This window comes from Lactuca sativa, chromosome 3 (genome assembly GCF_002870075.4).
Source record: "Lactuca sativa cultivar Salinas chromosome 3, Lsat_Salinas_v11, whole genome shotgun sequence".
NCBI lineage: Eukaryota > Viridiplantae > Streptophyta > Magnoliopsida > Asterales > Asteraceae > Lactuca > Lactuca sativa.
In genome coordinates this window covers 96916531-96988619 of record NC_056625.2, presented here as the reverse complement: position 1 = coordinate 96988619, position 72089 = coordinate 96916531, and the positions used below count along the sequence as shown (strand labels likewise).

General features: G+C 37.4%; 4 protein-coding genes across 6 annotated transcripts; 2 read left to right on the top strand and 2 right to left on the bottom strand.

Moving 5' to 3' along the window:
* Positions 1-3329: 3329 nt before the first annotated feature.
* Positions 3330-4460, bottom strand: LOC111895811 (uncharacterized). The gene has a single exon (XM_023891871.1). It carries the CDS (start codon positions 4458-4460, stop codon positions 3330-3332), a length of 1131 nt encoding a protein of 376 aa, XP_023747639.1.
* Positions 4461-46170: 41710 nt separating this feature from the next.
* On the top strand, positions 46171-46945 carry LOC111895834 (uncharacterized). Its single transcript, XM_023891893.3, has 2 exons — positions 46171-46465; positions 46555-46945. The coding sequence occupies exons 1-2, from the start codon at positions 46285-46287 to the stop codon at positions 46725-46727; spliced, it is 354 nt and encodes a 117-aa protein (XP_023747661.2). The 5' UTR covers positions 46171-46284; the 3' UTR covers positions 46728-46945.
* An 809-nt stretch (positions 46946-47754) lies between these two features.
* On the bottom strand, positions 47755-51186 carry LOC111895843 (general transcription and DNA repair factor IIH subunit TFB4). 3 transcript variants are annotated; one of them, XM_023891905.3, is made up of 12 exons: positions 50989-51186; positions 50566-50675; positions 50381-50475; positions 50050-50296; positions 49874-49920; positions 49750-49787; positions 49572-49671; positions 49402-49470; positions 49227-49303; positions 49035-49130; positions 48836-48935; positions 47755-48033 (listed from the first exon to the last, which is right to left on the bottom strand). In XM_023891905.3, the coding sequence occupies exons 2-11, from the start codon at positions 50594-50596 to the stop codon at positions 48866-48868; spliced, it is 870 nt and encodes a 289-aa protein (XP_023747673.1). In that variant the 5' UTR covers positions 50597-50675; positions 50989-51186; the 3' UTR covers positions 47755-48033; positions 48836-48865. The 3 variants fall into 3 exon arrangements, with proteins under 3 accessions (XP_023747673.1, XP_042756178.1, XP_023747672.1); XM_042900244.2 differs by lacking the exon at positions 47755-48033 and adding an exon at positions 50747-50787 and having other exon boundaries at positions 48686-48935; XM_023891904.3 differs by lacking the exon at positions 47755-48033 and having other exon boundaries at positions 48686-48935; positions 50989-51185.
* Positions 51187-52139: 953 nt separating this feature from the next.
* LOC111895839 (nibrin homolog) lies at positions 52140-56044 on the top strand. The gene is made up of 13 exons (XM_023891897.3): positions 52140-52295; positions 52774-52827; positions 52922-53177; positions 53257-53342; positions 53443-53573; positions 53699-53745; positions 53836-53944; positions 54038-54124; positions 54202-54367; positions 54848-55233; positions 55303-55364; positions 55466-55568; positions 55811-56044. Exons 1-13 carry the CDS (start codon positions 52259-52261, stop codon positions 55862-55864), a joined length of 1578 nt encoding a protein of 525 aa, XP_023747665.1. The 5' UTR covers positions 52140-52258; the 3' UTR covers positions 55865-56044.
* The last annotated feature ends 16045 nt before the right edge of the window (positions 56045-72089 follow it).

The window sequence follows — 72089 nt, the reverse complement described above, 5'->3', positions numbered from 1 at the left end:
GTTGCAGTTGCACCTGAAATGTCTGATTTGCCCACGACCGAACTCACGTCAACCTGGAGGGTATGTGAAGCCTGAGCTGAGAAAAAATTGTGAACAGAATCGGATTATTCAAAAAATTAATCATAATATACCATCGTCAAAACGCAAAACCAAAAGTTACCTAAAAACAAAACCAACTTAAATTGAGTAGAGAGACCCCACCAGTGATAGATTGAGATCAGGTATGATTTCATCAAAACCTCATATCTGAATAAGAAATAGTTGACATTTGACAATCGGTATTAGAAATAGAAGATAAGTCCTAATAATTGAATGTGTAGTAGATTGAAAATATTTAATATTGACAAACAGAATTGATTGAAACCTAACTTTTTTTTTTGAACGGCAGGCATGATATTAAAGAAGAAAAACTAGCCAGGGGCTAGAGATTACAAAAGTTTGACAAACAAAAAGGAAATAAAACAAAGACAGAACAGGAAACAGAGATACAAGAAACCTACAACTTACGATAGCATTCTAATATTGGGTCAAAACACCAATCGAGCCAATTTAGATTTTTTCCTTTCCTCTTCCATGCATTTAACCATAGATGGGACAGAGCTTGTATCTCAGCTACCAACATCGATTGAGATTTTGAATTTGATTTTGATCCCTGAGCCATATCATTCAATTACGATTGTAGCATCTTCCTCAAGTTCCATATCCATCTTTATTCCACTGCTTTGTCTATTTGGGGCGATAGATTGATTACTTGATAAAGCTGCTCTACCACTTCAGATTAGTCCATCAGCTACATCAGAATCCAAGTCAAATGTATTGTAGATCTCTCCATATCAGCCATTTTTTAGACAGGGGCAAATTTGTCCAAATTATCCAGAAACCATCCAGAACCATAGATGCCAGCTTAGCTTTTGCCTTTTACATGCAATAGAAGCATGATCCATGTCGACTTTGCCGGCTTCACTCAGCGACACATGTGTTGTCTTTAATCGAGTTCAAGCTCCAATGTTCTTCAGCACCTGCAGAGTAAGAAGTAACACCAGAAAAAAGGAGAGAAAAAAAACGCACACCAAGAATTATTATAGTGTCCCCCAACCCACAACCCAGATTTCACACGAAAGGCAAACACCACGAAAAAGAACTTAATCACAGCCGATTCCTAACGTATGTCTACCCGATGAAAGAGACTCACACCAAACGCACGCTGGCTGTAATTAGGTACATCACCAAGGACCCCAAATTCACCGATAAGAACCCAATGAACCCACACCCAGGACCCATGCCCCCCCCTGTCTCAACTATTACACTCAGCTATCGGATCACAACGCCAATTCTCCCATCTAGTTTTTTTATGTTTGCTTCTTGAGTTGATCCACAAATGGCTTAGTATTTGTACTTCGTTTGCCAGAATTTTATGTGATTTGACTATGTTTGAGTGGATTCTATCGTTTCTGAACTTCCAGATCACCCACATGTATATCAACATAACTGCTTCCTGAATTTGATCCAAGTTACCCCTGCCCGGCGCTAGGTTCCTGCAATGAAGCATTTCATTCAGTGAACTGAAAGTTAATGGGAACATATACCACCATTTCTGCACACAACTCCAAACTTCTTGTGAGATTGAGCATTCAGTTAATAAATGTGATTCGGATTCCTCAGCAATATTACATAGTGGGCAGGTAGTCACAGATACAATACTCATTTTGCTTAGATTCACTCTGGTGGGTAGCCGACTATGACAAACTCGCCATGCTAGGATATTCACTTTACCAGGGACCAGGTTGTTCCATTCCCAAGCACCAGATGGTGTTTTTGGCAATATTGTTTCATCAATGAATCTCCTAAGAGAGGCCACAGTATATATCCCCGAGGGTTCGAGGCTCCAGGTCATGTTGTTGTCTAGCCGGGCTATCGATCTTGAGAAGAGATTACGAAGATTCAGGTTATCTTTGGACAAGTAGTTATGAAGATTCACAATGCTACTCCAACAGTATCCTTTCCTCTTAGCTCTGGAAGGGGCATTAAATCCCCCATCATTCCCATATATTGATTTTATGACATCTTTCCAAAGTTCGTGTTTGCTGGAAGAGAAACGCCACCACCATTTACCTAATAGTGCTAGGTTGTGAGCCTTCAGGCTGCCAATGTCAAGTCCCCCGTCTTTTTTCTTTGGCAAAATTTTATCCCATGCGATCCATGATACCCTTTTTTTCTCGAATGACCCGCCCCAGAAGAAGCGGCATCTCAACTTCTCAAGTGTTTTTAGTACCTTAACCGGAGCTTTGTAGAGCGAGAAGAGGAATGAGCTGAGGCTCCCCAACACTGATTTGCATAATGTTAATCGACCCCCATACGACAACTTTTTGGCTTTCCATTTTGATAATTTTTCTTGGAATTTGGATATAAGGGAGTTCCAATGAACCAATCTAGACATACTTGCACCCACCGGCATTCCTAGATATATGAAGGGGAGGTTCCCGATTGAGCAATTAATGCTTCTTGATAACCAGTCTAGTTCCACCTCACTGACTCCAATGCCAAAGAGTTTGCTTTTGGCCATGTTGACTTTCAGACCTGAGGATAATTCAAAGCATCTCAAAATTCTAACTAAATTTTTTGCGTTTTGTACTGACCAGGAGCCGAGGAAGATCGCGTCGTCAGCGTATTGAAGATGTGATATGGTAGGCCCATTGTTTGGCAATTGAACCCCATGGAAGATGCCCTGCTCTTTGGCCTCTTCCAGCGCAATGTTAAGGCCCTCTGCAGCCAAAATGAACAGAAATGGAGACAAGGGGTCGCCCTGTCTTACTCCTCGCCTAAGTGGAAATTCTTTGTAGGCGGATCCGTTAATGATTACAGAAGCACGAGCCGAGGAGAGACAGCCGAAGATCCACTTACGCCACTTCTAGCCAAAGTTCATTTGAGCCATTACCGAATCGAGATATTTCCAATTGAGGCAATCGAATGCCTTCTCGAAATCAACCTTGAAAAGGAACGCCTTCGATTTGTTCTTCCGAAGCCAAGATATCACTTCGTTTATAATCAATGGACCATCAAGAATGTTGCGGTCTTTGATGAAAGCCGTTTGGGTATGGCTCACGACTTGAGGGATACATCTTTTTAGCCTTTCCGCAAAGACTTTGTCTATGATCTTGTATATACATCCAATTAGACTGATCAGGCGGTATTCACAGAGGGAAATCGGGTCGGATGTTTTGGGGACAAGGATGATGAAGGAGAAGTTACATCCCCTATCAATTACACATGTAGATTCGAAATCTTTGATTGCTAGGTATATATCGCTCTCCATCATGTCCCAGTGTTTTTTAATGAAAGCAAAGGTGAAGCCATCTGGTCCAGGGCCTGTCATTTCCGCATAGCCACACCGCTGCTTTGATTTCCGCCGTTGTAATTGGGTCTTCTAAGTTTTGAGTTTGAATGGGGCTGAGTTTGTTGAATTTTTGGCTGGGGAATTGGGGTCTGATGCTGATTTGTTCAGTGAACTTTTTGGAGAAGCATTCAAACGCGTCTTTTTTGATTGATTCTGGATTGGATGTCCAGAAACCATTGATGTTGATGCCAGATAATTTTTGAAATCGATAATTTTTATTGATCAGACCATGGAAAAAAGCAAAGTTTTCATCACCTTCCAGTGCCCATTTACATCGGGATTTCTGCTTAAGGTCGAGTATGCGTTTGGCCTCAAGATCCATCAATTCTCTGTGTAGATTCTTTCGGAGTTCTAGCTTCGATTCATCTGGGGAGTGCGATTCTGCATTAAGATCGATTGAATCGATTTCCTTTGTTAACTCTTCCACTCTTTTTTGTTCCTTCACATTTTTGGATTTTCTCCATTCCTTGATTTTCTCTTTGGTATTTTTTAGTTTGCCAGCCACCACTTGTATAGGGGAGAAGGAAGCAAAGGTTCCTGGAGCTATGTTACATACCCAGCCTTGTTTAACAACTCCTTCCAGCTCATCCTCTAGTAGCCAGGAATTGAAGAATCTGAATGGGGGTGCCCCAAAGTCACTAACAGATGATGAGAGGATTAATGGACAATGATCATAATGTAGTCTCGGTAGGGTCGTAACTGTCAGGTGCGGCCAATCAGCAGAGCAATTATGCGAGATTAGGAAGCGGTCAAGTTTGCTATGTTTGGAGTAGTCTGGACTCATATACGTGAACTTGCGGCCACCGATAGGTAGATCAATTAAACCCGCAGAAGCGATGAATTTATTGAAGTGATATGCAGTGGAAGAGCAAAATATGGACCCAATTCTCTTGTCCGCTGATCTGACTGCGTTGAAGTCTCCGAACACCACCCATCGAATATTATCGTCTGAGCATATGACACTTTCCAGATTTGACCATAGCGTTTTCCTTCGAGATGGGTCATTTGGAGCATAAACGTTTATAAACCCATATGCTAAATTCGAAGCAACCCAAGTTCCTTTCATTGCTAAGAAGTTTTCCCCTTTTATAGTTACAGAGCATTTAAATGTTGATGGGTCCCATAGTGAGGCTATTCCCCCTGACAGTCCGATCGAGTCGACTGTTTTGCACAAGAATGTTGACGAGCCCCAGATTGCCTTATCTAATTTGCCCTTAAATTCTGAGGTTTTTATTTCTTGGATTCCAAGTAGCGATATACAGTTTTTAATTCTAAGAGTTTTGATCCATTCTCGTTTTACCTCACACCCGACACCTCTGCTGTTAATAGTGAGAATCTTCGTTGATTAATAATGGTGACACTCCTTTATGACTCCTTGTACCCCGCCACCAATCGTCTACAGTTATAAAAAAAATTAAAGAAAAAGGTGTTGGATTTTTGAAATACCATAACGATTTCCCTTTCTACTCAAATTCACACGATTGTCCTTAAAACTCTTTTCTTATTATTATTTTTTTTTTTACAATTTACCTTTGGTGGTGTGTGCACTGCAATCTTCTCAAGCTCTTCCCCTTTGAACCAGAAGTACCTGAAACATAAACTGAAAACCTTAAGCACAAAGTTTAGTGAGTTCCCTAAAATACCACATACCATACATAATAAACACATAATGGGCCCCGCCCGACATTAGGCCCCGGCCGGTATACATATAATCATATAACAAATAAACATATACACATACAATAATCACAAAGATAAAAAGCATACAGAACATTCATCGGGCCTCGCCTAGCATCGGCCCCACCCGGCAAGCATACACTACAACATTAACACCCTATGGCGACGACGAATTCAGACTCTATCCCGACGACATGTCGTCGCTATAGGGTATGCCGACAATATGTCGTCGGCATAGAGCCGTCGACATAGGTCAATAGGGTCGTCGGTATAGATGTCGTCACGATAGCTTCACCTATGGCGACAACTTGTCGTTGGGATAGGTTTTGTCAATCATATTTTCGGGGATAAAAAATAAAGTTTTTTTAATTACCTATAGCGACGACTTGTCGTCGGCAAACCTATAGCGACGACATGTTGTCACCATAGGCTTTGTCTATTACGATGACAAGTCGTCGCTATAGGGTTTTAAAAGGAGCCAATGACATACCTATATCGACGACTTGTCGTCGGGATAGGCACTGTTTGCTTTTTTTTTCAAATTTTACAGATTTAGTACATTGTCATTCCTGCATTTTTAACAAATCCAAAACACATTCCAACATATATGAATTGAAATACATAAGTACCATTGTTCAAATTCAAAACATCAAATTCAAGTAGTTAATAACATAGTTCAAAACACTAAAAAAAACATCAAACATCATTATCATAATCATATCCTTCTTCTTCTTCTTCTTCTTCTCCTTCTTCTTCTTCTTCTTCTTCTTCTTCCATCATTTCGACAACTTGTTGAGAGGTAGTTGCTTGTGTGTTAGAGTTGAATAGAAAGTTAGGAAATGGTGGTGGTTGGAAGCCCGGAATGCATGCCGCCAATGATGTATTATATTGTTGCAAGTACTCTTGCATTTGTTGTGCATCAAATTGGGATTGAGATTGGAGTTGAGATTGGGACGATTTTGAAGTGGAAGGTCGTTCATTTGGAATTAAACCGAAGTTGGCGGTTGGTCTCCTACCCACCCCGCGAGCATGCCCGCGTCTCGTCCTTAGGGCATGTTCTAAACATTCTTCCTCGTCTACTATTCCGTCTTCCCCAACCTCGCTTTGCATTTTCTCATATTCTTCTTGAATTTTTTCCTAAAATAAAGAAAACAATAAACATATGTTAATTAAAACAAACAACTAAACTTAAACATTAAAATAATAATAATATTCCTTAAATAAAAAACTATAATTAATAATAATAATAATATATTTAAACAACACATTCATTTCGTTTATCACTTACCCAATCTTCTTGTGCTCGACTTGTACACCAACCCGAACCTTCTTTGTAGCGCATTTGTCTCCAACCCTCAATATGTTGCGGCTTCATTCCCATTTTTTCCTATAATAAGTGAAATCAATAAATATATTTATACAAATGTTAATAACACTTTTAACTAATAATATAATATTTTATTACCTCTAAATAACGTCATTGAGCATAGGGTCTACATCCGTGAGCACTTGTGTGCGGAAGTTTCGACCTACAAATTTTATTTTTGTCCGACGTGAGTCTGTATTCATCGGTCAAAAATAACAAATCAATCATTTTGTTCCAAGCTTCGGCAGACCAATCAGCCGGTGGACATCTTCTTGCCCTTTCCACATCATGATATCCACCAACTCTATCAAAATGTTTTTTCATATCATGCTTGCGGTCTCGATAAGCTCTTTGCATGTCTTCTTAGATACCCGCTCGAAGGGGTTCCCACAAGTCTGTGCCCCGGTACCTATTTAGATCAAAATAAGTCTACAAAATGAAAAACATATGTGATTAGTAAAAAAATATTTAATAAGTGTAAAATTCAATACATATAAAATATATTGTATACTTACTTCTAGCTCGGGATATAAATCATCGTTGAATTTGATAGGAACACGACGCCAAGTATGATAATGCAACGGTACCTTTGATCCCACCAGATTTGAGATCAGTCTGACAAACATTTGCCCGTTGTCCCCCACAAATCGGTACGTTCGCCCGGAGATATCAATTCGCAAATCCAAAGGATTACACTTGTTATTTTCATACTCGTCGTACAAATTTAAGTTTCTCCCTTTGCCACGTTTATTCACATTCACATTCTTCGCTTGTGCTACATTTACATATAGAATTGAAAATTTAGAAATTTAAAACTTTAATATATCTAATACTTAAAAATTTCATGTAACTTACAAGATTGGCAACCCGATGGTACACCGCGTGCGACCCCGTGTAGTGGTCTATCCCCATCGTCTCCTCCATGTCCCCTCGCGACTTCTGTCATCTGTTTAACAAATATTATAAACATCAAAAATAACATTATATACATAGTTAAATTGTATGACTTTTTGTTTGAGAAAAAAAACAGACGAAATGGATAGATATTGACAAGTATATAAAGAAATATATACCCTGGAAGAAGAAATCGGACGGAATTGATAGAGTATTCACAAGGGTAGACTTCTAAACACATTTTATAGCAATGTACTTTTATTAGTTTGTTATAGTATATATACATTTTATTTTTTTCAATTACAGCATTGTACTTTTAATATTATTTTGTTTTTTGTTTTTGTTTTTTTAGCACCATAAACAAGATAAAAAATACTTTTAATATTACTTTTAATAAATTTTATTATTTTGTTTTATGTTATAACTTTCAAATAGAAATGAAAATAAAATACTTTAATTAACAAGATAAAAAAAAAGTATGTTGCTATTAATAACTTTTATAGTTTAAATATTTTTGACTTAATAAACTTTAATCTCAATAAACATATTTTTATTAGTTTAAATATTTTAGCTTAAAAAAGTATGACAAACATTTTAACTTAAAAATTAAACATTTGATCACTTTATTCACTTAAGCTAATAAACTAAACAAATTAAACACAACCATACATATACATAGTTAAATGGCCGCGATTATTTTTGAGATTACCGCGATTATTTTTGACGTTCCCGCCAGACTTATGGCGACGACTTGTCGTCGGCATAGATATCGCGGTCAAAGGAAATTCGTCAAAGCTTCCAAAAGATATCGCGACGACATGTCGTTAGGATAGGGCGACCTGTAGCGACGACATCTGTCGTCGGGTTAGATGTCGTCGGCATAGCTGAGTATTCTTGTAGTGATACCAGCACATAAAACATGCAATAGTCACATAGACATCTAGCGCCCTAACATAACAAACCATGGGTCAGCATTGGTGCCTTCGACCCGCTAAACACAGTGAGGAAACTCACATCAAGCTGCTAAATCACTCAACTAAATATCTGTCTTCTAGTCCAGAAATCCCCATGCTATCATCATCAAAATAATCATCCAATTATTAATTCGATTATGACCCATAACCAAGAGTCTAAGTTATTTGGCCCATAACCAGGGTAAAAGACCATTTTACCATTTATCTAACTCGGTCCAAAGCCAAGGCCCAATTCAACTATTCAAAAGGCCCAAATCCTAAATAGCAACCCACAGCCCAATATATGGCTTAATCTTCAAATTTGGGCCCAAAACCCATCATGGTCCTAAATCCACAGAAGCCCAATATGCTAGCCCTAAGTCCGAAACAGAAGTGTAATGGCCCAACCAGGACCAAACTTACAAACCCAAACTATGGCCCAATACCGAGGACGTCAAGCCCTAAAAGCCCATCTACTGAGTACACGGGGTGTACTTAGCTCATACGCTTCGTGTACTACATCTAGGGCTAGTACGTGCAGCGTACCAGCTGGGTACGCCCATCATACTCCCCATTTTGCCAACCTAATCCATTAAGCACTTAATTGGTTGAGACCTCAAGCCAAACTCTCAGATATGATCCTAAAAGGGGACTTATCACATAAAGTCAGCAACTTTACACTCATGCATGGCTTGATCTGGCTTCCTCTTCCTCTCCATCTCAATATCAATCTCCTTCTCTCTAGCTCTTGCAATCATATCCTCCAGTATCCTACAACTGGATCGGCTCACAAACTACCGAATATCACTCCTCAGCATCTCATGCTATCTCGCCTTCTTTATCTCATCATCTGCCACATACTACAGAACCAATATCGCCCTCTCACAAAACATCGCGGTGATCTCAACCACCGTCTCAGTAATCTGGTGTAGGTCCTGGAACTCCCTCGCCAGTTGTTGCACCTCAATCACTAGGGTGAAATCAGCTCAAAATCTGGTCGTAAAATCATCCCATGTCATCGAATCAACAGCCTCATCACCAACGGAGCACCCAACCTCCTCCCACCAGTATCGAGCTCTGTCTTTCAGGAGACAGGAAGCAAATATGACCTTTGCCCCATTGGGACAACTGCTAGTATAGAAAGCATTAGCCACATCTACTAACTAGCACCTTCTCGCGATCGTGTCCTTCTACCCAAAGTAATCCGAAGTCCCACATGCTCGGAACTCCCTGAAGGTCAATGAACGTGTCCCAATCAAAGTCACCATCTCAGAACGGAAATAGCCCAAGCGCTCCTCCAACACCTCCATGATACAATCCTTGATCGTACCAAAGATCACAAGAATTTGTCAAGTATCATGCGGGTAATCTCAGACGAAATGAACTCTCGTGTCTGATTATCCAACTATCCGGCTCCAGAACCTGAGCCTGAACCCTCACCAACACCAGAACCACTAATTGGTCTACCTCGAAGAGTCACCATACTAAAAATAGACCATATAAACCATCAGAATACGCATATATATATATATATATATATATATATATATATATATATATATATATATATATATATCGATTAGTCTCATACTCTACAAGCTTCCTAGTTTCATCGCAGTTCTCCATGACTCGAGAATGTATCCTCTATTTCTAGTAGTACGGGCCCATACTACCTTCCATATTTATTTGTACTTTCCTCAAGGATCGCTTTGATTCCTCCAAGTCACTCCTTACCCACACAAATTATCCTCCACAAGGAAAGGCTCCCAACACTAAATCTATTCCTTAGTTTTCCAAGGGTAAACACCACACCACTCTATGCCATCAGCTTCAGAAGGAACTCCCACCAGCACCCTCTAACTAGATTATGAATACAATTACATATCACCGACACTAGATAATTCTTCGAATGAAAGGTCTCACACTACAACGGTTGGACTCAAACAAGAGTTGCGCAATAGAGTTAAAACCTAACCTTTTTAAATTATTTAGTTTCTGTAATATGTAACTTAGCATATTCGCTTACTAGTTAGCTGAAGTTAGTGAGAACTCCTAAAAATTACAAAGCAAGCAGCATTCAAGCCTTGAGTAATTGGGATCAAGCATAACCTAATCAGGCCATCCTATCACTGACATATCAGTATTAGCATGCAAGTCTACAAGCTTATATAGTAGGCATATTAATGTATCCATCCTAGCATTCTATCATGAAAATCCTGAGCAGATCCTTAGCCCTAACTAGTATGCGATTCACATATTCATAAATCAAAGCATATCATAAATCATGCATGGGTATTTTGGGAAAACTAACTTGAGCTCGGTCGATTGTAGGCACCACACACTTTTTTTAGTAGAAATCCTTTTTATAAAACTTTTCTTTTTGAAAAAATTCTACCAAACCCTCAGTTTAAGTCCAGACACACTCGAGAGTACGTCTGAATCCCTCAAACCAAGGCTTTGATACAAACTTGAAACGTCCCAAAATTAAGACCAAAAATTTTCGTTTTTAATTTAATAAAATTACTATCCAAAACATCATCATGAAAACCATGGTGGAATAAAGTGTATAAAATACATCACAAACATAGAGTAAACATAAAAAGCGGAATAAGGAGGTGTGTGCACTACAATCCTCTCAGGCTCTTCCCCTTCGAACCAGAAGTACCTGAAACATAAACTGAAAACTGTAAGCACAAAGCTTAGTGAGTTCCCCAAAATACCACATACCATACATAATAAACACATAATGGGCCCTGCCCGACATTGGGCCCCGGCCGGTATACATATAATCATATAACAAATAAACACATACACATGCAATAATCACAAAGATAAATAGCATACAGAACAGTCATCGAGCCTCACTGTCACACCCCAAAACCGAGAACGGCGGAAACGTTCGGCGGCGGAGGACGTCATGTAAAGTATCACAACACAGTAAAAGTAAATAAGAAAACAACATCATCCATTGCATTAAATATATAATTTTAATACAAGCGTGTTCTGAACAGTTATAGACACCAAAAAAATAATGTAAATCAAAATAATAAGATGAGTCTTGGATGCGCTCCATCTTCTCAAAAGCTGGCGTCGGTACCTGTCTACTGATGACCTGAGAATACAAGTTATTTTGAAAGAGTTTATCAGCATTAAGCTGGTGAGTTCATAAGTATTTTAGTGTCAGTGTTTGTTATCAAAAGGTTTGAACATGTCTCAAGTTTAAGTTTGTAAAATGTATGTAAATGTTTGTAAGTGTTTGTAAAAGTTTGAATCTCTCAGAAAAACCTATATTTTCTATTAAAGTAGCATTCTACCAAGGGTTAACTGTTTTGTATGTTCGTTTGTTGTAAAAGTGTGTAATTTCCCAAGTGTAACTATCATTAACAAATATAGTTCGTACATTAATGTTTAAGTGAAATAATCACTAAATATATGTAATGGGTAAATTATTGTAGTACTGTAGTGTTGTATTATAGGAACTACTGCTATACTAACTACCTTAACCCGGATTTATATTAAGGTATCCTGTGATTAATTGTACCATACTATTGACTGGTAACAACGACATACCAATGGTCATAAAACGGAATGACGTTTGGCACCCGCAGACCTGCAGCTCCGGCTGTAGCTAGCAGCAAGGTGTAGGATAGTCAATCCAGTATAGATCTATACGCAAACTCATGCTCTCCCTCCAAGAGAATTCTGGCTACAACTCGGGCCATGACATTTAAGGCATGCTCCGATACAGGGGATCACAATTATTAACGTATTCATGTATATGTAATGTAATGTTACTTGTTCTAGTATCGTTGTATATGTTCTCTTTCTAGTATAGTTGTATATGTTCTCTTTCTAGTATAGTTGTATATGTTCTCTTTCTAGTATAGTTGTATATGTACTCATAGTAATGTAATGTATATGTTCTCATAGTAATAAGTATTGACACACGAATGAACTGACTCATTGATCTAGCAATAGTAAAAGTATGATCCTGTGCTACCCCGATGGTAGCCTATTAATTATGTAACTAGTACGCATAAATATGGAAACACTTTTATGTCTATATATGTACACATGATATATAATTAATATTTAAACGACCTTCGGACGAGTACCCGATATCCTATCAGACGACATCCAAATCGAGGAAAAGGAAACAAGGTGGATAGCCTTCCTAAGTCCTTTAAACATTTCTTATATAACTATACATATACGGGCATGCAATTTATAATAAGTATAAAAAAGTTTAAATAAAAGTATTTGATAAGTAAAAGAGTTTGTAAAGCAGTTTGAAGTAAAACAGTTTGATAAATAGTTTGAACAGCAATAAAATCATTGGTTTTATAGTTATTAATCACATGTGATTGATGTAATAACTATAAGTATTTAACTTGTATTCCCCCCCCCCATAAAAGCATTTAAAACATTTAAAAGTATTTCAAAGGTTAATTAAAGGGGTATGAACTCACTTGTGGTGAGTGGATTGGATTGAAGTGTCAAATACTGTGCTAGGTGGCAAACGAAGACTTGTTCACACGCACGAGCCTAGTTATCATATAATGAGCATATATATAACTAATTAGCCAAATAATAACTAATGAATTAAGTTGGGACACTCTAGAACATGTAAACACTTTGTATAAGTGTTATAAGTCCTAAGGGTTGCTTCTAGGTTGTTGTGGGACAAGGCTAAAGGGGTTTAAAGTTCCAAAGGGCCTTATATATGTGTTTACTCTTCAATAAACTCCACACAAGGAGTTTACGGTCGTAAGCCCTTGAGTTTACGGCCGTGAACTCCCAAACTTGATGGCATTTGGTGTTTTGAAGTGTTATTTGATTTCTAGAATAAGTTCTACTTGGTAGTTTACTCCTTGGACTAGTTTAGGGCATAGAAACACTCCTTTGAGGAGTTTACGGCCCCAAGGCCAATTCCTTTGGAGTTTACGGCCGTAAACTCCCTTGGAATGATGTTTTTGATGCTTTCAAGTCCTTTGCACATGTAGGATAGTTTCTAGGCATTTGTTTTGAGCTAATGAAGGTCCTAGGCACACTTTGGTGCCCTTGATTGATGTTCACGGCCCAAGTACATTAATAGGGCCGTAAACTCACATAGGAAGGTGTCTTTGATGTTTTAAAGTCCTCAAATTAGTTAGGATTAAATAGGGGTTAAAGTCCAAGGCTTTAGGAGTGATTTAAACACTCTTTGGCACTTGATTTTGGAGTTCACGGTTCAAGAACTTCTTGGGCCGTGAACACCCTAATCTTGGTGTTTTTGATTGTTTTCTAGTCTTAAATACACTTATAAATAAGCCTAAGTTCGTTACCTAACATGGGGAAAAGGCTAGGTAGCATTTAAGCCACATATAGGAGTTTACTCTCCAAGAACGTTCTTGGGCGGTAAACTCCCGAATCTCACAGATTTGCTATGTAATCTAAGTTATTTAGCACATAATAAGCATTATAAGACAACTAGAGAAGTGTACTCATGATTTGGGATAAAAACCCGAAGATTCGTGAGAGAGAAAATGGCTTTTCTCTAGTTGGAAATGTGAATAATGAATGAATTTGGTTCAGAAATCTATTCATAGTCCTGGGATATTTTTGGCAGAAAATATTTTTATTCCGGAAATGAACTCTAATATTATGAAGTTTTGAAATACTCGAGTTTCACTGTAACTGGTCTAGCTTCTATTGAATTGATAATGTTCGTACAAAATGGAAATTCGGGTTGTCACATCATCCCCTCCTTAGAAGGAATTTCGTCACGAAATTAGAATTTAAGCAAATAAGTAGTTACAATCAACTAAGTAAAAAGACGAGGATATTTCAGTTTCATCTGATCCTCACGCTCCCAAGTGAATTCCGGCCCGCGCTTGGCGTTCCAGCGAACCTTCACTATTGGGATACAGCTTTGTTTCGTCTGCTTGACCTCACGGTCCATGATCTCTACCGATTCTTCCACGAAGTTGAGGCTCTCGTTGATCTCGATATCATCGAGTGGGATTACAAGAGTCTCGTCGGACAGACACTTTTTCAAGTTAGATACATGGAATGTAGAATGTACGTTACGAAGTGCGTCGGGTAGGTCGAGTTTGTAAGCTACGGGGCGGATTCTTGCGAGAATCTCGAAAGGCCCTATGTACCTCAGATTAAGCTTCCCACGCTTACCGAAGTGTATCAAGCCTTTCCAGGGTGAGACTTTGAGAAGGACTCGGTCTCCCACCTGAAATTCCAAAGGTTTTCTTCGCTTATTAGTGTAGCTCTTCTGTCGGTCTCTAGAGGCTTTCAATCGTTCACAGATCTGAACGATTTTCTCTGTCGTTTCCCGAATGATCTCCGGACCGGTGAGAGTACTATCAGAAGCTTGCCCCCTAGCTAATTGGGTATCACCCACCTCAGCCCAGCACAGAGGGGATCTGCACTTTCGGCCGTAGAGGGCTTCAAATGGAGCAGCCTTGATGCTCGTGTGATAACTGTTATTAAAGGAAAACTCGACAAGGGGTAAATGAGTATCCCATGCCTTTCCAAAGTCAATCACACAGGCTCTCAACATATCTTCCAGTGTTTGTATGGTCCTCTCACTTTGTCCGTCGGTCTGTGGATGGTAGGCTGTGCTCATGTCCAGCATTGTTCCCAGGGAATGTTGTAGTGATTGCCAGAATCTTGAGGTGAACCTACTATCTCTATCGGAGATAATGGACATAGGTACACCATGTAGCCGTACGATTTCCCTAATGTATGTTCTTGTAAGTTTCTCCATCTTGTCAGTTTCTTTGATAGGCAGGAAGTGTGTAGACTTGGTCAATCTATCGATGATGACCCATATGGTATCAAGTCCACCCGTTGTCTTGGGCAATTGGTTATGAAATCCATAGTGATCCGCTCCCACTTCCATTCTGGAATCTCTGGTTGTTGCAATAAACCAGAGGGCTTCTGGTACTCGACCTTAACCTTTGTGCAAGTAAGGCATTTACTTACAAAGGTAGCAATCTCTGCTTTCATATTAGGCCACCGGTATAGCTTTTTAAGATCCAGATACATCTTATCTGAACCTGGGTGGACGGAATACCAAGTGTTGTCCGCCTCGGTCATGACCAAGTCTCAGAAACCACCGTGTTTCGGTGTCCAGATCCGGTTCATGAAATATAAGGCTCCGTCACCCTTGGCTTCTAAATTCTTGTCCATTCCTCTAAGGGATTCACTCGTCATATTTTCAGGTTTCATGGCTTCCAGTTGGGCCGTCTGAATTTGCTTAGACAAGTGTGAATGGATGATTATTGACAATGACTTGACCCTGCGACCAGAATATTCCTTCCGACTTAGGGCGTCTGCTACTACGTTGGCTTTACCCGGATGATAACGAATATCGCATTCGTAGTCACTGAGTAGCTCGACCCACCGTCGTTGTCTCATGTTGAGCTCCTTCTGATCAAATATGTGCTGTAAACTCTTGTGGTCGGTAAAAATAGTGCTTTTCGTTCCGTACAAGTAATGTCTCCAGATCTTCAAAGCAAACACCACTACTCCTAGTTCAAGATCGTGGGTCGTGTAGTTAACTTCGTGTGTCTTCAATTGTCTCGAGGCATAGGCGATGACCTTACCTCGCTGCATCAGAACACACCCGAGCCCTTGATTCAATGCATCGCAATAGACTATGAAGTCTTCTATTCCTTCAGGGAGGGATAGTATTGGTGCAGTGCATAAGGCTCGCTTGAGCGTTTGGAACGCTCTCTCCTGTTTCTCTTCCCAGTCGAAGGCCACACCTTTCTGGGTCAGTGTTGTAAGAGGTTTCGCAATTCGTGAAAAGTTCTGTATGAACCTGCGTGTGACATCCCCAAAATTTCGGCCAGAAAAGACCGATTTTGTTTATGCTTTATAAAAATCAGAGTACTTCATTTTATAAAAAGGTTGCGGAATTTGTTCCCAGAAAAACATGGTGAATACGTTATTAAAACAATTTCAAAGAAACATATTCGTTTTATTTTAAAACGTTTGGGATGTCATCGTTAATACCGAAACATAAGCATAAACAGAACTTACAATGATTTACACTAGTGATCTACATTTCTTTAAATCTCTCAGTGTAATGTCACTTCACTTCGTCACCTGTGATATACATAAACTGAGTGGGTCAGGTTGGGAAACCTGGTGAGTACATAGGGTTTTCAACCCACAATAATATAATTATTATGTTCAATCAAACAATCAACCCAATTACCCATCCCCATTATCTTCTTTACTCTTAAGGATTTAACCTAAGAGTCGTCTATCCTGCATTCGTTTATTCCGAAGTCCCCGACTTCCAGGGTTATAGGACTGGCACTAAGTCCATAGCTGCCAATGTTCGTTCATAAAGCACTAATTCCATAGCTGCTATAGTCTATTCATCGGGTACTAAATCCATAGCTACCAGTCTTTATCTAATAGGTACTAAGTCCATAGCTACCAATGTTCAACAGGTACTAATTCCATAGCTACCAATTCCTACAGGTACTAAATCCTTAGCTACCAGCGTCTAACTAATAGGTACTAAGTCCATAGCTACCAATTCCCAACAGGTACTAAATCCATAGCTACCAACGTCTAACAGGTACTAAGTCCATAGCTACCGGTGTTTGTCCCATAGGCACTAAGTCTATAGCTGCCAATGTATACTCACATCATCTTCTATCTCTCATCATTCATCTACCCATCTCATACCCAACATATTCGTATATATAAAATACGTATACAGTTTAAATCCTTTAAAACATGTATAAAACGTTCATCCAACATAGACAGCAAGTATTCAGATAATATGCACACATAGCACGTAGTTTATATAAAATACTTCATATCAATGTGTAAGATGAAAGGGACTATGCACTCACCTGGGAAGATGGTGACTCGGCACTCGGACAGCACTTCGTTACTCTTAAAACAACTTCCTCAACAAAACAGCGGGTTTTCTCGAAAACCGGGCTTCGCTGGAGCAGCGTTCCCGAGCCGAAAGGCTCTTTTCTTGGGACTCCGGGAGCCTCGGGGCTTCCTTCGGGTGCTAGGGGGTTTACCTAGGCTTTTAGGGGGGTTAGGGAGCTTAGAGAGAGAAACTAGAGAGAGAAAGTGAGTTTGGGAGGTGTGAAGAGAAGGCTAGACCCGGCACCTCTATTTATAGTGCAAAATCTGATGGACTCGCCAAGTCTGAGTCATGACTCGCCGAGTTGGTGCATGTGGCAACCTTCTGGTGGTGCCACATCACCCCCTATCGCGTATCAGCCTTCGAACTTAGAAAAATCATAACTTTCCCATACGAGCTCCGTTTTCGACGTTCTTTATATCCACGCGTAGGTAAAATCAAGATCTACAACTTTCATTTAGACTTTGTCGGCTAATTCTCGACCGATCTCAAATTTAACAGTAGGAGGCGTTTAGACTGTTAAATGACCGCGAAAAATTCGTAACTCCTTCATACGAACTCCGTTTTCGTCCATCTTTTTACCGTTGAGTTCCTATTAATGAGATCTTCAACTCTCATTTAGGTCACGTAAGCCAAAAACCGCTCGAACTAAAATTCGAGTTTTGGGCCGTGCACTGCTAAGCCGAATCTTAGAAAAATCATAACTTCCTCATACGAAGTCAGATTTGGGCGTTCTTTTTATCGACGCTCTTAGTTTAACATATTATACAACTTTTGTTTAGATTGCTAAGGCTAAATCTTTCTCTATCGTAAATTCACTATTTACGCTTCCTGATGCCGTATCGGTTTTGCCGTAAAACTTCGACGGGCCATAACTTCTTCGTTATAACTCGGATTTCGGCATTCTTTATATGTACGGAAACCTTGTGACATATTTTACAACTTGATTAAGATTATTTATTCTAAATAACCTTTTGTCGAAAAGTCGTTTTCGATCCCTATTGCCTCTAAATTGACTAGCCCGGATCTGCGGGCGTTACACTGCGGTAGTAGCCAGCGAGACCTAGAAACTGCCTAATTTATGTAGGCGTCTTCGGTGCTGACCAGTTCTCAATGGCCTTAATTTTGGATGGGTCCACGTGGATTCCCTCTTCACTTACCACGTGTCCTAAGAATTCGACTCTTCGGATCCAAAATTCACACTTAGAGAACTTCGTGTAGAGCTTCTCCACTCGTAAAGTTCCTAGAACTTGTCACAGATGATCGCCATGCTCTTCTTTATTTCGGGAGTAGATCAGGATGTCATCAATGAATACAATGACGAACTGATCCAAGTAAGGTCGGCATACTCTATTAATCAGATCCATAAAGACTGCGGGCGCATTGGTCAATCCGAATGGCATCACCACGAACTCATAGTGTCCGTAACGAGTTCGGAAGGCTGTCTTTGGCACATCCTCCTCTAGTACTCGTAACTGGTGATATCCGGATCTCAGATCAATTTTGGAAAAGTAGTTCGCCCCTTGCAGTTGGTCAAATAGATCGTCTATGCGAGGCAGAGGGTAACGATTCGTGACCGTTAGTTTGTTGAGTTCTTTGTAGTCGATACACATACGGAATGATCCGTCTTTCTTCTTAACGAACAAGACCGGTGCTCCCCAAGGTGAGAAACTTGGTCTTATAAAGTCCTTGCTGAGCAGTTCGTTAAGTTGACCAGATAGTTCCTGCATCTCTACTGGTGCTAATCAGTAGGGCGACTTGGCTACTGGGGTAGCTCCCGGGACTAAGTCGATTCTGAACACGACCTGTCGTTGCGGAGGTAATCCTGGTAGCTCTTTTGGGAAGATGTCGGGGAAGTCGCTTACTACTGGAATGTTCTTTAGTTCTTTCGTCTCGAGGCTCGTCTCGATGACGTGAGCAAGGAATGCATGGTATTCTTTACGCAAATACTTCTGTGCTTGAATACTTGATATAATATGAAGACTCGCACCGGGTTTGTCACCGTAGACGATAAGAGTTTCGTTAGACGGGAGGTTTAGACGGACTGCTTTCTCATAGCACATGATGTCGGCGCGATGAAGACTTAACCAATCCATGCCTATGATAACGTCGAAGCTTTTTATTGAGACCGGCATAAGGTCGATTGGGAATGAATGGTTATCTAGAGTTAGGGTACAACCTAAGTATATGTTATTCGTACTTTCAGTTTTTCCATTTGCCATTTCTACTATGAATTGTTCCTTAAGTATGTGTGGTTGTTGCTTAAGCATGCGAGCAAATTTATGGTTCACGAAGATTCGCTCCGCTCCACTATCGAATAGAATGCATGCATAGGAGTTATCGAGAAGGAACGTACCGGTCACCACCGTTGGGTCAGCAACTACTTCCCCATGGCCTATTGCTAGTACCCTCCCTGCTCCTCCAGCATTCTTCGCTTTGGGGCAGTCCCTCTTATAGTGGCCTGCTTCACCACATCCATAGCAGGTCGGGCTCGCGCCAGAGTTGGGGACTTGGGTGATCGGCCTCGCCGGGGATTTACAGAACGGACGGTGTGTCCTTTCCTGTTGCAGTTAGAGCACTGTATTTCACGGCAGGGGCCGTTGTGGTGGAAGTTGCATTTGTTGCACTTAGGCAAACTTCCAGCATACTGCCTCACTGGAGCAGTAGCAGCGGCAGGGGTTATCGCGGCATGCACAGCCACAACTTGCTGCTTTTTTGCTGCTCGTTGTTTCTTCTTGTCTTCCCAGAACTTTCGCTTAGTGTCAGCGGGTTTGGAGGGTTCCGGGATGGCTAGGGTGGTTGTTGTTGTAGGGGTTTTGATTCCATGGTCAATGAGTCGTTGTTCTAGTCGTTTGGCACTGTCGAAGGTAGCGGGGTTTGATGATAGGACATTCCCCTGATACGGAGGCACTAGCCCCCATATGTACCTTTCGATCTTTTTCCCTTCAGTGGGAACCATATTGGGGCAGAGGGCCACTAGTTCGCTGAATCTGGCGGTATAAGCGACCACGTTGGTGCCCTTCATGGTCAGGCTCCAAAGCTCCTGCTCCAATTTCTGGATTTCGCCCCTTGGGCAGTATTCCTCAATCTTGAGGTCCTTCATGGTTTCCCAGCCCATATCATTTGCTACTACGAGAGTCAGCGCTTTAATGTGGTCGTTCCACCACGTCAGGGTCTTTCCTTCAAAGGTGCATGCGGGATATTTGACTTTGCTCGCAGCAGGGCATGAACAGATTTCGAAGACTGATTCAGTCTTCTCGAACCATTGCGAGAGGGCAATGACTCTGCCGGTGCCATGGAAGGACTTCGGCTTGCAGTTGGTGAAATCCTTGTAGGAGCACTCTCTCGAGCGCACAGGGGTTTCAACCGGAATTGATTCAACCGGGGTTCCACCTCTGCTAGTATCAGAAGAGTGATACTGAGCCATGGTAGTTGCCACTGCTGCGGCTACGGCAGCATTCAGGGCTGCAGTATCGATGACCGGAGGCGGAGGAGGCGGTGGAGGTGCAGGGTTATTCCGGGGAGATTTGGGAGGAGGCATCTTTCAGCTATAAGTTTATAAAGATAAGCAAAGTGGTAAGAATAAATTTCTAAGTGGGGGTGAAAGTGACACATGGACTAACTAACCATAGCCCAACAGTTGAATGAGTGTTTGAGATCACAGCAAAGAATATTAGTAGGAAAACACAAGTGTATAGATTTTTCCCACTGATTAGATAGACGTCAATAATACTGGTATTACCGATGTAATAAGTTCAGGGAAAATCGACCTAACAGTAGGTCCTACATCATATCATATGGAAAAGTTTGACAGTTCTTAGATTCCTAATTAGAGTACTGAAAGTTAGGAATACTTTACAGACAAGTGCTACCTAGAGCACAGATGTTAAAGGCTATTCCTTAACCAAAAGACAGAGATGTACTAGACATCTTCTAACGGCGATGGGAAATCCTCGGGCGAACCCTCAGGTCTGCAACTTGACGAAACACCTCTTGAAGGTGTCGCTCCTGAGCCCTCTGGCGGGCTCGAAGTTCCAAGACTTCAGCTCGGGAGGCAGCTAGCTATTGCTGTAGGGTTTCATTGGTTCTCCGGGTCCGTTCCATGTCTTCTTCAAGACGGTGGATGCGGACTGTGTTGACACCAGAGTTGGCATCAATCTCCATGACCCGGTCGATGGCTTCTCGACCTTGCTCAACATTACGAGCTATTCTGCGGATAATGACGGGCAGAGCTCGGTCAGCAGAACCACCTTCGCTGACGTTGTAAAAGCTTCGGTCCCCAAAGTAAGGTAAGGGTTGACCCTGTTCGTCACTCTAGCGATTCAAGTTGGTTGCCCACAAGGGTGTAGGACCTGGAAAAGCTGGTCGGGGGTTGTTGTCCGGGGCTTGACCTACTAGCGGTAGGTTGTTGACTTCAGGCTTGGAGTCGGATCCATCAGAAAAGCCTTCTGCGAGGTGATCATCCAAAGGGATTAGATGTTCATCTTCGGGCTCTTCTTCGATCCACCTGGCATTGCCTTCATTTGGAAAGTACGGGTCGTCATGATGGAATCCAACCATTTAAATCTACGCGAGAAGAGAGGTATAAGAATATAGTATATATGTAGCTAGTAGTAGTACAAAAATACACCTATAGTATTTTAAGTTTAGGTTCTACTGATCTTCTTGTGGTATTGTTGGTAAGTTTTTAGACTTGCTAACATATCACAACAATTCTAGGGCATATGCTAATCACTCCTCGAACCAGCATAGTTGATCAGGCTATGCCATTCCCAGGACTGACCATACATCCCTAAGCTCACTTGCGATATTTAACAAACGTAATACTTTTGTTCTTGTCATTGTGACACTGATTTTAGTATGAATGCAGATTAGTATACTTAATTAAATATTTTAATATTTAAAGTATAGACTCTTGGTCAGAGTGCTTTAATCCCTAATGGGTTTATAGTTTAGTATATCTTTTATGGTTTGATATACTTGATTCACTATAAACAATGCTCTGATACCAATCTGTCACACCCCAAAACCGAGAACGGCGGAAACGTTCGGGGGCGGAGGACGTCATGTAAAGTATCACAACACAATAAAAGTAAATAAGCAAACAACATCATCCATTGCATTAAATATATAATTTTAATACAAACGTTTTCTGAACAGTTATAGACACCAAAAAAATAATGTAAATCAAAATAATAAGATGAGTCTTAGATGCGCTCCATCTTCTCAAAAGCTGGCGTCGGTACCTGTCTACTGATGACCTGAGAATACAACTTATTTTGAAAGAGTTTATCAGCATTAAGCTGGTGAGTTCATAAGTATTTTAGTGTCAGTGTTTGTTATCAAAACGTTTGAACATGTCTCAAGTGTAAGTTTGTAAAATGTATGTAAATGTTTGTAAAAGTTTGAATCTCTCAGAAAAACCTATATTTTCTATTAAAGTAGCCTTCTACCAATGGTTAACTGTTTTGTATGTTCGTTTGTTGTAAAAGTGTGTAATTTCCCAAGTGTAACTATCATTAACAAAATATAGTTCGTACATTAATGTTTAAGTGAAATAATCACTAAATATATGTAATGGGTAAATTATTGTAGTACTGTAGTGTTGTATTATAGGAACTACTGCTGTACTAACTACCTTAAACCGGATTTATATTAAGGTATCCTGTGATTAATTGTACCATACTATTGACTGGTAACAACGACATATGAATGGTCGTAAAACGGAATGATGTTTGGCACCCGCAGACCTGCAGGTCCGGCTGTAGCTAGCAGCAAGGTGTAGGATAGTCAATCCAGTATAGATCTATACACAAACTCACGCTCTCCCTCCAAGAGAATTCTGGCTACAACTCGGGCCATGACATTTAAGGCATGCTCCGATACAGTGGACCACAATTATTAACGTATTCATGTATATGTAATGTAATGTTACTTGTTCTAGTATCGTTGTATATGTTCTCTTCTTAGTATAGTTGTATATGTTCTCTTTCTAGTATAGTTGTATATGTTCTCTTTCTAGTATAGTTGTATATGTACTCATAGTAATGTAATGTATATGTTCTCATAGTAATAAGTATTGACACACGAATGAACTGACTCATTGATCTAGCAATAGTAAAAGTATGATCCTGTGCTACCCCGATGGTAGCCTATTAATTATGTAACTAGTACGCATAAATATGGAAACACTTTTATGTCTATATATGTACACATGATATATAATTAATATTTAAACGACCTTCGGACGAGTACCCGATATCCTATCAGACGACATCCAAATCGAGGAAAAGGAAACAAGGTGGATAGCCTTCCTAAGTCCTTTAAACATTTCTTATATAACTATACATATACGGGCATGCAATTTATAATAAGTATAAAAAAGTTTAAATAAAAGTATTTGATAAGTAAAAGAGTTTGTAAAGCAGTTTGAAGTAAAACAGTTTGATAAATAGTTTGAACAACAATAAAATCATTGGTTTTATAGTTATTAATCACATGTGATTGATGTAATAACTATAAGTATTTAACTTGTATTCCCCCCCCCCCATAAAAGCATTTAAAACATTTAAAAGTATTTCAAAGGTTAATTAAAGGGGTATGAACTCACTTGTGGTGAGTGGATTGGATTGAAGTGTCAAATACTGTGCTAGGTGGCAAACGAAGACTTGTTCACACGCACGAGCCTAGTTATCATATAATGAGCATATATATAACTAATTAGCCAAATAATAACTAATGAATTAAGTTGGGACACTCTAGAACATGTAAACACTTTGTATAAGTGTTATAAGTCCTAAGGGTTGCTTCTAGGTTGTTGTGGGACAATGCTAAAGGGGTTTAAAGTTCCAAAGGGCCTTATATATGTGTTTACTCTTCAATAAACTCCACACAAGGAGTTTACGATCGTAAGCCCTTGAGTTTACGGCCGTGAACTCCCAAACTTGATGGCATTTGGTGTTTTGAAGTGTTATTTGATTTCTAGAATAAGTTCTACTTGGTAGTTTACTCCTTGGACTAGTTTAGGGCATAGAAATACTCCTTTGAGGAGTTTACGGCCCCAAGGCCAATTCCTTTGGAGTTTACGGCCGTAAACTCCCTTGGAATGATGTTTTTGATGCTTTCAAGTCCTTTGCACATGTAGGATAGTTTCTAGGCATTTGTTTTGAGCTAATGAAGGTCCTAGGCACACTTTGGTGCCCTTGATTGATGTGCATGGCCCAAGTACATTAATAGGGCTGTAAACTCACATAGGAAGGTGTCTTTGATGTTTTAAAGTCCTCAAATTAGTTAGGATTAAATAGGGGTTAAAGTCCAAGGCTTTAGGAGTGATTTAAACACTCTTTGGCACTTGATTTTGGAGTTCACGGTTCAAGAACTTCTTGGGCCGTGAACACCCTAATCTTGGTGTTTTTGATTTTTTTCTAGTCTTAAATACACTTATAAATAAGCCTAAGTTCGTTACCTAACATGGGGAAAAGGCTAGGTAGCATTTAAGCCACATATAGGAGTTTACTCTCCAAGAACGTTCTTGGGCGGTAAACTCCCGAATCTCACAGATTTGCTATGTAATCTAAGTTATTAAGCAGATAATAAGCATTATAAGACAACTAGAGAAGTGTACTCACGATTTGGGATAAAAACCCGAAGATCCGTGAGAGAGAAAATGGCTTTTCTCTAGTTGGAAATGTGAATAATGAATGAATTTGGTTCAGAAATCTATTTATAGTCCTAAGATATTTTTGGCAGAAAATATTTTTATTCTGGAAATGAACTCTAATATTATGAAGTTTTGAAATACTCGAGTTTCACTAACCCATGTGCATCCACTCTCCTGATATCTCCTTAAACGTAAACCCTAATATACTCAAACTTATTCGGAAAAGTCTGAAATTCACTGTAACTGGTCTAGTTTCTATTGAATTGATAATGTTCGTACAAAATGGAAATTTCGGGTTGTCACACTCACCTAGCATCGGGCCCCGCCCGACAAGCATACCAGCACATAACACATGCAAGAGTCATGCAGACATCTAGCATCCTAACATAACAAATCATGGTTCGGCATTAGTGCCTTCGACCTGCTAAACACTGTGCGGAAACTCACCTCTAGCTGCTAAATCACTCAACTGAATATCTGTCTGCTGGTCCGGAAATACCCACACTATCATCATCAAAATAATCATCTAATTGACCCACAACTTTTTTTAAGATTGGGCCATATATTAGGCCATATATTAGGCAGGGTTTCCCCTACACCATGTGCGTCATGCGCACTCCATGTACGCCCCACGTACGTGGGTGGAATCCACGAGCAACAATGGGCTAGTACGCTAAGCGTACTCATATAGTATGCCCCACATACTAGAAAGGGACCAATTTGATAAAAAATTTGCATTAAGGGATAAAAGAGAAACTTATCAAAACTTGAATGTTACATGACATTTCACCCAATGAAATAAACAAATAAATTAGTTTTCATTTTTCATTATTTTAAATATTACCCTTGACCACATGTTAACCTAATTTTTTTTAATATTAACTTAATTTACCTCCTCTAATATTGGAGGGTAGAAAAATAATTGTGAAACACTTACCTTAGGATAATTGATGGTTTGGTTAAACCATCTACAAAGGGCACACCACAAAAGTGCTTATTAGCTTATGGATTTTAGGAAAGACGGGTTTTAAAAAGTGTTTGGATAAGAAAAACTGTTTTTTAGGAGTAAAATGGCTAAAAAGCTAAAAAGCTAGGATTTTCCAGCTTTTTGAAAGTTTTACTTTTTCCTATCCAAAAAGTTGTTTTAAAAAAATATTTTTTAAACACAAACACTTTTTTAGCTTATTAGCTTTTTGAAAAGCTAAAAAGCTAATAAGCTGTTTTTAAAAGCTGCCCCAAACACCCACAAAAACTAAACTTATTTACAAATAATTTGTTAAACAAAAACAAATCCACACAAAATGATACCAAGATTTATAAACGAATTGAAGCATAAAATAAGGATGAATGTTAAACTTTAGATACACACCTTTCAAGATCTTTTATTTATTCACGGTAAATAGATTCGTAATCTTAGTTACTAATGTTTAGTGATTTGTCATTATTAGAATACAATATTGAGGATTATGAAGTCATAAATATAAAATCTAACGTTGTTTTAGGATTCAAAATATGATGTAACACACATAAAATTCTTGAGAAAATTAAACTATTAAAAACATCCAAAATCATCATTTTTTACAACTTGTTTTCAAAATGAGTTCCATATCAGAGATATCCCAAAATCATGAAATAAAAACATTAGGAGGTGCATGATCACGCATTCGCCTTCTCGCGATCCTCTAATGTGCCTGAAATATAATTCAAAACTGTAATCCAAAGCTTAGTAAGTTCCCCCAAAATACCAATACATAATAAATATCACAAATATAATAACATGCAATTGGTCCAAAGCTTTACATACTGGATTACCCCTGAGCCCATAGCATAAGTTTGGCTTGCCCCACAGGCCCACAACTTATGTCTGGCTTGCTCCCCGGTCTCATCAGTCAACAGACTGAATACCGCTAAGCCCTTAGTACGAGTCTTGCATGTCCTGTCTGACCCTCAGCTCGCATCTAGAATGCTCATGAGTCCTCAATATGAGTTTGGCATTCCCTCCCTGGCCCTCAGCTCATATCTGGCATACTCCACAGTTTGTTGGCCACAACACAAAACAGTACCACCCCAACCCATCCACACAATATGTCAACATATAACATATAATATCACGAAAAAATAAACAAACAGTATCACAGGTAGTCCCATAGCTACCAGACTAGCATATCAATCTAGCATGCATATCTCTATCATACTTAGCATACCAACAAAATCAGGTTATCAAACGAATGGGTCGGCATTGGTGCCTTCGACCAGAAAGTATAGGAAAACTCACCTCACAAGTAGCTGAACTGATAAGGTCTAACTCCGAATCTCAGCTCCCGACTCAAATGCCTACAACCACCATGTGACCAAATCCATTAAACCCTAAAATACCCATAATGCCTCAAAAGTCAAAATGGTCAACCATGGTCAAAGTCAAAGTCAACAGTCAAGGTCAACAGTCCATGTTGACCCAACTCGTCGAGTTCCTATAGTATTTAGAAAATCGGGAAAACCCTAGCCAACTCGCCGAGTTGGCTGGAAAACGCGCCGAGTTTTCCCAACTTAACACATTCAGTCCTTTTCCATCAAGTCTAACATTTTAAAATGTAGATCAGGTACCCCAAGAGCTAGAAAACCACATAAAGTTTTTAAATTTACGTCCATGCATGCCACAAAGAGACTCCAAAACTCATGCAAGGATTAATAAGGGACCTAAAGCATGAATAGAACTTGATAAAGCTTGGAACTTTAAGCCCAAAGAGGCCACAAAACGTCCAGATCTAAAGTGATAACATCATGAGATGCTCAACCCCATGAACAACCCAAAAATGAGCCAGCTATGATAATAAAATTCCAAGGAAAAGATCTAAGCAATAGATAAGCAAGTTGTCGACTTTTTACCTCAAATGAACTACAACATTCGAAGAGTTTCTAGATATGAAGCCTTCCCTTCAATCTAGGAATTTCCAACCTCAAGCTCCTTCAAAAGAGCACCAAAAGGACCAACTCTTCAAGCTCACACACTCAACTTGGGAGAGGATGCACAAAAATTAAGGTTTCTGGACAGAGGAGGAAATTAGGGATGCCAATAATGGGACTTATGGCCTTTAAATAGGGTGCAACATCCTAAAATTAGGGTTTCTTAATCCGCTGCCAACTCATCGAGTTTTCCTCTCCAAATCGTTGAGTTGGTCCAAAAAGATCAGTGGCCCAAAGCCTTTCAACACGTCGAGTTGAGGCCATCAAATCGACGAGTTCCAAGGGAAACTTGCCTTTTTAATAGAAATTCTTATACCTAGGAATCAAGATATTACACCTCTCCCCCACTTGAACTAGGCTTCGTCCTCGAAGCCTGCTGTGGTGAACAAATCTGGCATCTCAACCTCTGGCTCCCAGGTCCACTCAGATCCCCTCTGATGTTGCCACTGTACCTTTACCAAAGGCATGTCCTTGCTACGCAGAACTGTTACCTTCCTTTCCAAAATAGCTACCGGCCTCTCGACATAGTTCATATGCTCATCAACCTGAATGTCATCCAATGATACCACCGCATCCTCGTACAATACGTATTTCCGCAATTGCGGAACGTGGAAAGTGCTAAGAGTCTGACTAAGCTCTTCCAGAAGATCCAACCTATAAGCAACATTGCCAACCCTGGAAACAATCCAGAATGGTACAATGTACCGGGGTCCCAACTTCCCCCTCTTCCTGAAGCGAATCACACCTTTCCAATGTGAGACCTTCATTAACACCATGTCACCGACCTAAACTCCAATTCATATCGGTGTCGGTCGGCATAGATCTTCTGTTGACTCTGAGCAGTCTGCAATCTTTGCCTGATCTACTGATTGTCTATGTAGTATGCAGGACCACCTCGGTCCAACCCATGACCATGTGACCAACCTTGCCCCAATAGACTGGGGTACGACACCTTCGCCCATACAAAAGCTCAAAAGGCGGAGCAACAATGCCGGAGTGAAAACTGTTATTATAAGAGAACTCTACAAGGGGTAGGTAGGAGTCCCAGCTCCCACTAAAATCGATAACGCAAGCCCACAACATATCCTCGAGAGTCTGAATGGTCCTCTCGCTCTAACCATCGGTCTGCGAATGATAAGTCATATTGAAATGAAGCCTCGTGCCCAGTCCCTCATGGAACTTCTGCTAAAATCGGAAGGTGAACCGAAAATCACGGTCTGAAACAATAGAGACCGGAACCCCATGGCAAGTAACAATCTCGTAAATATACACATCATACAACTTCTCGGCTGACGAGCTCTCCCGAATTTCTAGAAAGCGGGCACTCTTGGTCAATCGAACCACGATGACCCAAATAGCATCAAAACCCTTTGCCATCTTTGCTAACTTGGTGATGAAATCCATCAAAATCTTCTCCTATTTCCACATGGGAACCTCCAAAGGCTGCAACTTTCCATGCGGCCTCTGATGCTCTGATTTGACCATCCTGCAGGTCAAGCACCTCTCAACATACCAAACGATCTCTCTCTGCATGCACGACCACCAATAACTCAACCTCAGATCCCGACACATCTTGGTGGCCCCTGGATGGATAAAAAAAATTAGACTTATGAGCGTCCACCATCACAATTTCTCTGACCCCACCAGACACAGGAACCCATACCTGGCCGCAATGGATCAACAAACCACGACTGTCTGGAACAAATATTGTGATCTTGCCCCTGATCCTCTCAATATTCCAATTTTCCTCCTGCACCCCCTCGGCCTGAGCCTCCCTAATCAACCCCATAAGTGGAGAATCCACATATATCCTCATACATGCCACCAGAACAGAAGATCTATCCAACTTGCAACTCAGGGCATCTGCCACAACATTCGCTTTACCCGGATGGTAAAGGATCTCGCAGTCATAATCATGGACTACGTCCAACCACCTGTGTTGCCTCATGTTCAAGTTCGAATGATCCATAATATACCTGAATCTCTTGTGATCCGTGTAGATGGTACAATGAACCCCATAAAGGAAAATCACCACCCCCAACTCAAGATCATGTGTGGGATATCTCATCTCATGTGGCTTCAGTTTCCGCGAAGCATAAGCTATCACTCGTCCTCTCTGCATGAGGATTGCTCCCAAGCCAATGGTGGATGCATCACAAAAAACCACAAAATCCTCAATTCCCTCTGGGAAGGTCAAAACTGGGGCCTCACAAGGTCTCTGCCAAAGGGCCTCAAATGATGACTGCTACTCAGGGCTCCACCAGAAATCCACCCCCTTCCTTGTCAGACGAGTGAGGGGTACTACAATCTTGGTGAAATCCTAAATAAATCTCTGGTAGTACCATACCAAACCCAAGAAACTCTTGATATCTAAGGGAGATTTCGGAACCTCACACTACATCACCGCCTCGATTTTGGCCGGATCGACCAAAATCCCATCCTTGTTAACGAGGTATCCAAGGAACTGAACCTCTCGCAACCAAAACTCACATTTCAAGAACTTATCATAAAGCCGTTCTCTCCTCAAAACCCCCAGAAGCTCGCAAAGATGCTCATCATGCTGCTCTCGGGTCTTGGAATACACCAAGATATCATCAATAAACACGATAACCAAACAATCGAGCATCGGCCTGCATACCCGATTCATCAAATCCATAAATACTGCAGGCGCATTGGTAAGCCCAAATGACATCACTACAAACTCGTAATGTCTATAAAGAGTTCAGAATGCGGTTTTCTCCACGTCCTCCTCCCTCACCGTGACCTAATGGCATCCAGACCTCAGATCTATCTTAAAGAACCAAGATGCTCCCTGTAACTGATCAAAGAGATCACTAATATGTGGAAGGGGATAACAGTTCTTCACCGTTAACTTGTTCAATTTCTCGGTAATTGATGTACATCTAGTATGAACCATCCTTCTTCTTGACAAATAGAATCGGTGCTCCCCACGGAGAACTGCTTGGATGGATGAACCGCTTGCCTAGCAGCTCCTACAGCTAAGATAATAGTTCGTGCATCTCAGGTGGTGCCAATCGGTATAACGCCTTGGAAATAGGAGTCGCACATGGCACAAGGTCAATCCTGAACTCGACCTGTCTCTCAGGAGGCACACCATGTAACTCCTCCAGGAATATATCAGCGAACTCCATAACAACCGGAACATCAGCGACCGACACCTGATCCCCAACCTGCATATCCACTACATAAGCCAAATAATCCGCACACTTGTGCTAAATATACTGTCGCGCCCTGGCTGCCGAATAAAACCATGAACCCATCCTGATGCCCTCTCCATAAATAACCAGTTCTCCCCCACTTGGGGTTCAAAATACCACACGCCAACCATCGCAGTCAATCATGGCACCAAAACGGATCAGCCAGTCTATACCCACAATCACACATACATCCCTCATGGGAATAGGAATCAAATTGATCGGCAAGGATACCCCGAAAATCTCTAGGACGCAACCCTGATAAAATGAAGAAGCAAAAATCTCGTGTTTGTTGGCGATAGAAACTCGCAACGGACACTCCAACTCCCCTATGGGAAAGGAAAAGTCCTTACTAAAAGATCGAGAAACAAAGGACTGGCTTGCACCTGAGTCAAACAATACAAGATTAGGCATGGAGTTCACTAAGAATGTACCTAATAGAGGTACCAACATATGAGCATAAAACAAACATAATCAATAAGATAACGGATAGAAACATACCGATCACAACATTTGGTGCTGCCCTGGCCTCCTCGGCAGTAAGCTGGAAAGCACGACCTCGAGCCCTCGGGGGCTCTGTCCTGCCTTGACTCCCGTCAGTGATCCTTAAAGTAACCGGTGCTGGAGCCTACACCGGCCTGGCAGCGAGCGATGGACAGTTGGCCTTCACATGGACAACCCAGTCACAATGATAACAAATCCTAGAACTGAGCGTTGGAGCCAGCTGGCGGCAATCCCTTTCCATGTGAAACTGTCGGCCACAATTGTGGCACCCAGATGATGACCAACAATCACCCTTATGTGTCTCGTCGCACTTGCCACAAGTTCGGCCCTTCCGGCCCCTGATCTAACATCAACAGTCTTGAACCGCTTTGGCGCTGACTGCAACTATGTCGGAGCCAGCCTCTGCTCTCTTGTCTGTAGATCAATCGCAATATCACGCCGCCTGGCAGCCTCCTGCATCTCCAACAATCAACCATAACGCTATGTAGAAACAAACTGTCTGGTCTCTGTCTTAAGCATGCTCAAGTAACAGGTCATCTGAGCCTGCTCAGATGTAGCAAACTCAGGACAGAACATAGCTCTCTCCACGAACATCTTGGTGATCTCTGTCACCGTATCAAAACCCTGTCTTAAATCCAGATACTCCTACGCTAACCTCTCAAGCTCCACCAGTGGAACATATCGATAGTATAACATCTCAGAAAACCGCTCCTAAGTCACAGTAGCTCTCTGCTCAACAGAATACGAACTAATAGCGAGCCTCCACCAATCTTTCGTTCCGATCCTCAGAAGGTTCATAGTGCATCTGACCTTCTGGTCAGCAGGGCATGAACAAGTGAAGAAACATCCTTCCACATCAAATAGCCACCTCATGGCTATGATCGGGTCCTGAACTCTATCAAAAGTCGAGGGCTCCGTGCTATCAAAGAACTCCATCATCGCGGTCTTGATAGACCCGACCATTTCTGGAATCTAACCCCAGACAATAGCAACCACCTCCTTGCAAATGATCCCCCTGATGCAGTCCTCCGACAAAACTGGCTCACCCTATCTGCCAGCTCTTAATCCTGACCCGGATCCAATTTCAACAAGTCTTATAGTCACCATACTGAAAATACGCCAGGAAGATATCAGATAATTCACATATCATAATGGGGAACCAACTCCTAATGAAGCCCTAGGGGTTGTGATTTCCTTGCTACGCATACGGGTCCTGTGCTTTCAGTAGTACGGGCCTATACTACTTTCCACACCTACCCGTATTTGTCTCAAGGATCATCAAAATGCCCTAAAAATACTCATAAGCATAGACGAACACTCAATCCTTACTCCCTAGAGGAAAGGCGAAATATCTCACAACCGGTCGGCTGACCCAACACGACTCATCAATGAAACTTCCACCACCCCAGCAGCACTCGTGTATGCTAGCCATACATAACACTGGACCCTATAGACATTCGAATATTTGATCCTACCCTAAGCCCTTCATCAAACAGGAACAGGAAATAAGGCCAAATCAAATGTTCTCAAGCTATAAGATCTTAGTTATATATAACCATGATGCATACACTAAGTAACTACAACAATGATGTCAATTCCAGAAAAGAAAAGGACCTAGGCTATCATACATCATATAATCAGGCAATTCTATCATGCAGTTCCTGAAGATCCCCAACCTATCACTAGCATGTTGTTCTAACATATTACAATATCAAATAACAATATGGTATTTTGGGGTCAACTTACTGGCTCCGGCTAATCGTACACATCGCATCCGCATTGTTTATTTCGAAAACCATTTAAAAATCTTTTCCTTAGGTTGATATTGGATTCACACGAGTGTTTCTCCAATTCACTCAAACCAACGCTCTGATACTAACTTGTAACACACATAAAATTCATGGAAATTTTAAACTTTTAAAAACATCCAAAATCATCATTGTTTACAACTTGTTTTCAAAATAAGTTCCATATCAGAGATATCCCAAAATCATGAAATAAAAATATGAGGAGGTGCACGATCATGCATTCGCCTTCCCGCGATCCTCTAATGTACCTGAAACATAATCCAAAACTGTAAGCTCAAAGCTTAGTGAGTTCCCCCAAAATACCAATACATAATAAATAGCACAATTATAATAACAACATTTAATGAGTCCACAGCTTTACAGACCGGATTACCCCTGAGCCCACATCATAAGTTTGGCTTTAGGGATGAGCAACGGGACAAACCCGGACCAGACCGGCCCGAAGACTGAAAACCCGAAGACCGAAAATCCTGAATTACCTTACCCGAAAACCGGACTGTTTTTCGGTGTATCGGGTCTGGGTTTGGTCCGGTCCAGTTCCGGGTACTAAACCGAGTTTCGGGTTTTTGACCGAATTATACTTTCGCAGTGTTGTTTGCGGTTTCGATCCGGTCTTGTTCCGGGTAACAAACTAAGTTTTGTATCTTTGTTGTTTACAGTTTCAGGTTTTGTTTGTAATATTACTCTCTAGTCTCTATCATACTATTTCAAGTTCTAATCTTACTACGTAATATCCATCATTCATATTTTTGTTGTTTGCACAATTGGAATAAAAAAATACATAAGTGAATATGAATGTATAGGTAATAAATAGCAAACCAAATTTACCAAAATAATAATAACCAAACTATCATTGTACCAAACTAATAATAACCATGTACTAAACCAAATTACCATTATACGAAAACAAACAATTTATGAAAAAAAAAACAATTAAACTTCAATCGGCTTCTTTCCATTCCCTCTATCTTCTTTTTCCTCCATCACCGCTTCAATCTCTATATAATTAACATCAAAGCATAGTGAGCATCTACATTTTTTAACAAACAAAAAATAAATAAAAGATGATTTAAATTTACTACCCAACGCTATGTCATCATCCTTCAATATGTCTTCATCATTATCTATAATGGGTTTGCATGATTTTCTTATCCAATCTTGGGTACATACTAAAGCTTCAACAATCGGCGTATTCAAACGTGTTCTATACTCATCTAGAATTCGACCGCAAGTACTAAAAGTGGATTCCGACGCCATGGTCGTCACTTGTATGGATAAAATATCTAACAACAAACCATAATAAAATTATAAATATAATAATTTATAACTTAACTAAAAGAAAACAAAGTTAAATAGTAGAATTAACTTTTGTCATACGAGCGACAAGTGACAATCGGAAAACACAATGCATTTTTTTCCACCAATCTAGGATGTCAATTTTTTTTTATCAAAAGTCACTCTAGGTTCATTTAAATATCTTCTCATTTCGTTTTCAACTATCGCCGACGTGTCTCCTTGTCCCATCAAGAAAACGTCCAAAAAATCGTTACCCACATCACAACTTACAACTTCTTTTACTTTTTGAGACGAGCCTACATTTGCATATTTTTCTTCATAGGTTTTAAATAAAATTTCCATTCTTTTTTCAATTTCCCGCACCGTGGACATCGTCTTCAATTTTATGGTGCTATCCAACAATATGTTTTCCTCCGTTCTCGTGTTTTCGATCACCTTCTTGATGATAGCCGACAAAAAGATGGACTTCGTTTAGGGGTCCAATAATACGGCAAAACTTGTGAAAATCATTCAAATTTTCTATTGAACCCCGATACTTGTTGTATTTGGTATGCATGAATGGGATCATATGACAAAGATGCACTTTTGTTGAATATGTTTCTAGATGTTGGTCAACATCTATAATTTCTCGTAAAACAGTTTGTACCAACGCTTTTGATGAAGCTAACAACATCTTCGTTTTTATTTTGAACTTTTCAAGAAACATTATAACATCTTCTATCACTTCGAAATCGGTACATTGTGGGACTCTATTTAAATCACGTGCAAATGAAGTGTCTACAAAAAATACGAACTCATTATCATTTAGAACACATAAAAAATGCACTTTTTAATAAAGAAAAAAAATGCACTTTATTTTATTAAAAAAAACTATCACTAAAAAACTATTAATAAAAAAACTACACTTCATTTAAAAAAAAACAAAACAAAACAAAATTGCACTCTAACAGCACCATTTAAAACAAAGAAAAAAAACTGTAATTTTTATTTAAAAATAACTGCATTTTTAATAAAAACAACATTTAAAAAAACACTATTAATAAAAAACTTTTAGTTAAAAAAGTGCACTTTATTTTATAAAAAACAACAACAAAACTGCACTCTAACAATATCATTTGTTAAAAAAAAACAAATTTTATAATAATTAAAAAACTGCATTTTTAACAAAAAAAAACAACATTTTTAACATAAAAAACTGCATTTTTAACAAAAAAAACGGCAATATTAATAATAAAAAAAGTGCACTCTAATAGCTTTTATTTGTAAAAAAATAACAAAAAAATATGTTTACCTTTAACTTCATATTCAAAAAAACATCTTTTAAGTTCAAAGCGCTCTTCAACAACTCGAATGTCAAATTCCACCTCGTTGGACACTCTCCACATAAAAACTTATCCCCTTCTAAGTCGGAATCCTTCATACATTTTCTAAACTTCTTAATTCTAGCGGTTGAATGTCTAATGTATTTCACCGCTCTTTGAACACATGCACATGGGTATTATGATATTTTAATCCATCTTTCACAATTAAGTTCAAAATATGAGACACACATATAACGTGAAAATGTTTTCCACCTTCATACAGGTTGGGAAGTTTGTTGGTCAAGAATTCCAATGTTTTGTCATTTGTAGTGGCATTGTCCACACTTATAGTCATCACATTTTTTATCCCCCACTCATGTATGCATTCACGTAACAAACGTCTCATGTTTTCCCCACATGAGTATCTATTGGTCTAAAATTTAAAATCCTTTTATCTATGACCCAATTGTCATCTATGAAGTGTCCCGTAACAATCATGTAATTCGTTTTTTGACATGATGAAGTCCAACTATCGATTGTCAAGTGTATCATGTTGTGTGTATTAGCAAAGAAAGTTAATAACTTCTTCATTTCTTCAACATAAAACTTGGCAACATCACAACTAATTTTATGCCTTGATGGTATTTTGAATTTTCCGTTTAAAGCATTTGTGTACTCTATAAAAGCTTCATATTCCATAAATTTAAATGGGAGTTCACCTACAACAAATAGATTTAGCATAGCTTTTTTAATCCCGTCTTCATCGTGTATCCATACGGTGACACTGGTACCATCCCCAAAAGGTTTTTTTATAAATTGTAAAGTATTTTGCCATTTAATATTATCCGAATTTTGTTGGCAATTATTTGCATGTCTAAGTAAGCTAGAACTTCCATTTATGTTTACATCAGAATTAAAGACTTTAAAGCAATGCTTGCATCTAGATTTATTGGTTTTCTTTCCATCATCGTCCATAACCACTTCCATTGAATTCCAACATTTTGACCCTTTTTTTGTGATGCCCGTTTTCTTTTATTTTTTTTCTTTGACAATGCGGTGTTATCTTCAATATTTATGTCTCCTTTGTCGGTATCAACATCATGATCAGCAATAATATGTGGGGTGTTATCAACAAAAACATCATCATCCTACAATACAATAAAGTAAAAACAATTACTTAAGCATTGAACATAAGGCATTCAAGAATCAAAAATCTACAATTGAACATTAGCCGTTACAACATCAAAAATCAATAACCATTCAACAATTTTAACATTAGCCATTATAACATCAAAAATCAACAATACTAAAGAACAATCACTTATACCAAGCATATATGATCACAAGTTCAAGACTAGACCCAAAATACAAAAAAAATTTCTTCTTTCTCAATGCAAACCAATCAATGACTATCTGTTACATCTTTTCCAACTTATTAACCTGGATGTAGTTGGTGTTCTAGAAGCACATGTTGATTGGTGTTCTAGAAGCACATGTTGAGGATATATATATATATATATATATATATATATATATATATATATATATATATATATATATATATATATATAAAAACTAGCCGTTTACCCGCGCCAAGCGACGGGTGTGACAATGGTGATTGAATGTTGAAAGATGAATTAAACCCTAGAAATGGAAACGTCAGCGATATATATCCAAGATTTGTGAACAGAAATTGCGAGATTTGGGGAAATACGGAGATAAGGAATGAACCGGGTCAAAATAGCCTAAGAATAGGGGATAAGAGATTTGACATTTTCAACTGTTGACCATATGTACTCTACTCTTTTTGTAATGCATAAATTGATTGTACAAATGCATTGTATGTTTGTACGACTTAAAATTCAGCGTTTAACCAAAAATGCTTTATAAGGTAATTAAGATATATATATATATATATATATATATATATATATATATATATATATATATATATATATATATATATATATATATATATAAGAGGAATCTGGAGATGAGTTGAAGGATTGAAGAAGGTTGAAAAATCTTGAAGTAGATGATGATGAAGGTTGAACTCTCAAAACTTCCAAAAGTAGATGTTGTAAGGTTGAATCCTCATTAAGAGGATGAAATTTGAATCCTCATTAAGAGGAGATGAAGTCTCTGATGATCAGAAATATAAAATCGCAACCAAGAGTAATTAACAACATGAGGAGGAGCTTGCTGCAACTACATCTTTTCTAACTTATTAACTTGGATTGAAGTAAATTGGATGTTTGATTACCATACTGCAACATGTATATACAACACCTAATAGGCTAATACATCATAACTAATACTCACCCCATACTACATTATCTTTTTATAATACCCATACTCTAAAGTCTAATATATTAGTACAACATCTATACGAAACCCATACTATTGGCTGGCAATTAGTTCCAACATATATTAACTTTATTTTCCAATTAACCATGATTAAAAGTTTAAAACTTAAAAGAAAAATGACCCACAGATTAAAATATACATTACGACATCAAACATAAAAATATTTAGACTTACTTGACTTTGATTATCTTCCATGGAACCATCTCAATTTTCAATCACCATTGTAGAGGAAAGGAAGTATTAGAGAGTAGAAGATTAGTGGCCTAGGGAAGAAATCATCGATTGACACTAAGAACGAACCCAAAGAAATCAAGTTGTCGATAGGGTTTTTATTCTAATTTTGTGTATCGAGTTTTTTTTGTATGCTCAAAAAAAGGCAATAATATTAATAACTTATTAATAAGTTTTGATTTCTGGTCCGGTCCGGGTTAACAACTTTATTCCAGGTCCGGTCCAGTCCAAACCCGAAACCCGATTTTTGTAAAAAACAAAACCCGAAAACTGGCCCACCTATAAGAATATTCGGTTCAGTTCGGGTCCGGTCCCAGGCTTTTTCCTGTCCGGTCTGGTCCAACGGGTTGTATGATCATCCCTATCTGGCTTGTCCCATGGGCCCACAGCTTATGTCTGGCTTGCTCCCCATTCTGATCAGTCAACAGACTGAATACTGCTAAGACCTCAATACGAGTCTGGCATGCCCTACCAGGCTCTCATCTCGTATCTGGAATGCTCATGAGTCCTTAGTATAAGTCTGGCATTCCCTCCCTGTCCCTCAGCTCATATCTGGCATACTCCACAGTTTGTTGGCCACAACATAAAGCAGTACCACCTCAACCCATCCACACAATATGTCGACATATAACAGATAATATCACTAACAAATAAACAAACAGTATCACATGTAGTCCTACAGCTACCATAATAGCAATCTAGCATGCATATCTCTATCATACTTAGCATACCAACAATATCAAGTAATCAAACTAATGGGTCGGCCTTGGTGCCTTCAACCTGAAAGTACAGTGAGAAAAACTCACCTCATAAGTAGCTGAACTGATAAGGTCTAACCCCGAAACTCAACTCCTGACTCAAATGCCTACAACCACCATGTGACCAATTCCATTAAACCCCGAAATACATAAAATGCCCTCAAAAGTAAAAATGGTCAACCATGGTCAAAGTGAAAGTCAATGGTCAAGGTCAACAGTCCATGTTGACCTAACCCGTCGAGTACACCTCCTGAACTCGTCTAGTTCCTATAGTATTCAGAGAATCCTAGCCAACTCACCAAGTTGGCTGGAAAACTCGCCAAGTTTTCCCAACTTAACAAATTCAGTCCTTTTCCATCAAGTCTAACATTTTAGAATGTAGATCAAATACCTACGAGTTGGAAAACCACGTAAAGTTGCTAACTTTACATCCATGCATGCCACAAAGAGGCTCCAAAACTCAAGGAAGGCTTAATAAGGGACCTAAAGCATGAAGGAGGCCTAGAACTTGATAAAGCTTGCAACTTTAAGCCCAAATAGGCCACAAAATGTCAAGATCTAAAGTGATAACTTCATGAGATGCTCAACCCCATGAACAACCCAAAAATGAGCCAACCATGACAATAAACTTCCAAAGAAGATATCTAAGCAATATATAAGCAACTTGTCGACTTATTACCTTAAAAGAACTGCAATACTCAAATACTTTATGGATCTGAAGCCTTCCCTTCAACCTAGACACTTCCAACCTCAAGCTCCTTCAAAAGAACACTAAAATGACCAACTCTTCAAGCTCACACACTCAACTTGGGAGAGGATGCACGAAAATTAGGGTTTCTAGACAGAGGAGGCAATTAGGAAGGCCAAAAATGGGACTTAAGGACTTTAAATAGGGTGCAACACCCTAAAATTAGGGTTTCTTAATCAGCTGCCAACTCGTCGAGTTTTACTCTCCAACTCGTCGAGTTGGTCCAAAAAGATTCGTGGCCCAAAGAGTTTCAACACGTCGAGTTAAGGCCATCAAATTGACGAGTTCCAAGGGAAACTTTCCTTTTTAATAAAATTTCTCATACCTGGGAATCGAGATGTTACATATGACATCACCTATATGTGGTTTTCAATATTCTTCTATTGTCTACATTGTAATGCTCTATATTTCTTCTATTCAAAGGGAATATTAGAACCTCTCTATGAATAAGTTAGAAGAAGCAATGGATATTTTCCTTTCATGGAAATCAGCCAACATCAAATTTTCTTCTCTGAAACCCAACTCCTTTTGATATATAATTTGTGATGCCTTAAACACTTGTAGAGCTACATATACATATTTGAAATGATCTTTGCATGAAGTCCTGTGAGCCCCCTCTTTAGTAACTTTAGCCAATGGATCTACAACACAAGCCAAGTGATGAAACAAAAAAAAAAAGATAAGAACATTAAGTGAAAATAATTACTGTAATTCGATACATTTTTTAAGAAATATACCTGATGAGACTTCGTACCCATTTATCCTTAATAATCGAAAGGCTAGAGCACAAGTGATAACTCCCATGAACATTTGCACGTCCCCTACACCCGACATCTATTTTTGTGGCTAATACTGTATTTTTAACTATAAAATTGGGACACCATTCTTAGGTAATAGATTAAAGTTATGAACATTACCTGTAAGTTTCGTTTACAACATTTTTTATTTCCACCCTAAAATGCCTTGTGATTCCTAATCTTTCAAGTGTGTCAACATGGAAAGTCGCACATATAAATGGAGTTGTAAATGAAATATTATTATAAAAGAAACACCCCCCCCCCCCCCCTAAATCTTACATAATAAAGAAATCAAATCAAAACCTGACCTATAACTCCAAGATAAGGTACCGAATTTCATACTAAAATCTTGAAATTAAAGAGACAAAGAAATGACTGCAACAACAAGGGTTGAAAAAGAAAGTTGATGGGAAAATCATCTTCTAGAGGGAGAAAGAGGAAGAAAAAAGAAATCAATCGATTTAATAGAGGACTCGAAGATAAAAACAAAAAAATAACTCGATATGTATGTTTAAATAAATTCATATCCAAGAAGACAATCTCCCAATGCATGCCCTTACGATCAAGGAGCTATTTGTTAACATATTTAGTTCAAAATTTCAAAACCTTTCTAATTACCCTCCAAATTTAATAGTTCAAGTTCTAGTCTCTACATATGGGAAATAGAGAAATCACGCCTAATTGGTCCGTCACACACCTTGAACAAGATTGTGGTGGTGGCCAGCAAGAAGTGTACATGGGTGTACACGGGTACCGAAAGTTACTGAAAAACAAAATCAAAAAAGAAATTATAGATGAGAGAACGAAAGTAAAAAATTAGGGTTGAGGTTGGTCGTGGTTATACCCAAATGGAAGTGGAAATCAATCCAAACCGTTATCTAAAACACCTGCCTGAAGATCTGAGATTAGATGGAAAACCCTAACGGAGGTAGGCAACGGTGGAGGTGGGACAGTATGACGGTGACTAGGATAAGAAACGACATCGTTTGATCCAATGGGATTCAAAAGTGAAGCACCATCGCTTCACTCTGTCACTTGTTTATCCATTCGCGTTAAGCTCGTCGGCATGGCCTCGTTCTATTCTAATCAGTGTAGCAGGTGAAGGTGGGGTAGGGAAAGTGGTGGCTCATGTAGGTGAAGCCACAACTCTACATTCAAATTATGATCTATCGATGAGTTAGAGAGAGATGGATGGTTTTCAAGAGGCGGTGGGAAGCATCGAGGTAAGTGTGCATAGGCGGTGGTATGTTGAGGAGATAACACGTAGTGCTAGTAAGAATAAATAAATAAATAAAATCCAAAAAAATGAGAAGCAAGAACTGTTCATAAGGGGACTTGTCTAGGACCATAGAGATGCATAATATGCATGTTCATAACCTATGCATGACTGATGTTATCTAATTCAAGTGGTTAGTTGATTACTCGAAACATTTTACAATGAATAAATTCATAATTACTATGGGATTAAATAACAAGAATTATTTATATTCAGTAAGTTTGAAACCATAGTTAATTAATTTATTATTATGTTGCATTTTGCATGTTTACTTCCCTGAGTAATTTTATTATTATTCAAAATTCCACGATCGCTCATATTTTTGGAAGTGAGTAGTGAAATAAGACTGTCATTAATTGATTGTAGATTGTCGATTGAGGTTAAGACATTGCCATTGGAATTGCTACGATATTCATGAGTACTTTCAAAATATAGATTTTAAGTATTGGATAAACTCGTGCTTAGATATTACTTCATAGATTTTATCACGAGTAATTCTAAGACGATAATATCTTATATTCTTAAGCAGGGACATATAGTTTGTAGTTTATGAATCAGTTGTGTATTAGTTTACCCAAACACATCTCATAACTTGGTGTTATAAAGAGTAATTACATGCATGATTTGGTTAGTAAAATGTATGACTATATAGTCAAAGTAATTCGTTCCATTTGCCTTAACAGGAAAAGTGATATCTTTGGGCCCGGACGAAATTGATGTTTTCAATTAGTAGTATGAGTTCAGTCGTCATAAATCAGGAAATCGAGAAACAAAATCTTGGACTATAAGGTTGATTCTAATCCATGTCTCACGTCTATACGATATCTTGTAGAATGAATGAATAGTTGATCACTTATCTTAGAGGCCAATGTTTGATTTGAATAAGAGTTCGTCAGTGACTTTGTAAAACACTCTTTGTTTTTTAGTTCAAGGTAAATACTTGTAATTATAGTTACAGACTTATCCAAGTGGGAGACTGTTGGATTAAGGTGTCTAAATGAGTAACTAAATTGGTATTTTCTTGTAATTAGAAGCAAAATCGTTTTCGGGTTGCCCTCATAACTAGAACTTAGTTAGAATGACATTTAGAGAGAGAGAGAGAGAGGATAAATTTATCAGTTTATTATATGATTAATAAATTGTAATAAATAATTTATTAATATATTATATGATTAATATATTAATTGGAAATAGATAGTTGGTTTGTTAATTTATTATATGATTAATAAATTAATATGAGATCACTTGTTAATAATTGATTTGTTAATTTATAATTAATAAATTAATGGAAATCAATTAGAATTTATTAATTATCAATCAGAATTAGTTTTGGATCAATTGGAATTAACTAAAGGTGCATTGGGTGAATTGTAATTGTTCATAGTTGAGCAAGGAAAGACAATTTTAGAATCTATCATCAAGGTGGACGGTTTTAGGAGCCTTTCTAGGGTTTCTAGAAGCCTCATGTATGATAATAAGGAAGGATTTACATTTGGATTAAATATATTATTTGATCATTCAAATCTTGCTTTGTTCATAAGTTACCTAAACTATAAATATGACCCCTAGGGACCTCAAATTCGTTCATACTCTTCCTTGAAGGATATTCTAGCCAAAAATATCCCTTTTCCTCTCCCATTTTGTCTTCTAGTTCTAGGGTTTGGATGTGAGTCATTAGAGACATCATCATTTTGGTGCTAAGCTTTCCAAGACCAACACTACAAGGGAATGGTGTGATTTGTTTACTACAACAAATCAAAAGGTATGTTACCCTAAAGTTTGTAATTTCGAAATTTCCCCACGATTATGCTAGGTTTAGATGTTCATTGTATGTTATTATCAAGGTGTATGCTATAGATCTTTTATAAGATGCATGTACTCTATTAAATGTTGGTTGTTTTCTGTATTGTATAATTTTGTTTCCTATAAAACCCAACAATAACCGGTGACTCTAAAATTGCCTAATAGTTTCTTTGATTATATGTTAACAAAACATTTTTATATTAATCTTGATGCTTTCCTATTAATCCTGATGTTAAGAACCAGGAATATTTGAATGAGTCAAGGTATTGTAGTTTCCTCAGATTAATGATTATGCAAATAGAACGAGACATGGTACCGTTCACTGCAAGAATTTATAATCGTGTGTGAAAAGAAAGGAACATCGTTGCTCGTTGTTTGAATTAGGTTGGAGGGTGTCATGCCATGTTTTTACCATGGCAAAGACACTCCACATAGGATTTAAGTGTGGTTTTGGTGTGGTAAAACCATAGGGTGTGTGGTGGAAAAGAAAGAAGAAAATAGATAGATGAGAGATGGTAAGAGAAAAGAGAGATGCATTAGAGAGGAGACAGAAAGAGAAACCACTCTTGTTTCTTGTTGAATGTGGCCAAAATGTATTCAAGATTGTAGGGTGGGGACGATGTTCCCCACTGCCACCATGTTAAACCACATGACAAACTGTGCCCCCGTTCCTAAGCATTAAAAAATCAATTTTAATCAAACTCAATTCGACAAGACAACCGATAATTTCTGAAGTTGTAGAATTTTTCCAAATGTTCTCAACCACACAAATCATGTCACTTGAAAGAAACATAATTTCAAGGAGCATGCAAAGTAAAGTGTGACCAAATATGCATTAATAACATATAGAATTACTTATGAAATTGAATACTATATTTGCTCGTGCAAAAAGTAATAATATTTTGTTGCTCTCTATTTATGTTACCTAAATAGTAAATAATAAAATACTAGTTGTGAGACTCATGTATTACATGAGTTAATTTAATATATATATATATATATATATATATATATATATATATATATATATATATATATATGTTTAAATATTTGAAAATTTTGAATTTATAAGAAAATAAGAAAAATAAAAAATTATTATAATGGAAATGTTTTTTATCTTTTAAATTTAAACAAATAATTTAAATAAATAAACAAAAAAAACTAATAAGCTTTAATTTTGAGAATTTTTTGAAATTTAAAGTTAAGTTCACTAATGACATTGATATCTATTTATTACTATATTTATTGTAATTATTACATTAAAATATTATGTGGATTTAAAAAAATAGAAAAAAACTAATAAAATGACATATAAAAAAAATATTAATTCAAAATAATCACAAAATCACATTTGACAAATTAAATAAAAATATGACAAATGACAAAATGGGACGGGTTTTGACCCTGATCCGATCCAAACCCTTAACAATTATACGGGTTTGGAGCATAGTTTTTGATCTATTTACTCGTTAACGACCCGTACCCGCTAACCATTTTATTAAAAGGGTCGGGTATGGATTATCACTGATCTGCTCCGTTTATAACCGCCTCATATAAATTTTAGAATTATACATTTATATTTTATATTGTCTAAAGTTTACATTAAATTCCAATCAGAAGCCCAAAGAGAAAAGACAAAAGACTAAACTGTTTTTACATAGGACTCGACGACTCAACTTCTATAATTTCAGTCTTCTCCTAAGAGTCATGATTTCATTTCATTTATATTTAATCATGTAATTATCAATTTCATTTATAAATCAATAAGGTCATTTATCAATCGGAAGAAAGTTTGTAATTGTTATTCTCTATCAATGTAATCGACGGTCAAAAACTAATCGGAAGTAACTAAAAGAATGATTTTAATTCCAATAGAAAGTCATCGAGTACATAATGTGTTTTCTAAATCAACACTTAGTTTTATTTAATAAATGTGATTTTATGATTTAAGTAAAATGTGTTTGATTATTCAAAAAACTACGGGTTATGGGACGGGTTTGGATATCTCCTTATTCGATGGATAAAGGTATGAATTTGATTATTCAAAACATGCGGGTTACGGAACAGGTTTGGATCGGATTTTGAAATTTGTTAAAAATGTTTGGATCAAGTTTGATTCGTTCCAAACTCACCCGATTGACAAGTCTAGTTAGAAAGAAGAGATTTTAAAAAAATATACTTTAAAACGTTGAAGTTATTGTTTATAGAGATAAAACAAAAAAGAAGGAAATAAATATGGGGATATGTAACAAAACAAAAAAGCTATTCCTTTTCGTACAGTGGGCTACAACGGCAGGTCTCCTAAAAACCTGTGTCCGCCATTTTCATTTAAACCACTCACCACTCCGTCACACTCTGCTCTGCACCCACAAGAAGATGAAAGAGCTCGCCGAGCAAGAACTCAAGATCCTCGAAGCTCAACACCCGACTCGATTTCAACTTCTGAAGCTCGAGCTCAAAGCATTCATACAACTTTTCGATGAAGAAGAACAACAACAATCTTTCGAACGAAAACAGCAGCAGCAGCAGCAGTTTCATCTATCTATCCTCACTCAAGGTTGGATCTTCAATTTCATTTTGATGATTTAATTACTCTTTCAAACATCGTATCTGTTGTTAATGATTCTTGATTTTGGCAAATTATAGAGTCGTCAAGTAGGAAACGGGAGAGGATGAAGGTAGAGAGGGAAGAAGGGAAGACGAAAAGAGGGAGAAGAAGAAGAGCAGAAGAAGGAAGAAGTGGCGCCATTCAGAAAGCTGAAGCATGTCTTCGAAAGATCGAAGCTTTAAAGTCTCTTTTTAGGTCTTCTAATGGATAATCAACCATAGATACATATGAATGTGGATTTTGGTGCATGTTTTTTTGATGGGGTTTATGCCACTTTTGGACTTTTGGTGTTTGAAAAAGGTAGACAGTGATATATTGGACCACTCTGGTGTTTGAAATAGAAAAACAGTTGATGTATGAAATTTAGTGATGTATTTTTGATACTACTCTTTGGTCCTTTTAATTTCAGTTATGTAATATTTACCTAAACATTTTCTAAAAAATGAAAGTTATTTATTAATATAGATTGATTGATAGGATTGGTAAAATTGATTGTTGAGTCAATTAGGGAGATGACGTAGGAGTTAGATTGCATTGAATAGCAAAAAGATTGGCTAAGCTAAAAAGACACCCATCTTTAACATAGACACCCATTTTTACCATAGCAAAATGTTCATACTAATGAGAATTTTGGGGAAATTGTATAGTCTAAACTACTAAAATATAATAGAGGTGGTCTAATATTTGCAATTTGTTGAGACCTGCTTTCATAATTTAATGGGGGGAAATGAACCAAGAAAATTGAGTGAGTTTGATGAATACGTATACAATCTAATGTTATGTTCAATGGTCTACAAATTTTACAAAATTATGTTATATGATTATATAATTTTTGTTGAGAATTGGAGGTTCTTAAATATATATAAATATCATTTGTTGTACAATAATCAACACAAATACAGTTGATTGAGGTTAAATATATTAGTTAAAAATTTAAAATAAAATATAAATAATAAACTTTATAAAATGAATTTTGAGACTTGTTGCATAATAATGTAACACCAAGACCCGATGAAAAGCACAATGAAATTTTCCTTTAAAATGGTTTACAATATACTATAAAGAGTTGTTTGACAACGATTGAATGAGTCAATGTCTGATTGAGTCATACTCAGCTTCTCATCAGCAAGGGTGGTTTTACCTAGGTGTCCGGTGTAGCATCGGCAACATCTAGGTCATGTGTCTGTCACTGCTCATCAGACACAATAACAAGAATATCAAAGGTTATAGGACCGAAACAAAGATTTTTTTAATTGTAGTATCAAACAGTCTGAATCTGACCGAATCAAACCCAAACATATAAGTTGTATATCAAACAACCCTTTAAATCATTCACAAATAAATGTAACTTTGGCTCAAAGGACTACACATTTGCACCACATACACAACACACACATATAAAAACATGAATAAGACCATGAGTAGGGTTTCCAACATGAACATAAAAGCTAAGCAATCTTCTAGATCTTTTAATCTTGGTCAAAGTGGACCCCTTTCCCTTTTTACCAACTCCATTCCTAAAACACATTTCAACATAGTAACGATAAACAAATAGCTCTCTCTTGAAAAAAAAATAAAAAAAAAATAAACATATAGCTTAATGTGTAATAATGATATCTCACAAGGAAATCTCAACTCATCAATACCACATTAAGTATAAACAATACACTCATGATGCAAATGCAATCACATGTTATGCAATGAGATACAATGTATATGAAATGCAACACATGCTACATCCATGAATTATATGCAACCTTTTGCACACATTTATGAACAGTTCCTAATTATAGCAATGTGCTTTGAAAAACAATGTTATAATTCGGAATATAGATTATTTTATTTTTTTCACATAAAAACAGCCACACAAACATACACAAGAACACACACATTTATGAAGGGACAAAACATGTAGATTGAACCAAACCACAAGGATGATTCTTGTAATTTAATAAAACAATCTTTTAATTTCTCGTTGGATGATATATTTGTAAGTATCAATATTGTTATATGTATCCAATTAGTTCTTATCAACATCAAGCAATTTGAGTTTAAACTAGATAAATGGCCTACATGTAATGATGTGAGAATTCCTAAAAGAGATCACAAAAATTAATATTTACACCGTAATTTGCCTACATAATTTTTTGACAAACCACATGAACGAAATTCATAACTTGCTCAAAATAAAAAGATTAAAACTAGAAACTAAAGTGTTTAATGAGTTTATAGGAATCAAATAATCAAAGTTTTATAAAAACTCATCAAAAAGTAAGTTTTAGTAATTATAACAATTGCCTACAAAATTCAGCAAACCACCTCTTTTTTCATACAAAGAAAGCTTTAAGTTTAACTATCAGGAGCTTTTCTCTTCTGATTTGATGTGGAGACACTTGTTTGGGGTTGACCAAAAGCTGACCTGTATTCCCATTTATAAAAACCCATAAATTTCAATTTATAATTAATAATAATTAACAAATATGAATTGAGAATAATTAACATTAAAATAAATACTCACCCACAAGTTGAACATTTCTTGTGATGCTTACAAAAAATAGATAGACAAACAGAGCAAATATACCCCATATCAATCGTATTTTTGTGACAAAAACACCTGCATTTTAAAAAATAAATAAATAAAATAAAAAAACTTAACTTCTAGCATTTATATATATATATATTATATTAAAAAAAAAAAAAAAAAACTTACGAAGCACGAAAATCTACACCAACAGGCTTAGGAAGTTGTAAGAAGTTTCGTGAATGCAAATCTGTTGCAAATACTGTCTGCATATGAAAAAATATATATAATCTTTAATTTAGTTTTCTTAAAAGAAAAATATATATATTTAAAATATATGCCAGGGTGGAATATTTCAACATACTGTTAGATACTGGAACAATCCATCTAGCTGTTGTGGCTTCAGATATACACCTCCAGTTATATAAGAAGCCTGCAAATCATATAACATCAATATATATTCAAGTAAGGGCAAAATGGTCATTTTCATAAACTTAACAGATAAGCAGAGGGACAAATTTGTAATTTACTCACCTGTTGCAGGAATGCAGAATGTTGTGACCCAATAACACATGAATCTATAGGCACCATTGATCTTTGAGCAGAAAAAATTGAATTCATAATAGCAACATATCTGAAAAATATAAAATCTTTTTGTTAGAATAAAAGGAAAAAGAAATTAAAAAATAAAAAAGTAAGTTGAGAGACATACTGTCCAGGTCCATCTTGTGATCCATGTAAACACAAAATCTGTCATTATTTATCAGATTAATTAAATTAATAGGTAATATTTAAATTATAATTTATAAACTAATTGATGAATTCAGAAGAATTACCCGAGGTTGTGGATGAATTGATCCAGAACGAAATACTCTTTGTATGTCTAATAACTGTTGTTATTTTAAACAATCTTTTTATATATTAAAAATACTAAAATGTTGTCATAAAAATAAATGAAAGTAGTAAAAACATAAGATAAACACAAAATGGTGGAAATTATGAAAAAGGATACAACAAAGTGCCATTGAAAGAGATCCTGAAAGCAAAGAAGATCCAATTCCATCAACTGATTCTTGCTTATTAAGCTCTTCATCTTTAATCACAAACTCTTCTAACTTTTGCAACAATGTTTCAGCTCTCAGGTTTCCATGCCCCAATGAAGAATCATATATGTAATCACAAGAGTTGAATCCAGTTGCTATCACCACCACTTGATTCAGTTGATTTAGTAGAATAATTGAGTTCAAGAATGAAAGAACCTACATCATTTTCATAAATTAATTGTTTTTCACATGTGTTTTTGTAGTTTTATGTAAAGAGTGTTATGAAAAGATTGTGTTTACTTGAGATAGGAACTTGGAGAATGAGAAAGGGGTAGCAGTTGAGCTCCAGAACAATGGATTTGTGTCAATTAACACCATTAACAAGCTTACATCATCTATGATTAAATTATTGATTATATGAATGAAGATAGTTAAATTGATTTAGATATAAAATGATTGTAGACAGAATGAAAGGATAAATTTACCTGTGTACTGCTTAGATGAAACAGGGGTCATACTTGGTTTTTGTGTAGTGTGTATGATGGATAAAGTTCTAAACTGAAGAGATTAACTGTTTGGGATGATTTCTTAATAACTGAAACAAGTTAAGAAGAATTACAAGGTTAGTGATTACTTCATCAAATACACCAACAAAATGAGTTCCACCTTCCGAGAACTATAATCAAGAGCATACGCCACTGTGAGCCCTGAAATTGATGGCATTGCATCATTTGACACTACATTTGGAACTTGCAATTCCTTTTTTTAAGCAGAATACAATCGTGGGAAGGAAAGAGTGGTAGTACATCACACACAGTTTACTCATTGAGGACTTTAATCAAACAGGTAGCATGCGATATGTATAAGTTAGGGTTTTCGCACAAGAACGTCAATTTCTTTGTCCATACCTCGATAACTTTGGAAGGGAATGGCAAAGTGGCTCTAAGACGACATTGTTGCCGCTTGTTGTTCCTTGCGTATTCTGTAATCGAATCGAACAAAGGAGTATTCGAGGGTAATCGGAGTCTACTACTGCTCATGAACCATCAAGGTCACACGAGAGTGTGTCTCCTTTTACTTTTACACGAACCTCAAGTTGGCCCCTCGCTCTTTTGTTTAAGGCTAAGATAACCCTCTGACTTTTAGGTTAGTTATAAAAAAAAACTATTTTATGTATACTATATCTAAAAAATATTTTGTATTTATGTGTTTAAAAACATATTTTCAAATTTTAAACGGTATAATCAAATAAAAAAAATCATATATAAAAAAATAACATTTAAAAGCAACATAAATACAATATTTAATTAAACATATTTTTTATATAAATATGTTTTTTATATAAATATAATATTTAATTAAATATTTTTTTATATAAATATGTTTTTCTGTATAAATACATAATGAAAAAAAACCTTAGTATAAAAACATCAAATATTATAAAGTTGAAGTTTTTTTTACGAATTTAATATCATGATAACCTAAATACTTGTTATAAAAGGAAAATATTTTTTTTTGATAAATATAAAGACATATTTTATAGTAAAACCAAACATTTTTTATAAATATTCCTTTACGATTAAAAACAAATCAATTTGAAATCACATAATATAGAGTGACGCATAAGTTTAGGATTTAAAGTACAACGGATTTACATGTCCAAATTTTGGTGAAAATTTCAACTTCAATCCAAACCAATTAATTAAAAAAATATATTTAATTAAAATTGATTGAAAACCTCAATCTAACATATTAATTTTAAATTTGGTCCATGATGGACTAGATCACAAAAACCTTTTGTCCGACTCTCATTTCATCATGTTAAAAACTCCTTTTATTGCAAAGATTATCTTGTAGAATTGGTGCCCACATAAATCATATTATTGCAAAGTTAGTATTTTCAGACTAATTATTATGAAAATTAGAAATATGTTTCTTGAAGTTATTAATAGTTATAAGAATTTATTAACCAAATTACTATTATTTTTTAATCTATCATATAATTCTTCACCGAATTTTTTAATATAACTTTTAAATAGTTGAAAATCGAAAATAATTTTTTCGGTTTAAACTTTAAACTTTTTTTTTGAAGTAGGGCCAAAAGTCACATATTATTCTCCAAAATCGACTCGAAACCCCCTTCGACGTGCGAAGAATCTCCGGCGAACGACGGCATCAATGGTTTGGGGCCTCTTTCCCGCCGACCCCCTTCCAGGTTAACCTTTCCCTCTTCATCTTTTTTCTTCGTATTTCCAGTTCATCTGAAACACAGGAACTCAACATGTGTATTTCTTTCTGGAATTTCGTCGAATAGCTTCAGTGCATTTAGTAGAATGCAAGATTATGCCAACAATCTTAGTGGGTACCTTTTTGTTTAACCAGGTGTTCTCTTTATAGCAAAAAGTAAAGTAAAAAATAATGTTGATGATGATGATGCAGGAAAAATAGAACGAAATTTTCATTTATGTAAGGCATATTACTCGTTTACACTTGAACTAACTGTAAATGAGGGCTTTCGAAGGAAAAATGATCAGAGAAAAGGGGAATTGTATTGTTTTGAGTTTTGAGACAAATCAGATCATCAAACGACAATAGTAGGAAACTGAACATTGTGAAGATGAAAGTTTAAATTAGTGGGAAACGATCAAACGACTTACTCTTATTATTTCTACTGAAATTGAATTCATTTTCAGGCGAAGAAACTTATTACTTCTTTAGCAAAGGGACATATAAAGTGGGGCGAAAAGGTAAAAATCCAAATTATCAATTCCATTTGCTCTCATTTACTCTTTCATTTTTGTATCATAGAAGTTTACTAATCTTGGATTCTTTGTTATATAGGATGTGATATAATCGTTAATAAAGATAAAGGGGTTTCTAGGGTTCATGCAGAAATAATCATTGATGCCATGATTTCCATTGACAATATTAAAAAGAAATCATCCAAAATTAGGATTAAAGATTGCTCAAAGTATGGAACTTTTATTACAAAGCCTCTTGGGTCTCAAAAAGAAAAAGTTCATGAGTTTCCAAATAAGGAAACAACATTAGATGATGAAGACCTTGTTTCATTTGGAACTGGTAGTGCCACTTACAGGTATACCAATTTTATAAACAATTTTTTATATTTTTTTTCTTTAAAATCTTGACAAAAGATTGCTAATTTATTACTGCAGGTTTAGTTTTATTTCCATTGTGTTTTTTCTTTGTGGATTTGACTCTTCGCGATTAAAACAACTTAAAGAAAAGATATCATCAATTGGTTAGTAGGCTTCATCATATCAAGAATTGAATTATATTATTTGATTTTTTTTTTAAATATATTCAATGAATAATATTACAATTTACAAAATGGTGTACAGGTGCTTCTATGAGTAATACATGGAGCCCAAAGTGCACACATGTTGTTCTTGATGATAATGCTTCAGTAAATGGTGTTCTTATTGATGCTATTATGTCTAAAAAACATTTTGTCAGTTATAAATGGATAGAGGTAACATTATTTTTTTTTTATTCAGTGATCAAAATCATTAAAAAAATTTAATAACTCATATGAACAATGTTTAATTTTATGTATGTAAATACTAAATATTAAATAACATGTTTGATTGCATTCAGTCACTTGCAGACAAACGTATTGACACCAAAATTCCCATCTGCAATTCGTAAGAAAACATTTAATTGATTCACTTTTGAATATTTATATTATTATTTTTTATATAATCATAAAAATATATTTACTCTTTTCCCTACAGTGATCCTCATACCTTGATATTGCAAGGAGTTTCTGTTAAAATTGCTAACATTGAATCTAGAGAAAATTGTTTAAATGGATACACTTTTCTTCTGGAATCATCAGAAAAGGTATATTCTCTTTTTTGTTTTTTTTTTTTTTTATGATGCATTCTATTTTTCATTTTAATTTATAAAATCTTATGTTTATAAACTTTTTCACAGTATAAAGTTAAGGAAAAGTTGCAACCATTACTTGAAACATTTGGTGCAAAAGTTATTCCTGTTGAAGAATTCATTCCCCAAAGCCAGGTTTCTCTATTAAGTCGTTCTTTCTGTATTAAATTATGTTCCAATTAAATTTAAAAAAAAAATCTTTTTTTTTTCAGGGTGTAGAAGAAGATGAAAACAATCATGTTGTACATGTCATCTCTGTTGAAGAGGGTTTTGAGTGTACACATATTATTACATCTTTACCAAAAGTGAGTGAAATTAATTTGATTTGTGCTACTTTATCTGGACACCTGGATCCTCTTGTTTTTGTATCACCACCTGGTAATATTTCTTTTTTATATACAAAATAGCAATGTACTTTCTAATTTTTTTTAAATTATTATATAATTGTATTTTAAAATTATTCCTTATTAGGGAATTGTACTTTTATAAAATTCACCCATTGTAACAATGTTGGATTATGATGACATGGCACAAGGTAACAAGTTTTCATGCCATGTTATCGTCCAGATAGGATGTCCACGTTTAATATACCGCTGACATGGCATTTGCCATGTAAGCAGTATCTTCATATTACATGTGGACATCCTATGTGGACGATGACATGGCATGAAAACTTGTTACCTTGTGCCATGTCATCATAATCCAACATTGTTACAATGGGTGAATTTTATAAAAGTACAATTCCCTAATAAGGAATAATTTTAAAATACAATTATATAATAATTTAAAAAAAATTAGAAAGTACACAAATGTTTAAAGTTTATAAAAAATAAAAATATCTTTAATTTCCGATTGCAGAACATGTCACATCTTCATGCTCCACAGATGAGACAATTGTAGCAGATTCAGAGCCAGAAATAGAAGTCATATCAGTTTCAACATCTTGTAAAAGTCAAAAATTAGAATCTTTTGAAGATGAAAAAGGGAAAATATCCTTTGTTCATAATGTGGAATCTGTTCAACATGAAGTGGAAACTATTGTTCATGATCCAATAGATCCAATAAAAGCCGATGAATACATAAATATAGCCACAAATGATACAAAAGATGATGAAATTACACCTGTAAATGGGATTTCAGATGTTATTTTTAGCCAAGATTTGATCATTCGAGATACAAATTTACCATCTTCTCTGCCTTCTCCTACTAAAAACCAAGTTTTGGACTTTAAACGATTTAAAAAGGTAAATTATTTATATTATCATTATTTGTTTTACGTTGTTTTTGTTTTTAAAGGTTAAATTTATATGCAGATGGAAACTCAATCAGGAAATAGTTTCTACAATCTTGTGCCTTTTTCAAAGAATCCTTACAAGTATGATGACATACATTTGATTTTGGTTTTATTTGTGTATATAAAATGAAAAAAAATTGGAATGATTTATTTATTTATTTATATACTGAAATATGTGGCAGAGGGTCTGAATATGAGAATGAGGGAGTAGCGGAGTCTGTGAAGGAAGAAAAAAAGCGTAAACAAAGTGAGGCTATTGCAGATGATTTATTCAACAACGCTAAGGTATTTTTTTACCTATGTGCCTGATGCATATTGTATGCATCAGGCACGTTGTGCTTGATACAATAATTTGTCCGACAACAATGTGTCTAGACACATTGTGTCGGATATAATCTGTATCAAGCACAAATGTGTCTGATATAATACATATCAGACACATTGCACAGTGTGCCTGTGAGATAAGATAACACATACAATGATATATAGTTATTTATTTTATTTATTTATTTCGAGGAATGTTTTAGGCCAAGAAGCGAGGAGCAGCTGGTATTATTCAGGGGCTATTTAATCGAAGATGATGTAGGCATTGTATGTTGGTTGTTTAGGAACAAAGTGTAAAATTATTGAAAATGCTGAAAGGTTTTTGTAAGATTAAGTTTTTTTTTCTTCATGTTTTTGATTTACTAAAATGTTTGATTATCTATTAGATGTCGAAGCTAGTTTTAAATAATAAAAAGAAATTGTGAATTTAAGCTCAATATCAACAATACTTGTTAATTTTATTACATTAAAATTAGCCAAAACAGATATAAATATATAATTATTAAAGCAAAGGTTATGTCCAAATATAAAAATCCAAAAGTAATGTGTTTTTAAACAATTATCGATACATGTTGGAGACCCGATTACCAAACGGCTAAATCTAAAGAAAGAGTTGGACACCAAATCACTCGAAAATTAAAAATAATTAATTATTTAAGGTACGTAAATATTTTTAAACTTTTAGTGTTAAATACAATATATTTGATTTTATTCATCCATATTATAACTTATAGAGATAATATAACGTGTTTGGCTATTTTCTAAATCGTGTGAAAGTTATTTTTCTTAAAAGATTCAAGAAGTATGTTTTCATCATGATAAATGGATTACTTCTTTTTGCAATTTATGCACACTAAATAACAAAAAAACACGACTTTAACTTTTAAAATCTACATTGATTAAATGAAAAGTGTGAAATTTATTTTTATTTGTAATACAAAATGTTGCATGACTCGATAGACAGCTGACTAAAGATAACATAACTGTACTGTTATTATTTTGTAATACATTATTAATACAATTTTTTCATCAAATTATATTCAAATCTTTTTTCGCATGATCTTATTATGCATACAAAAGAGTCAAAAGAGACTTTCTTCATTTAAATTTGTCTCTATGATAAGATGGTTGGTTTTTCTCTTTTATCATTGAGGTTATAACTTAGTTCCATTGAGGTAATATCTGTCTTTTGAGTGGCATACTATTAATCTTTAATTTACTAATAATAACTTAGGAAACAATACAGGTAATTTTGAAAGTCAATTTGCAACCCAGACACTTTATTGTAACCTTGCCATATGTGTGTAAATGAGTCGGGTCAAGCCGAGTAGTCTTAACCTCAACGCTCGACTCGCCTAAAATACCCAAACTCAATGCTCGAATCGAACTCGCCTCAAGCCTAAATTTGAAGCTAGCTCAAACTCAACTCCTTTAATACTCGATACTATGGAGTTCGGCTCGTGAGCTCGGTTCGGCTCAATTAAAATTAAAAAATAATATCATCAAATGTTAAAAACATTCCACAACTTTTACATTGTTCAAAATAACAAAAAAATCACAATAAACCACTAATGTCAATATACCATCAACCATCTATGTTATTTCATTTTACATACATCCAAAATACAAAAAAAGAAACAATCTTCGAAGTTTTGAAATGCAATTTAAGTCCTTACTTCTTAACCTGCGCTTAAAAGTTAAAAGTATTGAAATGTTTTCGTAATTTAAAATATATAAAGGGTAAAAATATAATTTTATAATACTCGATTAAGTTCACGGGCTTTTATGAGCCGGTTATTTTACTACTCGAGCTCGACTCGATAAGGTACTCATGTAGCTCGAGATCGTACTCGGTTCGATTAAAGTCGAGTCGATTTCGAATATTTTCTGAGTCGGACTCGAGTTTCTCGTGAGCTGTCTCGTCTCGTTTACCACTAGATTTCTTAATTAATTGTACTATGACTTATATATTGCTAAAATTACAAAATTCATTGTGTATTATTTTCATTGATAAAACTAAAAAAAAAAAAAAAAGTGGTTAAATCACACATAAGGCCAAAATATAATTATTTTTCGATAGTTTGTTTTATTAGTATAAATTGAGTTATTTATTTATTTATTATTTCGTTTGTATATATTTTAAAATTTTATTTTTAAAAAAAGTTTAATATTTATACCTTTGATATTTAACATTTTCTTTAAGAAAATACTTAATATTTGAATATTTATATATAATTTTTTTAATCAACTAATATAGTACACGGTTATCATACGTGATGAAATGAAATATGAGGAACATGTTGATGCAGAGGTATACGTGAAAATTTTCTACCTTCGCCAAAAAAAAGAGCTTAAGGGTATATCTTTCTAAACTAAATGTTAGATCTAACAATACAAGGGCAATGGGTATATCTTTCTAAACTAAATGTTAGATCTAACAATACAAGGGCAATGATGCCTCTAGGCAAAAATACTTAGTAATAGACTATTTTTTTTTATTAAATATAATATTTTTATTTATAGTTTTACATGTATTTAACTTTATATGTTTACATAACAATCTAACTTTTCTACTTATACATAACAAACTATAATTTTAATTGACTTATTTCATTTTTTTCGAGATGACAATTTTCGAGATGACAAAATATGTCGATAGAATATAATAGTTCATTTTATTACATTGTTCATATTATTCATTCATAATTTAATTTAGGGTAAATGATACAAAAGTCATTAATTCATTTTATTACATTGTTCATATTATTCATTCATAATTTAATTTAGTGTAAATGATACAAAAGTCATTAACTTTTCACTTTTTTTACATCATTTTTTAGTTACAATTAAGTTATTATGTTTTCAATTTACCGCAGTTCTGACTAGTTGACATATTTATCGCGTGACATGATAACGTGTTAGAAGCGGAAAAAAAGTGGTGCGAAAGACACAATGTTTTCATATCATTTTTTTTTCTTTTTGGTGATTTTGACACTAAATTTTTAAATTTTTTTCCAATTTTGACACTAAGTTTTCGATTTTCTCCAATTTGCAACATAAATGAAATAAACATAGGAAAATATATAATTGCTCTATTTACCCTTTAATATAATAAAATATATGTACAATAGATTAAAAAAGAATATAAAACATATCCAAATAGATAATTGCTGCATTTTCATTACTTGATTTTCTTTCTCTTTTCAAACTCATTACCACTCTCCTAAAATGAGTTTTCATCACTTTCTTCCAACCACCCAAGAACTTAAAAAACTAAGGTTCATGGGTTATCACCACCTAACATCAGTGTTAGGTGTGTCAAACCCAACAAATAAAGGGGTACAAATGACTCCAAAAACACTACTACTTTACACTAAAAATGTAATACAAGGTAAGTAGGGTCGATCCACAGAGACACGGGGCAAGTGCTTATACCCTTTTTGCGTAAGGTACTATGGTCACCAACAGTAAGGGGGGGGGGGGGGGGGGGGTTAGAATGCTATGATTAAAACAAACAATTAAAAACACAAGTAATCAACTAAATAAGTGAATTAAATTTAGAATTTGTAAGGACTCCAACTTTATGTATAACAACTTAGCAATGCAATTCCAAGATGACATGATATTTGCCCAATTCTATCTAAGTTGGTACTTGAAAGTGTTAACAAGCTCCACACTTTCCATTCACCACATTAATTAACCAAAACAAGCTCTTTGATTAACCCTAACCTTACTAACCTAATCTAAACAAGCTCTTAGAATTAGATTGAAAGATTGCATTAAACTTTATGTGATTGTTCCCATCAACACCCAATACTCCTCACAAGCTCGGGAGCGTAAGAGTGTGTGAATAAGATTTACACTAAATTCATTCAGTGGAAATCAGTTTAGTGCTTGTTACTTACTCCAATTCACAAAACAATTACAGATTTGGTAATTAGATAACTTGAATGATCTAACCCTAATTAAAATGGCCAATAAGAATCACAATTAAAATCAAACATTCAATTGAAACAAAATCAAATTCATTAGATAGAAAATTGAAAGCAAGCATCAAGTCATATGATTGAAATCACAACTAGAAGTCAAGACATAAAGTTGGAGGAATCTAGGGTTCTAGCCACTCATAACTAGAAAAATATCACAAATCTAGAAAATGAATTTAAAGTTCTTCCAAAATGAAAATCAAATGTTCCCAAGTGTTTTCAAGCAACAATTGTCTTCAAAATGCTCCCCAAAATCGCCTCTAGAACTCACAAAATTGACCCCCCCCCCCCCCCCTTTTTTTCTGGAACCGGTTGCTCCTTTTTAGAAAGAAGAAAAACTGTTTTAAACCCGTGACCACGTTTACACGGCCGTGTAAACATTTACATGGCGTGTAAATGCAAAAAGTAAACTGTGAAAATTGGTCAGGCTTTCAAAGTACAATGCTCGAGAGACTTCGTTTACACGGCCCGTGTAAACATTTACATGGCCGTATAAACCTCTAAAAAGCCAAAATCTTCATTTCTTTGATATCTTTCTCCTCGATGCTCCAGAAGTCCCGAAACTTTATCCATATCTCTTATTTATCACCTCAAATAAGATCCTTCCTCCAAAAGTCCCTGAAATATCACAAAAGTGTGTGAATGGAATTGCATCATGAAAAATCCCGAAAAATATGCAAAATGCATGAGTTTAATCCTAAATGCAATGCACTTTTATGGAGTAAAACTACAAAATGGGTGCATGAAACGCACCTAACAATCAGCAAAACCTTTACCTTCCAACTAGCTTAAAAGGGTCTTTACCTAATCTTGGTTAGCAGAAACCTATCCAAGCTAAAAGACGTTTTTAATGAGATTGTATCGGTGCACCCAACCACTAAGATCAATATTTTCACTGTGAATTTTTTTCAGTGAGAATATGGTGGTCGGAGTTAGGAGACGCAAAATATGATTTATGGTGAACAACTGAGCGTGGGTATTTTGGATGAATGTGATGAAAGTGATTGTGATAGGTACGATTTTGGTAATAACATATGTGATTGAAGGAATGGTTGAGGGGAAAAGATATGGCATTTTTAACATTGGTTCGGGTGCTACCATTGTTATACCTTTGCATCCTCTGTATGCGATCTATGTTGCCAGCAAAGCGTAAGTTAGCCATTAATGGTCTCTTTCTTTCTTTTTAATTCAATTCATGGTTCTCTTTTTCTGTTTTAAGATCAAATTGAAGGCATATATAATTTAATTTTAAGTCAAGAAACATGCACTAGGAATGTTTCTATGACCAAAACGCGAACAATGTTTTGAGCTATGAAAACAAGTTATTTACATACACAATGCAAGGTTGGAGAAACGAGGGAGGAGGGACGAAAAAGTCAGTAAAAGCATTGTATCAAGGAATAAGTGAAACCTAAAGGGTATATAATGTGAAAAATTAAGGGTCTATAGTTCAAATTTTATTTACAAATATAAAATAAACAAAAACTATATACAAACAAATATTTTCATTGATAGGGATGGAAATTGGATATGTTTATTTCATTTATGTTGCAAATTGGAGAGCATCGAAAACTTAGTTTTTAAATTGGAAAGTATTAAAAAAATAGTGTCAAAATAAAAAAAATGAAAACATAGTGTCTTTTATTCCACTTTTTTTTTTCCGACACGTCAACAGTGGCAACCGGATGACCTTACAAACTGGTTAACTGGTCATAATTGCAACAAATTTAAAACATAGTAATTTAATTGTAACATGAAAAAACACAGTGTCAAAATCGAAAAAAATAATAATAAAAAGCTAGTGACTTTTGTGTCATTTACCCTTTAATTTAATCATACCTAACTATCATTAATATTAATTTTGTTAATAAAATGTAAGAACCATTTAGGGGTTGTTTGTTTATCTCTTAATTGTAAAATTAAGAGGCAATGTCTTAAAAATTAAGATTAAGATTGTTTGTTTGCCTCTTATTTTTTACCTCTTCAAATTGTAAATACCTCTTAATTTTTCAGATATTAAACAAAATCTGAATTTTTAAGAAAAAGAAGTGTTCCTATTATGCCCTAGACATCGATCCTTCACCAAAACAACACATCCTCTTCTCCTCCCTCTGTGCGTTCTTCTTCCCTTCACCCCCGATTCGCTGATGACGCTGCTCCCCGACGACCGCCGCTTGAAACGCCGCCGCCACCGCCGTGTGGAACGAGACTTCGTCCTCCGTCTCCGACAATAGGTTTGTTTCTTGCTTTTCCCCCAAACTCGATATTTGTTCTGTTTTTATGAATGATTTGGTTTGAAATAAACGAAATCATCTTTCTCTTCTTCATCTGAAAATCGATTTCTCTTCAAACTTGAGTTCAAATCGAAAATTTAGCTCTTTTATGTTCAAATCAGATTTTTTTTTTCTGATTTTGTGATTTTTTTTATGTTCAAGTCCGTTTTCTGTTTTTTATGCTCGATTATTATGGGTTTAAATCAGATTTTTTTTTCTGATTTTGTGATAGTTTTGCTAAAATTAGGTTATGCTGAAATGTTGAAATCAGATTTGTCATTGAAGCTCTTAAGCACACCAACTGTTTGTGAAAAGTCCTGTGAGGTTCTATCAATATATGTTTTACAGAATGGTTTTTTAATCAAATCACAAAGTTGTGTTTGATGGGTATTAATGTTTAGATTGTATATTCTGTAATCATACCCTTGGTTGCAGTTTGATGGGTATTAATGTTTCTGAATTGAAGATAAAAAGATATTGAATGACTTGCTGCAAAAATAAGAATAAAGGACATAATGGTCTTTTCCTTGTTATTATCAAGTGGGACTAGGTTATTCTAGATTACATGAAGCATCGAGACTTTGAATGGACGGAAGAAACGAGTTCGTTGATGGTTTAAAGGTTGGGTGCAAGAAAATTTTTAAGGGGTATTTTGGTCTTCTTTTGGAATTTTATATAAAAAGGCTTTTTTTAATGTGATCCAGATAAGCATACATTTTAGTTTGTTTTCATAGCCTATTGTAAGCTTGTTTATGTAAGGGTGAAGACATGAAATAACAATGTACTTTTATATATTTATTTATTATAGGATCATACTTTCACCTCTTCCTATTAGAGCATAACATTTTGTATGGTGTTTATATTTTTTTATAATTATTTAAGGATTTTGGTTCAGTTATTTTATAAATAGAAACATTGAATTCAACAAAAAATAAGACAGAAGGGTAAAATGGTTATTTTTATAATTCAGCACAAGAATTCAGAGGTTCTAACCAAACAGCATGTTAAAAATTCAGATCTTAAAAATTCAGACCCTCTTAGAAATTCAGACCTCTTAAATATTCAGATCTTAAAAATTTAAATCCTGCCAAACAGCCACTTAATTATTTTGTCCTCTATAAATATTTAAAAAAGTGGAAAGGTAACTATTAAAAAAAAATCAAATAGCTTTTAGTCTAACGGTATCAGGTTTGTCATGATTTTGTGAGATTGAAGGTTCAAATCTCGTTATATATATATATATATATATATATATATATATATATATATATATATATATATATATATATATATAGAGAGAGAGAGAGAGAGGGGTAAGTTCAATTGAGAAAATAAAAAAGGTTGAGAATTGGGGAATCGTTCTCAGCCACTCATTTATTTTTGTCGCAAAAGCCTTTGTTGTACCAGCGGAAATGGATAAGGAATACACATATGTAACACCCGAAATCAGAAAGGCCAAGAAAGGAAATCTAACATCCCAAGTCAGAATCAAGAGCTCAGGGGGTAAAGTGTAAATAAAGAAGGGGACTCGACAAGTAAGTATTCTGACTCGCCGAGTTGGAGCGGGATTTTGGTCGCGAGTTAAGTGACCAACTCGTCGAGTCGGTAGTTGGACTCGACGAGTTGGTGCTGAAGAGAGAAAAACCCTAATCCCAGGGTTGTGCCCTATATAAAGAATGTTATGTTCCTCCTTCAGCCTCTTTACCTTCCCTTTGAGTTCCAGAAACCCCCAAAATTCGTGTGAGGCTTCATTGTTGAGGAGATTGGGGGATTAGAAGAGGAAATTGGTGGAAGGAGCTTGAGAAATTAGAAGTTAGCATCAAGGGCTTGTATAGATCTGTGATCTACATCAGTTTTGGGCACATCTATGAGGTAAGGAGCCTTATCTTAAGCTATTTTCCTTTTTGGTTTATCCTTGGTGGTTGTTTTGGGAGTCCCTTAGCTTGTTTTGAGACCTATCTCAGATTTGGGAGTTAGATCTGGGGTTGCTGCTCCAGATCTAGACTCATGATGTCTTAGAATGTCATAAAGCTTCAGTTCTTGGGTTGTTGGTAAAGTCCCTTTGTCTAAAACCCAAGCCCTAGTGTGTTTTGGGCTTATATCTACTTGGTATCACGTAAAGTTTGCAACTTTACATGAGGGATAGCTTGTAGAAGGGTAGATCTATGGATTGGAGCCCCTGCATGGCTTGAAAAGCCTCTGAATGGATTGAGAACTGAAGATACCCGACGAGTCACATGATTGTACTCGACGAGTTGTATGAATATGTGCATGAACTCGGCGACTCAACGAGTCTGTTGAAGATTGCCTTGGACTTGGCGAGTTTGGTCATGGAACCCTAACCTTTTCTGGTTAATTCATGAATCGGTGAGTCGAGGGACAACTCGGTGAGTTGAGCATGATGGGACTCGACGAGTCAGCGGGTTGACTTGGCGAGTAGAGTCAGTCAGGAAGTTTGACTTTGACTAAGGACTTTGACTTTGACCAAGAGTTGACCAGTTGACTTCTAGGGGTATTTTGGTAATTATTGGTATTTATTGACTTCGGTTATTTTGGTGTTGACCAGTGGAGGAGTTTGTGACGGTGGTTGGAGCAGCGTGATCTTATTTCTTCAGCCGATAGGTGCAGGTGAGTCTTCTCACCATACCAATGGGTCTAAGGCACCAAGGTCGGCCCATCTTATGTTGTGTGATATGATGGTTAACATTATGCTAGGTGGTATGCTGGTAATTCTGTGATATGGTAGTTGTCTTTATGATAATTGCATGGAAGACCATGTGGGGTAGCCCATGACACAATGGTATAGGACCCTGGGGGTAGCCACGACATCCTTACAGATTTATGTATGTGTTATGTGTAGATATTTATGTGCTGCATGATATGCTATTTGGTTATATATGGTATTTGCAGGGAAGACCCCGGGGGAAGCCCGTGACATTGGATGTAAGACCATGTGGGGTAGCCCATGGCAGTCCTAGGTAAAGACCATGTGGGGTAGCCCATGGCATTGGATGTAAGACCATGTGGGGGAAGCCCATGGCAGTCCTAGGTAAAGACCATGTGGGGTAGCCCATGGCACTATTACAGGTTTTATGTATGCAGGGCTTATGTGATATATGGTAGCTTTTATAGCTAACAGTATATATGATATGTGTGTAGCTTTTATAGCTAACAGGATATGTGATATGTGGTTTGTGTGAATGGTATACTCTGGGAAACTCACTAAGCTTCGTGCTTACAGGTTTGTTTATGGTTTCAGGTATCATCGTTTTGGAAAGGAAGAGCTCGGGTTGATCGCAGTGCACACACCTATGATTTCCGCAATGAATGATTTTGGGATAAACTCTGATAAACGATTTGATTGACTATGATTTGATTCTTTGAATTAAATGGTATCAATGTTTTAGTTATATTAAAAACGAAAATTTTACCCCTGATTTTTGGGACGTTACAAGTTGGTATCAGAGCCTTGGTTTGAGGGATTCAAACATACTTTCAGGTGTGTCTGAACTCAGACTGAGGATCTGGAAGGTTTTTTTTAAAGGAAAATGTTTTCAAGGAAAAGTTTTCTAAGAAAAGAACGGGTGTGGTGCATGCAATCGGCCGAGCTCAAGTAAGTTTCCTCAGAATACCCACATCTATTATCTGTTATGATTTGGTTATGAATCTGAATATCGCATGCTAGTTAGGGTTGGGAGGGATGCCTTTGTATGCTATATGAGCTCTTAGACTTGCATGATAGTGCTGAGTAGACAGCGATAGATTGGCCTGATATGTGATGTTTGTAGCCTTGGGATGCTGGATGCCATGCTAGAATGAGAATGATTATTGATATTGGTAATTGCTACGTGTATGTTTTAAAATTGTATACGGTTAGGATCTCATGGCCATAGAATAATTGGTGCGGTTCGTTTCTTGTTCTATGTACAATTTGCATGCATAAGGCAGCCGTCAGCGAGGATGGATGTGGACAACTTGGGTTGTGGCACGTGGGCCGGATATTCTATGATCGTTTGTGGGTCGGAGATTACCCTAGGATGAGCCTAGGACAAGATTAGTGTCAGGAGTGTGTCTGCACGAATGTTGCTTGCTTTGTGCTTTGTGGAACTCTTTAGTGATGGGAGTCAGCTACTAAGTGGATGTGACGATATCCAGGAGGTAAATGACTGGCATCGTGAGGAGTTCCTCAGCAGCTGATGGAAGGGCGAGGTCGGGAACCTATGAAAGCCTAGGATATGCTCCAGTGAGTAGTGAGGTGGTTCGGTGTGATTAGGAGCCTAGGGGGAGACCTAGGAGGTGCTTAGGTGGATATTGTGCTGCTGTCTAGCAGACATTTAGTACATCAGGGAAGTAGGTGACTTAGAGGATTTGGGATGATTCCGAAGGAAAGTATGGATAGGTGTGGAAGGTAGTATTGGGCCCGTACTACTGAAAGCACAGGATTTATACTCGAATCGGGGAAAGTTTCGAAGAATCCAAGAAACCTGGGAAAGGAATTCGTGGTTACAAGTGGATTGTGGGGATAGCTGCAGTGCAGAATGCGGATGAGCACGCAAGGGGAAGGACCAGGGTTTGGTCCTGGCTCCGGTAGAGAGCCAGTTAGCAGAAGGACTGCCAGGATTGGGAGTTCGCATTGGACCTCTTGCATCAGGCGGCAAGGATTGATGGTGCGATCTATTGCACTTTCGGAGTTAAAGACTTTGTCTTGGGGATAGTTTGTAACTAGTTGGGAGCATAGGTTGCTCCATCTATTGCATATCGGCCGTGGACGATTGAGCAGGTGAGTGCGTCAGGGTGCGAGACTTTGAATGTTATGATTTCTAGAGTTCGAAAGCAGGGATTAACTAGGGTCACCTTTGGAAAAGGGGACCAGCCCGGGTGCCTATAGTGGAGGATCTCGGGAGGGAGATCCAGGAGTTTGGATCAGCTTTTGAGAGGCCAAAGGGCCGGATTCGTTGTAGCACTTGCGAAAACTACGAGATGGAGCTCGTTTCAAGGGATTGGATTGCCATTGGGATCGGGAGGAAGTGTTGCATCATGTTTTCTGGATGGTCGAGGTAACTCAAGAGGAGATGGTCAGGAGTCCTCCAGATGTTTGCGGATATACTATCTTCGGTCATTTCCGGTGGTACCGGTAATTTATATTACTTGGGGAGTGTGATAGTTATACCTCGGGTCGGATTTCTGCTATTGTTCGAGTTAGCAAGAGTATCAGGTGCCAGCCAACGCGCCGAGGAATCTTTAAGGAGCTTTCAGGTGGACGTATCTTGCGGAGTGGATTCCACACATATCGGGATCGCTCCGAGTCATTGTCGGAGGCTATCTGGTGATCTGGGTAGCTATAGGAGTAGTAGGTTTGGCCATGTCAGCAGGGAATGCCCATAGGGGGCAAGTCCGTCATATTGTCGTTGAAGGCAGATGAGGGACAAGGAAGTCAACCACTTGACGATCAGCGAGTAGCAGTGAGGGCACCGACTCCAGTTATCTAAGAATTTTCAGTACGCACGTGTCATTTTGGGTATGGCCTGGATTGGCTCCAGGGCTTATATGAGGGAAATTATGAGTAGGTTCCAGTAACCTTAGCTATCATGTTTGGAAAGGCTCCCGAGGTTTTCAAGGAAAGAGAGAATTGTTGCTGAAGATTTGGTTAGACCATCTGACCTTCGGTCAGCAAGAACCGAGTATAACAGTATTTAAAGCATCTAAATCCGTTGATATGGTTGGGATTCAGAGATGCTAGCGGGTTTTCAGAAGTTGTGTTGTTTTGGAAAGGGTTATTCTTGGTGTTCTAGCTTTGTTAAGCGCCGCCAGTCAGCAAATTAACCATTAGAACAAGAGAGAGGATGTGGGTATCCTTCAATTTTCATGTGCCAAGCGGACTTAGTCGAATCTAAGTGGGGGAGAATTATTCAGATATCCCAGAGAAAAGCGAGTGTGAGACATGGATGCGTCTCAAATTTTCCTTTTGGGGAGGAAATGCGGCCTTAGGGGCCAATTGAGTATCGGATATCGTGGGATGGGAGTTCGGGAAACTCCCCGGAAATTGGATCGCGTCCTTCTGACGTCATATTGCAGGCTTCGGGGAAGGGAACCTGGTAGTGTCCCAGTCGGTAATTGAGTTCAGTTTGGGAGAATAGACTACGTGGGTGCTAAACAGTGAGATGCGTTCGGATTGATAGGTGAGCAGTAGGGCCATGGGCAACGATTATGTGGTATGAAAGTGTTTTAAGACTATGGGGGAGGCGTAGCATTCACTGTGAGAGTGTTGTAAGACTACGGGGGAGTCGTAGCATTCACTGTGGAAGTGTTGTAAGACTACGGGGGAGCCGTAGCATTCACTATGAAAGTGTTGTAAGACTACGGGGGAGCCATAGCATTCACTGTGAAAGTGTTGTAAGACTACGGGGGAGCCGTAGCGTTCACTAATGTACAATCAGGGTGGGAGTGTTGTCAGACTATAGGGGGCTGTAGCATTCACTAATAATCGGATGGCATGGGAAGTGTTGTAAGACTACGGGGTAGTCGTAGCATTCATGAGTTCTTTGAGTGATTGGGTCTATGGTAGATTAGTTCGCAAAGTCGTGGGAAAGCCACAACTTAGGTAGAATCAGGATCGGAGGGATTATTCATGGACGAGCCCGGATGGGTATGGGATTTCAGAATGGAAATGGTAGAGACTATTGAGTCAAGGGTTGGATCTCGAGTTGCAGGATCTTGTGGATAAGTGGCACGTGATGCAGTATGGCTACGGCTGGGTAGTCTTGGTTTTTGATCACCTGGAAACCTGGTGGTTGGACCAGATGAGAGATTGGTAGTCTCAGGGATCGGCTAAGGGTGATTGTCTATTGGACACGAAGGGGACGTCAGAAGTTATGGTGTATTATGAACCTCGAGGTAGTAGCGGGGTGTCGACTTGTTTCGGAAAGGATTCCGAATCAGGGTTCGTGCATGTTCAGTACAGGATTTTGTTTCAGTAAGATGAGATTGGTAGCATAATATGCCAAGCGTATCAAATGCAGGATACCAGGGTAATGAATGGGTGTGGTTGATGGTAGCTCAAGCCATCACAGTGTGACTCGAATTGGTTCTATCAGTAATGTAACATCCCAAAAATACGAGCCAAAAATTTCATTTTTAAAACATACACTTTGCAAAACATTATAAATAAAACATTCACCGGTCATATCATTTCATAAAAGATGTTGCGTGTCTGGAAACCATTTTATAAAACATAATAATGTCAGAGTACAAATCCCCAAGAATATCTCATAGTGCGGAATACAAAGCATGTATGTGATGTGTCGCTACCGTGCCAGCTCCTTCCCCTTCGGAGAAGAGGTACCTGAAACCAGAACTATAAACCGTAAGCACGAAGCTTAGTGAGTTCCCCCAACATACCACATACCATACAATCAAATATCCTACATATATTGTCAGGCATATCTGGGTGCCCGACCTACCCCTTCGGTCCTCTCGACCGGATACAGACTAGTCTATCTAGGAGCCGGCCTCCCCTTCGGTCCTCTCGACCGGATACTGAATAGCATATCTGGGTGCTGGTCTCCCCTTCGGTCCTCTCGACCGGATACTGGGGACTATTTCACCCCCTACTACTACCACATAACACATATCACATAATCTATCTAGCATGGATGGGCATGACTACCCCTTCGGCCCTATCGACCGGTAATCTGGGGACTATCTCCCCTACTGTCACTAGCACATAGCATCATATCATACTAGCACATAAACATATAAGGTAGTAGCAAACCTATATGAATATCACAGAGACAATCATCTAATCATACAACTCCTACTGATGGGCCGGCATTGTGGCCGTAGACCCACCGCTACTGGAAGGTAACTCACCTTAAAGTAGCTGCTGATCCGCTTGGGAACTGACTGTCTTCTGTTGCTGCTGCCTCGGAAATCCTTTGGCTATAATTCCCACAAAACACTCAGTCAAAAACTGCTAAACAACTTCAGGGGACTCGCGACTCGACTCGCCGAGTCTGATGAACGACTCGCCGAGTCTGTCACATGTAAATACTATATACTCGATTTTGCTTGGATCCAGCTCATTCCATACGAAGATCTAGGTTTCTAGGGCTTGATTAACACGTAAAGTTTCCAATTTTACGTGCAAATAAACACCAATGAAGGTTTTAGGGCTCAAAATGCACTAAAAGAGTATATCTAGGGATTTCATGCAATATGGCTTCATAAAGGCAGTGGATCCGAGCTCCTAGAGCTCAATCATGCCTAGATCTAAAGTTTAATCAACTTATGACAGACCCTAAATCATACCCAATCCTGGAAATGGCTCAAGAAGGACTTTAATGGAGCTATAAGGGACTATAAGCATGGAAACAGAGGGAAACTGAGTTTTACCTCAAGGAAATCACTGAAATAACACCAAGATGTCTGGCCTCCTTCTTCTCTTCTTGATCTACTTCTTCTTTTCTCTCAAAATCTTCAAGAAAACACACCAAAGCACTTCAATCTCACAAGGGACAAGGGTTGGACGATATAGGGAGCTCTGAGGGTGAAGGGGGCGAGTTTGGGGTGCATAAGGTTGGTTTAAATAGGGTGCAAACCCTTGAAATTAGGGTTTCATCAGACAGCGGGGACTCGCCGAGTTGCCAACTTAAACGTGCTCCATCTCCCGTCTCTACTCGGCGAGTCGGGCCTACAACTCGCCGGGTCCAAGGCTAAAAATGCAAAACACTTAGATAAATTTTTACATACCAGGAACAAGGTGCTACAAATCGCCCCCACTTATTTTAGACTTCTTCCTCAAAGTCTGCTGCTCGATCCTGAAACAACTCGGGGTAATGCTCCATCATTTCTTCCATCGGCTCCCAAGTCCATTCCGACCCCTTTCGGTGCTACCATTGCACCTTTACTAATTCCACCCTCTTGTTCCTCAGATCCTTCGCCTTCCGGTCGAGGATTGCGACTGGGTGCTCAATGTAATTCAGGCTTTCATCAACTTGTATATCCTCTAGCGGAACCACCGCTGAATCATCCACTAGGCACTTCCGCAGCTGGGAGACATGGAAGGTGTTGTGGATCTGACTGAGCTCGGCTGGCAAATCCAGCCTATATGCCACCTTGCCCACCCAGGCTACAACCCTGAACGGACCAATGTATCTCGGGCCCAACTTGCCCCGCTTCCTGAATCGAATGACGCCTTTCCAAGGTGACACTTTCAGGAGAACCATATCCCCGACCTGGAACTCCAGGTCTGATCGATGCTTGTTGACGTAACTTTTCTGTCGACTCTGCGCAGTCTGAAGCCTGCTGAATTCTCTCGGTCGTCTTGAGCACCACCTCGGTGCTCCCCATGATCCTCTGGCCAACTTCACCCCAACATATCGGGGTCCTGCACCTCCGTCCGTACAACATCTCGAATGGAGGGCAGTCGATACTCGCGTGGTAGCTATTGTTGTATGAGAACTCAGCCAAGGGAAGATAGGTATCCCAACTACCACTGAAGTCTAGCACACATTCCCGCAACATATCTTCCAACGTCTGGATGGTCCGCTCGCTCTGACCATCCGTCTACGGGTGAAAGGCGGTGCTAAAGTGCAGACGAGTGCCCAACTCATCATGAAACTTCTTCCAAAACCTGGAAGTGAATCGCACATCTCGGTCTGATATCACTGACACTGGCACCCCGTGCCGCGCCACTATCTCCCTGATATAGATATCGGCCAACTTTTCGGCCGAGATACTCTCCTGGATCGGAATAAAATGGGTGCTCTTGGTCAATCGATCCACGATGACCCAAATCGAATCTACTCCTCGCGCAGTCTGGGGAAGCTTTGTGATAAAATCCATTGTAATATCTTCCCATTTCCACAACGGGATATCCAACGGCTGCATCTTGTCATGCGGTCTCTGATGCTCGGCTTTGACCTTCCTGCAGGTCAAACATCGCTCGACGTACTAGGCCACATCCCGCTTCATGCAGGGCCACCAATAGTCTAGACGAAGATCCCTATACATCTTCGTCGCCCCTGGATGAATAGAGAATCGGGATTTGTGCGCCTCCTCCATCAAGATCTGGCACACGCCTCCGTGATACAGCACCCACACCCTACGATGTAGTGTCAATAATCCTCGGCTATCATAATCGAAGGAGGTGACTTGACCCACTATTCTCTCACTCTTCCGATGTTCCTCCTTCATAGCCTCCTGCTGAGCTTTCTGAATCTGCT

What these genes read in the sequence shown, in the direction of transcription:
- LOC111895811 (XM_023891871.1), bottom strand. Translation starts at nt 4,460, where the DNA reads ATGAAAGGAACTTGGGTTGCTTCGAATTTAGCATATGGGTTTATAAAC.
- LOC111895834 (XM_023891893.3), top strand. Translation starts at nt 46,285, where the DNA reads ATGAAAGAGCTCGCCGAGCAAGAACTCAAGATCCTCGAAGCTCAACAC. An exon ending in TCTATCTATCCTCACTCAAG is followed by an intron (nt 46,466 to 46,554) that starts GTTGGATCTTCA and finishes GGCAAATTATAG; the next exon opens with AGTCGTCAAGTAGGAAACGG.
- LOC111895843 (XM_023891905.3), bottom strand. Translation starts at nt 50,596, where the DNA reads ATGACCCCTGTTTCATCTAAGCAGTACACAG. An exon ending in TCTCCAAGTTCCTATCTCAA is followed by an intron (nt 50,297 to 50,380) that starts GTAAACACAATC and finishes AAAATGATGTAG; the next exon opens with GTTCTTTCATTCTTGAACTC. An exon ending in AAGAAATGTTCAACTTGTGG is followed by an intron (nt 48,936 to 49,034) that starts GTGAGTATTTAT and finishes ATGGGAATACAG; the next exon opens with GTCAGCTTTTGGTCAACCCC.
- LOC111895839 (XM_023891897.3), top strand. Translation starts at nt 52,259, where the DNA reads ATGGTTTGGGGCCTCTTTCCCGCCGACCCCCTTCCAG. An exon ending in ACTGGTAGTGCCACTTACAG is followed by an intron (nt 53,178 to 53,256) that starts GTATACCAATTT and finishes TTATTACTGCAG; the next exon opens with GTTTAGTTTTATTTCCATTG. An exon ending in AATTCATTCCCCAAAGCCAG is followed by an intron (nt 54,125 to 54,201) that starts GTTTCTCTATTA and finishes TTTTTTTTTCAG; the next exon opens with GGTGTAGAAGAAGATGAAAA.